This window comes from Strongylocentrotus purpuratus, unplaced genomic scaffold (assembly GCF_000002235.5).
Source record: "Strongylocentrotus purpuratus isolate Spur 01 unplaced genomic scaffold, Spur_5.0 spur5_scaffold_15, whole genome shotgun sequence".
Classification (NCBI taxonomy): domain Eukaryota; kingdom Metazoa; phylum Echinodermata; class Echinoidea; order Camarodonta; family Strongylocentrotidae; genus Strongylocentrotus; species Strongylocentrotus purpuratus.
In genome coordinates, this window is record NW_022145600.1 from 26,565,893 (window position 1) to 26,626,840 (window position 60,948).

The following is a 60,948-nucleotide window of genomic DNA, read 5'->3' on the forward strand; positions in this document are numbered from 1 at the left end:
GATATGAGCGGGATTTTATTTCCCACTTGAGCTATCTGCATAAAGTGTGATACAAGAAGAAAAACCTCTGCAAAGGCAGAAAAGAAACAACGAAAGAAAGAACATCAGTAACTACATGTTCAAAATCTCTTCATGCAACAATTTAGAGTCAACAATAATGTACATCACTTTAACACCAAGTCAATGATACTTCAATATTCATCGAGTGAGTAATTCAATGTAAAAGAAGAAAATGTATTTCTTATCATTCCAAAATATTCCCTCTATTTGGTGTGAAATATGACGAACTAATTTCTTCACTGAAAGTATGAATACAGGTCACCAAAATATGAAAGCATCAACTCTATTAAAGATTAACATCAAAATAATCCCCTGAAATATGCATAGTCATGGATATTCATTCTAATTAATGTCTAATTAATGTACATTGACTGCCTACCTACAATTCGTTATAACACATTGTTATCAACACCTGAAACAGAAGTAATATAACAAGCAGTGTTCGTGTTCAAAACTATCTATCACGCTCTACCATCCTGACTCACCCAACTAGGACTGCTAAACAACTACTTGTTGCTACGACGACACAATAATGGAACCAGCTTCTTCAACTCAAACGCTGGAATCTAGAACAAAGACAATATCACTACTTGCCATGAATAACTAGTCAACTATATATCATCAAATTGTTATTATCAAAACCATTATAATGCGATAATGTAATCATGACAATTTAAGTCCTATTTATAAAGGTAAAAATGCATCAAGTATATCAATACACAGATGAATAATGTGGTATCTATACTCTACTAAAATTGTCACTGTTCATTATAAAATAACTGAACCAATTAAATCAAAGACTCAAACCAATGAAATAAAAGAGTCAAACGTTAAGTAAAATGACAATATTACTTCAACTTCAGACATTGAGTATTAAAGAATCTAGATTAAGAGAAACAGAAATGTAAACAAATGCTTCAATTTGTCATACCTCCAACAAGCACCAGAACTATATTTCTCAATCAGAAATGTGGTCAATCAGCGACACCTCGACAACTGTTGAACCTCTAGCTCCATCCACGAAAGGAACTCCTATCAATTAAATGAATAATACACCAACTCTTAATAAACTCTACTCTCTAATAATAGTATGATATAATTTATATCAAGCACCAACACCAATCTACTGAAATAAGTAGACTCCTATTTTTAACTAACTGCACCATAAACCCTTCCCATGGAGGCTGCCATCTTATTTGTTTACAATGGAGTACCCCCTCTTATTTGAGAATATTGCTTACACAGCACAACACAGTCTTAACTGACTTTTACCCAAACATTTCTATCTAATCAAATCCCTCCAAACTTCCCTCAGTGCACTATACTCAAGCTACACTATTCAATACCATAACTAAATAACACTTAGCTATACAAGTAAATTAAATGTGTATTTACACTCATCAACATTATAATAAACATAAGATCCTCTGCCTTACATCGTTTACAAAGCCACTACAACGAGATGACGCATGGTCATTCATGCACAACGAACTACACGTGTGTACATTGTGTATCATGTACTAGGCCATACACTGTATGTGCTCATGACCTCTAACCAGTGATGCGATCCCTTCACTATTAATACTTCATTTTCCTTCATTCTTTCTACTCAATATCAAGAATAACATGACTATAGTCCTTATTCTACACTATAACAAAAATCAATTAACATACCTCGACAGAAACATGAAATATTCTGAATACTCTACTCCGAAACTCTGATTGCCAATCAGCTCTCCTCACCGAGTTGGTTGAACAATGCACTAAACTTTCTGTAGACACAAGAAAGTTCTTCCCAAACTGCCTAATCACTCTCTTAATATCCTTCCGCCTAAATCAATTATTTAGTCTTTCTGCAACCTAATATGTCTAAACAAAGATATGTTTAACAAACCATACTATCAATAACCTACACTTCCATAAACAATCCAGATTCAGTATAATTACAACTCTCTCAATTTGAACTATTTAGTATGTGAGTTCTGAATATGTGTAATGAGGCAAAGTACACAGGCCCCTCTCTGTCTAGTCTAAGGTGGCCTTAAAGATAACAAATCAAGTTTTTCTCACTATACCACAGCGATATCTCAGGAACCACTTGAGGTATGAACTTCAAACTTGTTGATCTAGTATTTATCACCATAGACAGATAATCTTGATTAAATTTGGGTGTTAGTGGCTCAAATTACAGGTTATAGCCTCATGATATGTCAAGAACCACTTGAGGTATGAACTTCAAATTGGTGTTATCATGCATCACCAAAGTGAGATGGAGTGATTAAATGTTGGGATAATTTTCAATGGCCAAGGGCCATGAGGGTCAAATTTAATTAATTTTTAGGGTTTTAGCTCCATTATTGAAATGTCTCAAGAACGGTTTGAGCCATGAATTTCAAATTTGGCATTGGTATGCATCACCATACTGAGACAAACTGTTTATATTTTGGGTTAAGAAGGTCAAAAGTCAGCAAAACTAGTTTAAAGCTATTTTAGCTGAAAATTATTTAAAAAAACTACAAATGGTATGCGTCACCATAGGGAGACAAGTTGTTGGATTGTCAGATCAACGGTCATAGGTTGTAAAGATCAATCAACATATATATAGGCTTTTTGTTCTCATTTTGATATTTAGAGATTGATTCAAGCCCTGATCATTTAACTGAATTTACGCAGAGGCATACTGGAGATGCAATTATATTTGTCTCGTTTTTTTTTCTCAAAATAAGATGTGTGATTGTCACGGAACCTCTGCATTGCTCAAATGTCCTAGGAAAAATAAATTCATCTACAAGTACATATACATGTATACACAAATAAGCCAGATTCTAAATGCCCTTAAAATTGAATGAAGTCATATTAATTCAGACAAACATGTAGGACTTTGTGTCTTTGACTACATGCAAATAGTCGTATGTCATACTATTAGCCTCAGGTCTTTACAATCATTTCCGATGTATCAAAATATGTTTATGGGTAATCATATGAATATGGATTTTGTATTTTTAGGAGGGCCATCAAGACTGCTCGAATCACAGACCAAACCTTCTTCAGCTGAATCTCAGACCAAACCACTTTCTCCTGAACTGGTTGAGCGGTGTGCAAATGATTTCAAGTTCAAGTATAGGTCAACTCTCTGTAAGATCAGAGCTGATCCTCTCAATCCTGCTTCCATTGTGCAGTTTAACGACATGTATACTAATCTCGTCTTACTAAAAGAACATGGAACAGAGAAGCGAGTGCTAGATTACAATGATATCCTTGATCTCAAAGTCAATGGACAGTTCCCCAAGTGGATCATGGTTCAGGGAGAGGCAGGGGCTGGAAAAACAACATTTTGTGCTAAGATTGCCTGGGACTGGGTTGAAGGGAGGCATTTCAGTCACTTTGTATGGGTCTTGATAGTTCCTCTACGTGAATTTAAGCACCACACTATTGGCGAGATTGCAAAGTCTTATCTGGCCAAAAACAATCCAGCAACGGTTTCTCAGATTACTGAGTATATCCGGTCGAATCCTGACAAGGTATTCATCGCATTCGATGGGCTAGATGAAGTCAGTGGAAAAATCATGAAGACAAAATCTTGTGAAAAACAGCCTACTGATCAAATGCAACTTAAGTCATCACAGCCAAGTATCACCCCCTCAGAGGCATGTGGAAGCTCATCTGAGACTGGTGATATTGGACTTGTAGAGATTCTTTGTTCAGATCAACTTGCCTCTTGCCCAGTCTTGGTGACAACTCGCCCATGGAGAGCAGTAGAGATTAGATCAGATGGTGATCTAATGAAGCTCTACACATTCATTCATGTTGAGGGTTTCAACAGAGACAATTTGTCAGATTACATTCACAAATACTTTCCAAAGAAAGAAGATAAAGAAAAGGCAATTCAGCTTATCCAGTTCACCAGTGAGAATGATGTCATATCTGAAAACATGGCCCACTATCCTATATATGTAGCCATGTTGTGTCTTATGTGGAAAAAGCTTGATGAGCAAAAATTAAGGGAAATGAAATCACTGAAATCTTTTTCTCAGATATTCCAAAAAATGATTGCCTTTCTAAAAGAACATTATGCTCAGAAAACGGAGAAGAAAGTAGGCAGCCGCTTATTTCTTTCTTATTTGAAAAAAATTGATGAGCTCCTTGGACCAATTGCTAAACAGGCCCTCAAAGGTCTGCTAGAAAATACCTTGATTTTCGATGAAGATGATTTCGGAATATGCCCAGAATCCAAGGACACTGCCTGTCGGGTTGGGATTTTGTCTCAGGAGGAGAGAATTACCATTAGCATCGACATACATGAGAGGAATTCTCATGTGCAATTGCCAGTCTTCTTCCCTCACAAACTGTTTCAGGAGTACATGTCTGGAGTCCATCTTGCTTCCCTGTATGAATCAGATCGTAGTGAATTCAACATGCTGATTGAGCAAGTAGTGCTGCCAAGGAAGGAGGAGTTTAGGTATCTCCTGTACTTCACTGTGTCACAAAACAAAAGTATTGCAACCCACGTTCTGAACTCTATGCTTCAGGGACTAGATGTAGGTAGAGAGTTACCTTTCATTGTTGATTCAACCTATGGGATTGTAAAAGGTGGAGAGTTATCTTTCATTGTTGATGTAGCCTTTGAGAGTCAGGACCTAGATGTGGCAGCCTTGGTGAAGGACAGGGTTTCATCAAAGGAAATTGCACTGACCATATCCGATGGCATGACAGCCCACACTGTAGCTGGTTATGCTTTCATAGGACCACATGTGGTAAGTTTAATCACAGTTTGATGAACAAAATTAGTTCATCCATTTTTGTACAAGTTCTTACTTTAAAGATAAAGACCAGTTATGGTCATGCGATTGCATTGTGAAAGAAACGTTGTGGAATCGATCAGAAAAGGTTGATCATCTAGCATATAAGTATTGGTGTGTACTGCAAGGTTCTGGAATCATCAAAATGATAAGAAATTTGGCCCAGTCTTGGTAAAGTTACAAGCACTGTACACAGAAAGATGTATTTGGGACTACGCACACGTGCCTTATATCTATCAGGTCCAAGTAGATATGATAATTTATCAAATATATCAATTAGTAGGCGGTTTCTCAGCAAAATTGTTCTGATCACGTATTTAATAGTCAAAACATATTCTTTCACATGATTGATATTAAGAGCTTCCATTTCATTTTTTGAGAAGGGGACGTTTCCAAAACTGGTCTTTACCTTTAATATCTTTTGCAGTTTTCTTACAGTACAAAAGTATGATTATGGAAGGGTGCATCTTGACTACCGGTAGTGCATGTGCTATTCTCTGGCCCCTTTTACAAACTTATTTTATCTTCTTGTATACCATTGCATGAAATTTATTACCGTATTGCTGTTGGTAAATAAATCAAATCAAAGAGGTTTGAACAGTAATAATTTGAAAACTAGGACTGCAATCGTATAACGATATGCATGCATTGATGACCGCGTTTCTATTTCTTTGAGCAGATAAATAGCAGCAATTCGATAATCCTATGTACACAACACGTCATTACACACGTATGGTTTTCCATATACTTTGGCTTATATGGCCTTGCATAAATACGTGACACATAAAGTGTGATACATTGTAAATTTGTAATGCAGGATATTAAATGGCATCTAAAATGTCCCACTTGGCAGAATTTCAAAATTGGGCTATGAGATGCCCTGAGTTTGGCCACTCAGAAAATACTTGCAAAATTTCAATATAAAGAAAAATCAAAAAGGAACAAAAATCACTCTGAAAATTAACGTCATGCATGGCGGATACGTGTAACAGTTGGTCAGAAACCCCGCGTAATCCGAATTGTGACCTGCTTTAAATTTTGATTTACTCATAATTTTCTAAGTGAACATATACTGTGTATGGCATCATTTGAATGGGCACGTACTTCATTGCGGTCGTTTTGACCCTATTGTCATCCACGCTTATGTACTACAAGCATGTCACGCATATTGTAATGTGATGCATAGCAAATTCAGCATTTTCTACAATTACCTTGTGATGATTGACGTCATGACATTTTACTGAGCTTGGCAGGTAGTTGTCAAGTAGGTTGATACACATGTCTCCCAAGTTTCATAGACCTAGGTATAATGTTCACAAATTGAGCACATGTTGAAATTATTTAGGGATTTTCCTGAAAAGTATGGTTTTGAAAAGGGTATCTTGAAGTATCTAACTAAAAAAGGGTACTGATTAAGCCAGGCATGATGGAGCTACATGTATATAGTAACATTATTACATAAACACATCCATTTTCAGAACTTTAGAAAATGCAATACATATCAAACATGACCATTGATGTGTGAAATTCAGCAGAAATATGTTCAATGCAAAGATAAAGATGCTGTAAAAATTCATTTAGGACTGGATATGACTAAGTTAAGGTAATTTTTCTTTTTTATTTGTCAATATTTAAAGAATGTTAGCGATTTTTGAAAGAGTCGATTTTGGAATTAAATTTTGAGTATGAAGATGGCATTTCGAATGGCCATTTGTATGTAGAAGATAAAGAACAACTATTACACTATCTAGAGTAATTTGTTAGAAGACTGTAGCCTCTAGGATAGTGGAGATATATAGGTAGGATAAAAGAAAGGCATGGAAACGGAACTGAAACGGTCAAAATGGAGCCTGGACGGTCAGTTCAGTGCACACAATGGGATGGTAAAGAATATGCATACAAAATCTAAAAGGAATTGGGATAGAGAAAGGGACCTAATGAGGAATAACAAGCACTGCGTGCAAAATGAATCTGATGCCAGTGGAAGAGGAATTTAAAAAAAAAAAATTCAGAACATGCAGTTTACAATTACAGTGAAGCTACATGTATGTACTTGCAGGTGCATATAATATATACACAGTGCATCTATACCTTTTAGATGAGCTAAAATTTGAGGAAAGGGAACTTCATCAATAGTTTGCACACTGGCATCCCTTCAAAAAAAGTATCTCATGCCCAAATGAAGTCCAATTCTTGGTTCATGAATTTTTAACAGGGCACAAAGGAATCTGTTTTGTATTCTTGGCCCTGTGTATAATTGAGGTTACCGGAATCGATATTGCAACTCTTGAGACTAGATTTTTGTTCCGTATCCACTCTTTTAATTTAGTGATCGTATTCCTATTAACATTTATAAATGACTAAGGTATGAGGTACCAGATGGTGCAGACTTAAATAATCTCCTTTGAAACCTGTTCTTTGACTTATACTCTCCTTTTATTTAGTTTAAGGATTCTCTGTTTAGTACATGGTAAACTAAGATGATATATTCCTACTGTCGTTAAAATAGGAATTTGATATGAAATGTCATGGCAATAGTTCTTCAGCCTGTATCCTTATTTTCTTTTCCCTCTTACACTCCGTATTCCTAGCAGCACATCTTGGGCAACTGCTCATGTAGGTTACACATACATGTATGCCTAACATCCAAGTGAACATCTATACTCTGCATCCCATCAGTAATAACTTTGTCATTTTATCCAGGTTACACTCAGGATTGACAGAAGTTGTGGACCTACTATGTCACTTGATGTGGCAGAGATAATATGCTCCTTGCCATCCTTGAAGGAACTTTCTCTAGAACATGAATTCCGTGGCCATCAATGTTTTTTTGAAACACTTGCAATGAAAGGAAAAGAATCAAAGGTGAGTGGTTAATCCACAATTGTGTGAGTGTTTGGTTTAATTTAATTCCATTACCATCTCTTCCCTTTTTGTCTCGCCTGCGTAGCAAAAAGCGAGACATAGGCGCCGCTTTTCCGGTGACGGCAACGGCGGCGACGGCGACGGCGGCGATGGCGGCGACGGCGGCGACGGCGACGGCGGCGATGGCGGCGACGGCGGCGTCAACATCAAAAACTTAACCTAAGGTTAAATTTTTAATATAATTTTTAAAGTATAGGTTCTTAGTCAATGAAACTTTGACTATAGGGTAATCAACTATCCCCAATCATGTAAGTAGAATTTCAGATCACAAAGTCAAGGTCAAAGGTCATTTCAGGTCAACAGACTTGGACTATGTTGTAGCATCATCATCGAAAACTTAACCTAAGGTTAAGTTTTTGAATTTTTGATATAATTTTGAAAGTATAAGTTCTTAGTCAATGAAACTTGGACTATAGGGTTATCAAGTCTCCCCAATCATGTGAGTAGAATTTCAGGTCACTTAGTTAAGGTCAAAGGTAATTTAAGGTCAACAAACTTAGACTTTGTTGTGGCATCAACAGCAAGATTTTCAAAATGCTTCTTCTTCGTTATTTTTCAACCGATTTTGATTCTGATTGTTTCATATGATAGGGCTAGGAGGGGGATTTAAAACTTCTACACAGAATCGTGAAATTCATTATCTATGCTAATTTATGCAAATTTATTCGAAATCACAAAAAATGCTTCTTCTCCTTCATTTCTCAACCGATTTTGATTTGGTTTGCTTTATCTGGTAGAGCTAACTTTGGTAGACTAAACTTCTACACCGAATTTTGAAATTGTTCTCCATTAATTAATTATGGTAATTTATGCAAATTTATTCCAAAAATAACAAAAATTGCTTCTTCTCCCTCATTTCTTGACCGATTTTGATTTGGTTTGCCTTATCTGGTAGAGCTAAATTTGAAACACTAAATATCTACACAGAATTTTGAGATTTTACTCTATTGATTAATTATGGTAATTTATGCAAATTTATTCCAAAAATAGTTTAAAAATCACAAAAAATGCTTCTTCTCCTTCATATTTTGACCGATTTTGATTTGGTTTGCTTTATATCGTAGAGCTAAATTTGGAACACTACACTTCTACACAGAATTTTGAGATTTTGCTCCATTGATTATTTATGGTACTTTATGCAAATGAAATGAAATTATGTCCCTTCCAGGGCATCAAATTTTTATTTTTTGACCAGTTCAAAAGTGTCCCACATAAAATGAACGATATTTGTTGTTGCGAGATGCGGATGAGCGCTACGTCATTGAAGTTCTGGTTTATCATATTGAATTGCGTTATGCAGGCGAGACCGCCGAGAGCGTTTCCCTTGTTTAATGTACATTTTACTTTTCTTTAATTCCTTTAAATGTCACATATATGTTGATTCTTTTGACAGAGGAATATATTAATGACTAAACAACCGCTCTCTCGATCAAACAAATGTTTCATCAATGACATGTATAATTGTGTCCGATGTATAGATGGAAATGAAAGTAATATAATCTCTGTATGCAATTGAAGACAGAGTCGATATGATATGTTGGTATTGACATTGGTGCAGAGTTTGGGACAAGAATAACGGTTGTTAGTCACAATTATCTCTATGACTTTTCATGCAAATAACCGTGAATAATCATGACAATGAAAGATCCACCTAAATAATGTAATATATTGATTGTTCCCGCACACTTTGTTAACACCAAAGAGATTTGTACATCATTGTCCTCCATGCTTTTGTATTTGTATTTACAGTATGTGCGAAATATAGTTAACAATGACATCGTGTAACATTTTCCTAGAAACGAATCTGTCTTTTCTCATCTTTACCTTTTAATTATTGTTGTTATACCGTTCCGACTGGAGGGGTAGGTCAGGAGACAATGTTGTCATGTATGATTCTCTACTTTTTTTTGCAAAAAATATATATACACCAGGGTGTGAATAACATTACCTCGGTATACTACTAGTATCTATAATAGTATAAATGTGACACCGATAGGTGTTTGAATAACATCAAAAAGGATTAAACCAATGTAATTCCAAATTCCATCACTTTCTTTAAATTCCATGTTGGTGTTTCTTTAACACTCATTTTTGGGGTTCTGAAACCATGCAGTTGAATTCAAATTTCCATGCCAGTGTTTTGTTACCATTTTTGAGGTGCCCTCCTAATAAGACTCCGACTTGATTATTGCCTTGCTCATGTACTCTGTATGACACATGTTATGTCCATTGGGGGTCAAGGGATTGATCCCTAGCTGCCACATTGCTAATGTCTAAACATCGATTTTACCAGCTAGTAAAAATCTATATAAACTACATAAAGGTCTATAGTATATGGGCATCTCATGGATAAGTGACTCATTAATTTTGTATATGTTTTGTTTTGTTTCATCTTTGATTAACTGCACCATTTTTCATCAAAAGCCCATATTTGTTGCTCATCATTTTTTGACATACATGAAATATTCGTCATTTGTAATAATAATAATAATACATAACATTTATTAGGCGCTTAATACAGGTGTTTTCTAAGCGCACCATTGTCTGACTTAAAATTACCAACTAAAACTTGTAATAAACACTGAAAAAAAAAATATACAATCTGTTCTTTATTCAATAAATCATGCATATATAATAACAAAAATAAAAATGAGATCAAACATAAGGTCAAACATATGATCAAACAAAAGATCACACAAATAAAGAATAAGATGGTGTGCACATTCTTTGACCGACTCACAACTGCAGAATAGCATTCATGAATTAAAAAGGTGCGTTTTCAGCAAGGACTTAAACTGGTCAAGAGAATGAGTATTATGAATACCAGTATGCGCTGGTAATTTATTCCAAAGGATAGGGGGCATTTACTGAAAAAGCTTGATCGCCATATTTTGTAACAGAACGAGGTCCAAGGGTTAACTGCAAGGTTGATGATGATCGAAGAGGTCTTAAAGAACTAGAAGAACGTAAGGAAATCAAATCTGAAAGATATTTAGGGGCTTGGCCATGGAGAATTTTGTGTGTCAGAAGAAGAACTTTAAATGTTATACGATGGTGTATGGGAAGCCAATGGAGAAAATGCAAAAAAATTGGGTTATGTGCTCAAATTTTCTCGAGAGAGTGACAGTCCTTGCAGCAGTATTCTGAATTCTTAGGAGTGGAAGTAGTATGAATGAGGAAGGCTAGAAAAAAATGAATTACAATAATCAAGGTGGGATGATACAAAGGCATGGGTTAATTTTGCAGTTGTGGGTCGGTCAAGTAGTTTCCTAATTTTCCCAATTTTGAAGATTCCAAAAGATGCAGATTTACAAACGTTTTTAATATGCTGCTGAAATGTAAGATTTTTGTTGATTAAAACACCAAGGTCTCAAACGTATTCACTACCCTTCAGTTAACCATCTCCGGTAACCAAGTCGGGGAAGGAATTGGTGTTTCTGAATTTGGAAGTAATGTGGATCATCTCAGATTTTCGTTCATTAAGGCAAAGTCTATTGTTGGAAGACCAGAACCTAATATCTTCAAGGCAACTGCTAAGTTTTCGAGTCGCATCATCCTTCCTGTTAGGCTTAAGAGTTATATTAATCTGAGTGTCATCAGCGTACATCGCATGATGAATCCCCTGGTGAGAATCAATGACCTGAGACAGTGGGCTGGTGTAGAGAAGAAAGAGAAGCGGGCCGATTACGGAACCTTGAGGAACGCAGCAGATCAGTGGAAAAGATGATTTGTAATAACTATCTGTGAGACAGTTCAACCAATTTCCTCAGGAATGGTCTACTTTTAGTTCACACCTAAGTTCCTTTCCTTGATTATCACTTATCAGATAAAGGTATCCCATGGGGAGTCACCCTGTTCCACACCAGAGGGACATAGGTTTTTGTTTTCTTTTAAAAGATTCAGAGAAACCCTTGTATCATACGAGTGGGTTTGTCAGAATGGTGCCAAATAAAAGAGGACAGGATTTGGTAACCTGGCATGATATCGTAATAATAATGATATTAATAAAAGCCCTGACAAAAATACAGGGACACAAACAAAAATTATGAGAGGTGAATTATTTTTTTAAAGTTAAGTCATACCAAAATGAAAATATAGTTGAATTGGACTGATCGCCATATAACGCTGAACTCAACAACAACAACAACAACATGGTCTGAACAACATGTTATGTGCACTAACCACATGCTTGGGAATGATTGTATTAAGCTTATATGATTATGACTGTATACATTTGGCTGCGGCTATACAACAATTGAATCTCCCCTTATTAGAAGTTGCAGGATTGTTTGCCCTAAATAACATCAATACTGAAGTCATTGTTTCTCTGTTTGTATTGTGGTTTGTCATTAAAATCATAAAAAAACCAAAATACGTAAGTTAACCTTATTCAGAGTATGGCCAAATTCAAATTGTGTTTGAAGGTAAAACTAATAAGGACAGATCGGGGACACATTTTAAGCCTTTAATTTATACTTAAAACTCTGCATGTATTTCAGCTAAAGTTTCATATCAAAATGAATTTATATGTATCTCGAGATTAATCAGGTGTTGAAGAGATAATCAACATCACTATTTGTAATTGGTCAGTTTGGTTCGAATCTGGTTAGGCTGATAGATAAGGGTTAAATTACTAGACTAAATGACATGTTTGATTTTATTATTTTTCAACTTTAGTAGTCAGGCATTTCCCTTTTGTTGGTGGAAACTAGACCCCTTTCTCACTCACTTCCGGGACGGATGTACGCTAGACCGGTCGAAGTCAGATCGGTCTAACTGTAAGTGTGAAAGCACAACTGTGCTAGGAAGTGGTCATGAATCGGCTTTGTTTGTTTTGTACCACAAAATAAATAAATTTCTATTTTCTCAGAAGAAAAATATTTACTTATTCCTGTGCCCTTGATTCGTTCTCTTTCTTTCTTTCCTCATATATTTGTTAATGTTTTACTCTTGCTACTCTATCTCTCTTTCCTTATATATTTTTCATATAATTTTTTTTTCTCTTTCTTTCTCTTATTTTGTTCCCTTATGCATTTCTTTGTTTTCACTGCCTTTATCTTTTTTCTATGAATACTCCTTATGTATTCTATTTTGTTTTTCTCTTTCTTTCCTTTAAACAAAAATTCTCGTTTCTCTATCTCTCTTGCCTTGTGTATTTCTTTATTTTCCTGTGCATTTTTTTATGTCTTCCCTTACCGGTATGTATATTTTTGTTTTTTACTTCTTTTATCTTTTCTCTTTCCTAATATATTTCTTGTTTCAATTTCCCCCTTCTTTCTCCTTTTATCTCCTTCTATTCTTCCTTTTGTATTTTTCTTTGTTTCATCTTTCCTTTCTATATTTCCTTTTGTATTTAATTGAATTTCTTTTCCTTTGAGCTTCTCTTGTATTATTTCCGTTTTTATAAATAATAATGAGCATGCGATGTAGAGTGTTGCTCATGAAGTCTGTGACAATGTCATTTATTCTTGATATACAAAGTGCATATCTTGTCAAAACTTTAATGATTAATTTCTACCGAGCATATCACAGTAAAAATGAAACCACAATAAATCTTTACAAACTGTATTTAGGCTTCAGTAAAATTCGGGTATTGAATCAAAAGGATGATTTTTTTCTTTAATTTTCTTGAACATTGGTCAGTTTAACAAACTTATTCCAGCTTAATTTATGGCCACAGTGTATGAAAATACACTATGAAATTTAAACTGAATGCATTTGTATTACTGTAAGGTTTATCGCTTGTTTAATTCTGTACAAAGCAAGTGAATGACATTGTTTGTAAAGGTTGGACTCAATTTTTTCAGGTCATAGTAACCGACTTTTGGACATGAGACTATCTTCCCCACGAAGAAAACTGACTTAGCGTCGGTCGATTTCTTTTGTTCGAATTTTAATTTACTGTAAATTTTCCATTTTATTCATTTCTTAAGCAAATTTAGCATGATTGTTTACAGAAATCATAAAAACAGTAATAATTTGGTAATATTTACCTCTCAGCCAGCGCGTGACCTTGTCTGTCCATTAGGAGGAATTCCCTGGTTTTGAGACATAGTTGTTTGCCCAGCTCGTAATAGGCACATTACATAGGTATGCACTAAATTATTTCTAAACAACTTTAATTATGGAAGCAAGCTTTAATTGATGTGTATATTATAAGTACCTAGTACATTTAATTTTAATGATTTTGAGTTTTTGGTTTAATATTCGTTACATTGAGAGAGAGAGAGAGAGGGAAATCATAAGATGGTGCATATGAATACATATTCCAGTCAGTGGTCGAGCCTCTGCCTTCTCCCGAGAGTCAAAATGAGCTAAAATTAAGATCTTTTATAGTCATCTTGCTTTGTATTATTACCGTAATAAAACTTCCAGACTAAAAAAAGACCCATGACCTTCATCATAGGCCCATGCAGTATATGAACAGCCTTAAACTAGTATTTTAATGATAAAGACTACGGTACAAAGATTAAAATAAAACAGTTTATCCAAGATCTAAAGTAGACTATTTTCAGACGTTTCGCTGGAGTTTAAGACTTTGGCAAGATTAAAGCAAACTACACATGAGCTGATTCAGTTGAAATTCGAGTGTGTCTAAGATTGACATTGATATGACTATAATAATCAAAATTCAACCTTTTCCAAGTTTGATTGATAGTAAAAATATGTCAAATAGTTTTTTAAAAACCATTTTTAATAGAGGATTGAATTTACCAAACCTCCTGACTTGGGTCTTGTGCATATAAAATCCAGATTTATAAATAATAATAATACAGTAATAGCAAATGTATATTTATTGGTATTATGAATTTCAGTGTAAGTAGGAGTAGGACTTATTAATGCAAACAGGTTGGAAGCCCTATAAAGAATACATAAGGAATTAAAAAAAAATACCTTTGCTATATAATCCTCTCAATAGAACTTTAGTCTGTTCTTTTTCTCAATAGACAAGAATTGAATTTGAAAAGAAAATATATTCAATCATTTTTGTTGAGGATGTTATTATGAATACAATTATGTAATTAATAGAATGTGTATGAAATGTAAGAATATAGGCGAAAATTTGTAAATTAAACATATGTATGTATAGACGTGATGCTTAAATATATTCACAAACAATGCAGGTGCAGACTCTCAAGTTAGAAGGTGTCTGGACTTCCACACCAGTCGCATCACATGACATTGCAGAAGCACTGTGTTCTATGCCCAACCTGACTAACCTGACACTAAGAGGGGTTCTCAATGAGGAGTTCTACTCTGCATTGAAAGCAAAGGCATCATCCATACAGGTATGTATGTCCTAATGTAAATGTCATGGAGGTTCGTTGATCGACAGAAACAGCAGTAATAGTTATATGGTTCACATGTATATACCAGTTTATATTTCTTTTTTTCTCCAATCACCCTTTGGAACAGTTATGAAACATGGAATAAAGCAAACTACACATGTACTGATTCAGTTGAAATTCAAGTGTGTCTAAGATTGACATTGATTTGACTAATAATAAAAATTCAACCTTTTCCAAGTTTGATTGATAGTAAAAATATGCCATATAGTTTTTTAAGAGCCATTTTTTTATAGAGGCTTGAATTTACCTAAATGAACCATAGCAACAAACCTTTTGACTTAGGGATCTTGTGCATATGAAAATCAGATTCATGAATACCTTCAATACATTAACAGAATATATATATGTATTGGTATTATGAATTTCAGTGTAAGTAGGAGTAGGACTTATCCATGCAAACAGGTTGGAAGCCCTATAAAGAATACATAAGGAATTTTAAAAAAAATTGCCTTTACTAAATAATCCTTTCAATGGAAACCTTAGTGTGTTCTTTTTCTCAATAGACAAGAATTGAATTAGAAAATACAATCTATTCAATTGTTTTGTTGAGAATGTTATTATGAATACAACTATGTAATTTGAGGAATTTGTATATGTCACGTGCGATAGCTCGCTTGTATTAGCTCACTAATCTAGAATAGGCTACTTAACCACTCTGAATAATACTACCAAAGGATTCCAGAAATATAGGTTGAATGAAACATTTAATGTAACTCAAATCAAGGAGGATATTACAAATATCCTTGCTCAAATAGAACACATCATATTATTGTCGTTTACAAAATAATAATTATCTGTAAATAGGATACTGGCATTCAATGAAGCTTAAATAAATGTTTGTCTTCTCTGAGTTCATTTAACGTTGATACTTCGATGAAACTATATGCGACGACTGCAACGACGAACGTGTGTTGACCAGTAGCGACGGCGAGTGATTGCCTTGAACAGTGGAAAGCTAGAGATGCACCCCGTTGATCTGGTTGAAGATAACCCTTGAATGACCTTGAAACACCCGACTATGTCCTAGCCGAGGTTGCCCGAGTATACGTAGTCCGAGGTTGACTATACGTATGGCCGAGGTTGACCCGTACGTTGACCGCCATCTAAATTAATAAAAGACCGGAATCTTAATAGCATAGGTCCTAAAATTAACACGAAAATGCACAATACCACTTGTATTACATCGGTTTCCAACATTAGAAAAAGTGTCCATATTTTAAAGGACTCAGCCACACACAAAATACATATCATTCTGATATAAAACAGCTTCATATCTATCCTCTTTAAATGTCCATATTTTAAAGGACTCGGCCAAACAAAATACATACTATTCGGTAATAAAACAACTTCACATTATCCTCTCTAAATGACCATAACAATGACTGTTTAAGCATATAAAAATGACCTAGGTTTACATGCAATGATGTATAAAAATGTACTTACAATTCGGCATTGAGAAGAGGGAAGAACAGTCTCAGCATGCACTGGGTTGCATGGCACCACACCACGCCGGTTCCTTTCCTTGGAAATACCCCCCAAAACTGTAACACAGACCTCTCTCTTCAAGATCAATTATCCAAGTGAGCAGTCTGCATGTGCATTTTTACTAGCACACACAAATGAAAATGTGTCATACAAAGAGTCTGCAATTCTATACACCTGACAGAACCTAGATATTGTGTACACTTGAATACACTTAGCTATTCATCTAGTGAAGTGGAAATCTACATTAAGCACCTGTTCATAACTAGTCTCACAAAAGAACATCTAATTTGCATACGATCCTTGTATAACTTACATGGGCTCACAAAGAACATCTAATTTGCATATGATCCTTGTATAACTTACATGGGCTCACAAAGAACATCTAATTTGCATATGATCCTTGTATAACTTACATGGGCTCACAAAGAACATCTAATTTGCATATGATCCTTGTATAACTTACATGGGCTCACAAAGAACTACCTAATTTGAATAAGATCCTCACAGTATAAAATGTAAGAATACAGACAGAAATTAGTAAATATAACATATGCATGTATAGACGTGATGCTTAAATATATTGACAAACAATGCAGGTCCAGACTGTCAAGCTTGATGATCTCCATTGTCCCACACCAGCCTCAATACATCTCCTAGCAGAAGCACTGTGTTCTATGCCCAACCTGACTAACCTGAAACTTGGAGGGGTTCTCAATGAGGAATTCTTCTCTACATTGAAAGCAAAGGCATCATCCATACAGGTATGTATGTCCTAATGTAAATGTCATGGAGGTTCGTTGATCGACAGAAACAGCAGTAATAGTTATATGGTTCACATGTATAAACCAGGTTATATATTTTTCCTTCTCCAATCAACCTTTGGAACAGTTATGAAACATGGAATAAAGCAAACTACACATGTACTGATTCAGTTGAAATTCAAGTGTGTCTAAGATTGACATTGATTTGACTAATAATCAAAATTCAACCTTTTCCAAGTTTGATTGATAGTAAAAAATATGTCATATAGTTTTTTAGGAGCCATTTTTTTATAGAGGCTTGAATTTACCAAACTGAACCATGGCAACAAACCTCCTGACTTTATGGGTCTTGTGCATATGAAATCCAGAGTTATGAATACCTTTAATACATTAAAGGTATACAAAGTTTTGGGAAATTTTGAAAATTGGGTGGAAAGTGATTCTTTACAATTTTAATACATTCGGATGCCCCTGTGGATGTATTATAAGCACTAGAAAATTTAGCCTCTAAAACACTTCTGCTTTCGAGAAAAATGGAATATAAAAATTTACTGGTGCTCCTGGTAAATTTTGATAAATTTCAAATAGAGTACCGAAGCTGTGACGTCATAAAAATCTGTTTTTAGAATTTCTCAATTTTTTCTTCATTTTCCGAAAGAGCAGCAAAAATGATGTCCAAATGTCAAAAACCAATTGAATATGTTAAGTATTGGCTGAGATATGACCACCTGAATGAATATACTCCCCATAGGAACTCAGTGGTATATGCTCTGGCTCCTAACCATTAGGAGCCAGAGCATATAACACTGAGTTCTCATTGGACATTTATTTATTCAGATGGTCATATCTCAGCCAATACTTAACATATTCAATTGGTTTTTGACATTTGGACATCATTTTTGCTGCTCTTTCGGAAAATGAAGAAAAAATTGAGAAATTCTAAAATTAGATTTTTTATGACGTCACACTTCACCACCCTATAGCGCCTATGGCTGTACAATAGTAGCTGCGACCATGAGAATCTCTGAATATGTAGTTGTGATATATAATTTCCAAATGGGAATAGCTAGTCGGTCGATTGTAGTCAAGAAACATTGTTTTATAGCTTAATTAATATCTTGACCTTGAGAGGGAGCTATACAGCATAAAGAGTTAATTATTTATAATTTCATAACTTTAGACTCGATTTCAACCAGAACAATGATGATTGAATATTGTTGGATCACATATGCTTCCAATATGTTCATTTGAACCACACATAGGATCATCACTATCCTGGCTGTGTAGTAAAAGCTGTGCTTTTGATTCTCAACATTTCAAACACCACTGTACAAAACTCGACTGATTTCACTAAAAATCGGTACTCTAGTGATAATTGATGACACCTAAATAGCAGTAAAATACATTTTTTTCAATTTACTGATGTTAAAAAAATAATTTAAAAATTCAAATTGTAAGTCTGGTGTCAAACTTTGCTTACAGCTGCTTCGACATGATTGTGTACAGTCTATGCGATATTGTGTGGTGTGTATATTTGTGTATAGACTTCTAGGTCCCTGCCTCACAGCATGTATGCAGTGCTAGAGGTCAATACGCAATAGCATTGACTCTCTATGCTTTGCTGGAGTGATTTGAACCAAATTCATGACCCCATATCAAAACTTTGTATTACCTTTAGTAGCAAATGTATATTTATTGGTATTATGAATTTCAGTGTAAGTAGGAGTAGGAATTATCAATGCAAACAGGTTGGAAGCCCTATAAAGAATAATAAGGAATTAAAAAAAAAATTACCTTTACTAAATTATCCTCTCATTAGAAACTTTAGTGTGTTCTTTTTCTCAATAGACAAGAATTGAAAATAAAATCTATTCAAACATTTTTGTTAAGAATGTTATGAATAAAACTATGTAATTAATGGAATTTGACTGAATTGTTTAGAATACAGTCAAAAATTAGTGAGTAAAACATATGCATGTATAGACCTGATGCTTAAATATATTCACACACAATGCAGGTCCAGACTGTCAAGCTTGATGGTCTCTGCTTTCCCACACCAGCCCTTTTACATCACCTTGCAGAAGCACTGTGTTCTATGCCCAACCTGTCTGACCTGACACTTGGAATAGCCCTTACTGGGGATTTCTACTCTGCATTGAAAGCAAAGGCATCATCCATGCAGGTATATATATATGGGCTGTTGTGGGCTGCTATTCAAGAACAATATAGTAGGGATATAATAATGTCTTAGAAAGGTAGTTTCCACCTCATTTTCACCTTTTGTAAATTGCCCTTTTCTGTTATTTCCCCCTTTGTTTTGAAGGATGCTTCTCCGTCCCTGTTTTACATAACTGTTAAATAAAGGAACTTTCAATTGATATTTCTACATTGTACTAAAGTATGATTTAAGTTTATTGAATTAAAGAAGTTCTTCTGTGGGAAACCCTCCACATACCACCACCCTAATCTGCAAGCACAAACCCTGGTCAGTCGAAAAAGTGAGTCTGCACTATAAGACTACCAAAGGCCATGCACTGTAGCTGCTCCTGACACTATTGACACAACCAGTAGGTAGCTGTGCTAGGCTTCTCTCAAGGCACAATGATTTGTTGATAAAGTGTCATATTAGGGTCTGTGCTTGCAGACTACCACCATCCCCTGTTCCCTTGAGGAAATCCCCATCATCCCTAGTCAACATACCCTAATTGACCTGGGGCAAAATGTAATTGTCATGGGAGTAGTTGTGTTGGCCGGGGGTATTTGTCCCATGGGTAATTGTCCTAGGGGCAGTTATTCTGGGAGTAGTTGCCCTGGGGAAGTTATTGTCTAGGGGGTAATTGTACTGGGAGTAATTTCCCTGGGGTAATTTTCCTTGTGGATTATAGTCCTGGGGGTATGATTGGTCCAGGAGGTAGTGGTCCCGGGCTCATTGTCCTTGAGTTACTGTATAAAAGCAGTTATTTTCGTGGGGATTCATTATTGTGAATTTCACAAATCACTCATTGTTTGCAAATTTAACAACATGTGATATATTTCCAGCAAGAAATGTGGCGTGCCAAAATCACTAAATAAGCCCATTGGCATGTCATATATGGCATCTATGCACTATAGCATGAGCCATCACAACAGGGGTGGCGAAGCATCTCCCAAAGTAGGGGGGGGGGACAAAAAAAAGGCACTTTCTGGGAATATCTCATAGCGAAAATATTCCAATTACAGACATTGGTATATACCCCTATATTGTGATTAAATTATCAGGGATGATTTCAATATATGCTTCTCTCTTTCCATAGTACAAGATACTGCTAAGAATCATACTTTGCAGTTGGGTGTGATGGTCTGAATATTCATTTGAAATTTTGACATTTGTGAGGTTGCAGTGCAAAAAATTACATTTTATAAAGAGGAAAAAAACAATCCTGTTGGGGTTATAAGAACAATCTAATCATGAAAGACTGAAAAGACCTTTGATAAGAAACATAATTACATCAACTAAAAATGCGGGCAAGGGGGGAGATTAACAAAAATATTGCTCTTAGTTGCCTTAAATTAGGGGCACATTTTCTGGTAAAAGGCAAAGGGGACACTTATCAAAAGGAATAAAGATATTTATTAGAAGGAAAAAAAGAGAAATTGTCAGAGTAAAAGGGTAATTATCAGAGGTGAAAATGTGGCAACTCTCGCACTTGAAAAGAGGCACTCACCAGATATGAAAAAGGCACTTGAGGGAATAGAAAATGGGCACTAATGTATATAAGAAATGGGGCATTCGTTGAAAGAAAAGGGGCACCTCTCAGATTTTAATAGGGGCAATTAAAAAGTGAAAAGAGGCACTTATGAGAATAGAAGATGGACACTAATTGCTAAGGAAAATGGGAACTTGTCGAAAGAAAAGGGGCAGGTGTCAAAATAAAAAGGAGAAGAAGGAAAAGGGGTCATTTTTTCTTTGTAGAAACAAGTCTTTTGGGGGTACTCCAATGAAAAAAAATTCATTAATTTCTCCTGAAATATTTCATGTAGGATGATGACTGTGATTTGTCTACAGCACGCAATTTTCTTACTGTACCTTTTTTAATTCTCCAAACTTCTTTTTTCTTCTTATTTTCATTTTGTTTAAGGGATGTAAGTGTAGCCCTTGAGTGTATATTCCCAAGAAAATAGACTATATGCTAGAATGAAATAGATCCACTTACTTGAAACTGATACAAGGATTACAAACAATATTACTATTATATGTTACAGGGTTGTTTTCCTCAGATCAGGAAGGGAAACTTCAAGTTCAATGGATTTACTCAAAATGGTTTGAACTCATTTCTTCACACCCTCTCAAGGTCAGTAAAGTATACCGGTATGTGATTTTAAAAAATATAAAAAACTCAGATAACAGCATTTAGACTTTGCATGAAAAGTGTGATATAGAAAAGAGAGCCTCTAATGGAATACTAAGAAAACCTACGATTAACGCTGATACCCCTGCTGGGAGCATACAATTTTGTTATATTGTTTACCTTAAACAAATTGAAGATTTCTCGTCTGACAGAACTAAATATTCAGTAACTGCTTTATTGATCATATTCCCTATTGTAAAGTGTAATCAATCAGCCTAAAATTTGTTGAATTTTTGTGTTCTTTATATATATATATATATATATATATATATATATATATTATTATATTTTTATTTATTTATTTATTTTTATTTTTTGGGGGGGGAGGGGGAGGGGTGGGGGGACTGTAGTCTATTCTATTTCTTTTTTTCTTCTTCTTTATTTACTGTTCAAAACGTTTCTTGAGACTAGTACTTTCAATAAGATCAATAGTAGTTCATTTCTTATTTCTCATCATGCAAACAGATAGTAAAAAAAAATTGTTTCCTTTATAGCTCAACCGACTTGTGCAACTCAAACGTTACTCAGTTTCCTATCATTCCTTACATTCCTTATCATCCTTATTTCAGGTCAGCTCTCGGTTACCATGGCAACACATACAACACAGGAAATGTCTCTTCTGAGCAATCAAGAGCGATGTACCAAGGAACCATGGCAAGCACTAGTCATGTGAACCCATTACATGCCAACATCACCCTATCAAGAGGGTTAGGTGCCAATATTTCAGTCTTGCAAGATTACTACACTCGATCCTACCATGCCTCTACATCCATCGGTGATGTACATTATCCAAGAATGACAATACCACCATCAAACTACCCTCAACAGCAACCCATGGGTGATGTAAACTATCCAAGAATGACAATACCACCATCAAACTACCCTCAACAGCAATCTATGGGTGATGTACACTATCCAAGAAGGACATTACCACCATCAGACCACCCTCAACAGCAATCTATGGGTGATGTACACTATCCAAGAAGGACATTTCCACCATCAGACTACCCTCAACGGCAACCAATGGGTGATGTACACTCTCCAAGAAGGGCATTACCACCACCACACTACCCTCAACAGAAACCCATGGGTTATGTAAACTATCTAAGAAGGTCACTTCCACCATCAGAGCACCCTCAACAGCAACCCATGGGTGGTGTACACTATCCAAGAAGGACATTACCACCATCAGACCACCCTCAACAGCAACCCATGGGTGATGTAAACTATCCAAGAAGGACATTGCCATCATCAGACCACCCTCAACAGCAACCCATGGGTGATGTACACTATCCAAGAAGGGCATTACCACCATCACCAGACCACCCTTAACAGCAACCAATGGGTGATGTACACTATCTAAGAGACACATTACCACCATCAGACCACCCTAAAGAGCAACACATGGGTGATATACACTATCCAAGAAGGGCATTACCACCGCCAGACCACTCTCAACAGCAACCCACGTGTAATGTTAGTGATGTACACTATCCAAGAAGGACATTACCACCGTCAGACCACCCTCAACAGCATCACATGGGTGATGTACACTCTCCAAGAAGGACATTACCACCGTCAGACCACCCTCAACAGCAACTCATTGACGATGTACGCTCTCCAAGAAGGACATTACCACCATCAGACCACCCTCAACAGCATGTTGGCAATACATCAGATACTGTATTTCAATTCTCTCAGACACACAGAGAGGGTAGCAGTCGCTTGAGCAGGCCTTACAAGAGGCAAGCTACTTGTACTCAGTCAAGAGTTCCACAGGATGATCCTGAAATCCCAGAGAAGCAATCAAAGTATGAAGTGTAGTTGCTTCGGTATCGCTAGAGTAAGACAGTGGTAACACTTCATCTTGACTTTGTGTATGATACAGGGCTCCACACTAAGTTTGTTTGGAAAATAGGTTCAAATTTGTTTCCACTCTGTATGCACTAGCCCTATGTAAAAACATCCAAATTCTGGTGGTCCGGACCTAGATTTTGGGCATCCATGTGTCTCTGCTAGCCTGTTAGTGTCAAGCCCTGGACTGATAGCAAGAAATCTTTGGTAAAATAAGGGGGTAATTTTTGGTGAGGTTTGCAAATGTATTTTTTTGTTGGAAAAAGGCCGTTTCCTTCTTCTTCACCTACTGGTAGACGAGTGCAGTCCACTATCTGGGTTTAGAATGAAAAAATCGAGAGAAAGGGATCATATTATTGTCACAATGTTCAAAAAATGTGAAAGGTATTTGTAGAAAGTGAGTCCAAAAATAGAATAGGTTTTGTGAATGTGTACTTAATAAGCCCTAAACAGAGTTGCATCAAGAGCCCAATGTGTACATGTTTTATGCTGAAAGGGGTCATGTTGTGTGGAAAATGTTTCCTGAAAATACTGTACTCTAAATAGGGGGTCATTTTTTTCTCAGCTAAGATCATGCATTATGCCTGTCGATAGAAGGCGACACCGCCAGCAACTAGTTGTTATAATGATAATAATGGTGGCTTCTGATATAGTGATGCTGTCAAGCCATGACGCTCCTTAATTGTGCTCAAACATTATTACCCTGGCCCTAGGCGGCCTCCAAATATATCACGCTTTGGCATATCGGGTGCTTATCTATACCTGGGTGGAGAGTGGCAAATGTGGATTAATGCCTTGTCAAGGATGTTAGTGCTTTAGACAGTTTATGTAGTGCATGTACCAAGTATATGTGTATTGTAGAGTTTAACCATGTTGTTTTTGGTGATTTGCATGCAATGTATGAAATACCACTCAACTTTCACAAAGTGAGTTATGAGTTAAAGTATGTAATATGTCAAATTATCTTTCAAAATGTCACTGTATTTGTCAATGTCATTGCACATTTTTAATACAAAATATAATTAAGTAGAATCTAAATCAACTAGTGAATTTGCTACCAGAAATGACCCAGATGTTAATAGCCATATTGCTCTAGTTATCTTGTCTATGAACTTGATAGAACTCATCATGATAGTCGAGAACTAGCTTTGTCTGGTAAGGGTGTATGAATATAGGCCTGAGTTATCAGTGTATTATTGACGTGGATTATTGTTTGTAAATAACTACATCCAGTTTTAGATTTTAAAATCCATCTGAGGAAATATTTTCCTGGATTTTCTTTACATCATTCCAGTGTACATGTTAATATGCTGCTATAATTTTAAGATACATGTCTCTTTTGTCAATGTAACATGCCTGAGTTATCAGTGTGATATTAATTAAAAGTGGATTATTGTTTGTACATGTTTAACTACATCCACCAGTACTATATTAAATCCGTTTGAGGAAATATTTTCCTGGATTTTTTGGGACATCATTCCAGTGTACATGTAAATATGCTGCTATAATTTTAAGAAACATGTCTCTTTTGTCAATCTAACATGCCTGAGTTATCAGTGTGATATTTAATTGAGATGGATTATTGTTTGTACATGTTTAACTACATTCACCAGTACTTATATATTAAATCCATTTGAGGAAATATTTTCCTGGATTTTCTTTACATCATTCCAGCGTACATGTAAATATGCTGCTATATATTGTTTACCATACATGTGTATTCTAATTGTATTCAGTACCGGATTTCAATAATTTTTATGATACATATTCCAGATTATGATACATGTATATTTTGAACTTGTATATGTTTGCCATACTTGCCTTGTACATATGTTTTATATTTTAGTAAGTTTGCATTCCTGATTGGCTTATAAGATACAAACATAGACACTACTCTCATGAGCATTCCATTACCTTGCCTTTTGATCACCATCCTCTTCTGATTAAGTGATGTCATTTTCATAATCCACTCTGATTTTCGTAATAGACAATGCAAATCGCTCAGATCTGTGAGTTTATTCTGAATTATGTCATGCAAAAGGATGTACTAAACATTTCTATGTATATTGGATGATCATGAACTACTTTTTAGTGCCTTAGATATTTCAACATTTTGATGTACAAAGGAGACGGTCTTTCTATGTGTATTGGATGATCATGAATTTCAGAAATATATTTTGCGTTGCCTTAGATATCTAAACATTGTGATGTACAAATGAGACGGAAGAATGTGCTAGGTGTAGTTTGATTATGGTTTATTTGTATCCTATAGCTGAAATGGTGTCACGAGACACTCGACATTCTGTTATATTTATTCGTTATTATTTTGCAGGTTATAACGCGTGCATAAGTGAATTAGAATGGGCACATCTCTTCTAGTTCTCTACGCGATATATTGCATGCATTTCATTGCACAGTGTAACATATTCACCTCCAAATTTGGAATTCCCCTCGTGCCGTTATATTTCATCTTCAGCCTATGGCCTCAGTAAAGTACAACATCACTCGGGGAAATTCTGAATTTTCAGTTCATATATGCAAGTGCCTATGCTAATTCTAAAGTGAGGGAAGCTTATCCTTTTTATGTAAAATACGACTGTATGCATGTACATACAAGCATATATTCATCTTATTGAAATGTTCATTGTATCTGGTTCGGGATATTTTTTATATATTTCATTTAATCTATATATACTCAATTGATAAATTTAAGCTTGATAAGATTCAAATTCGAGTGGGAAGTTTGAATAAATTTGAAAATCAAATGAAATATGATTTATCTTATAGGTGATTATTTGGAAAATAGTATCAGCGAAGTATGGATAAAAGAATGAGAGATGAAAGAGAAAATGAGTTACAAAATAGGTGTGAACATAAAGGAAATATATTTTATTGGACTAACCCTTTATGAATTTTGGAATTTTTGTAGATTTTACCAAAGTGACTGCCATTATTTTTTGTATTTTTCACTCTCTCTCTCTCTCTCTCTCTCTCTCACACACATTACTTCTTTGTTTATGCTTTTTATTCTATTTTTGTTGGGCAATGTTGTATTTATGTCTTGTTATTTTATGTTATTTCCATTCCAGTCATAAAGAAATGATGTGAGAGTTGAAAGAATAGTTCAGTAATCATTAACAAGATAGAAGAAGCAAAAGCAAGGGGTGTCCCTGTTCATCGATACAGAGAGAGAAGGATATAAATAGAGAGAGAGAGAGAGCAAGAGAAAGAGAGAGATGTAAAGTAAAGATAGAGAGTTCTGGTTCTATAGAGATAGGGATACAGAGGAAAACAGAGAAATACAGAGATGGAGAGAGAAAGAGAGAGGTGTGAGATAATAGGATAATAAGGTGAATTTGATTTAGCCCATTCAACTCTTCAATAAAAGTATCTTTTTGCGAAGTATTCTCAATTGCTGTAAAACACTAATTTCCCCTTACCTCCCCTCTCATCCGAACTTTCTTTTCTTTTTTTCACAATTCAATATCTCTAATCTTTCATTTAGTACACAATATACAAGATAGCCAAAACAATTGGATTATGAAAATACAAATATAACTATTGTTATTCCATACAACCCATATATTCAATTCAGCTTTGTGTTGAAGACACACAGATAAATTCCAGCATGGATGAATACAAATCAGAAAAACTTATCTTTTAAAAATGAATAAAAAATGAACTTCATTAATTGATATCAATATCTGTCTATCTTAGCATAAGATAATGACACAAAATGTCACAGAAAATTTCCACATTACGTACACTAATGCTGAAAATGTTTGAACAGTGGAACCCTTATCAAAAATTTCTTAGACATGTACTGTTTTCGAAAAGAAATTGCTAATCAGTGTTTCGTAATTATTGGACACATTTATAAATAAACAATTGGCTACTGAGAAGCTATAATTGGTTCAGCTGTTTCAAACGGTTGAGCCAGAGGCGGCCCGGGGGGGGGGGGGGTGGGCAGGGGCACAGTTTTATGATACCCAATGTGCTATGAGCGGTTAAATCTAAAATTCATGGCCTCTCGAATTGCTCGCTAAATTAAAGGTAAAGGAGCAAGAGACGATCCCCTGGCTAAATTTTGCCCTGCATGAAGCCAATTAAAAGGCACGATGATCTAATTCCCTTCGAGGTTCTGCGTGTGGTTAACTGTGCCCTATATAAAAGGAGAAAACCACTAATTTAAAAACTCGGTGCTTGAGTTGCGTAAGTTCTTATTCAATTGATATTTGCATTGGGGCTGTTATACTGTAACTATGTACCCGGATGGAGGATCTTATCATGGATAAACACTGATCCGAGACCGGCAGTTGGGGTTCCACAATTCTCATGCAGGGGGAGGGAGGGGAGGGGGCACAAGTCCTACATCTTTTTACCAAGCAAGCAAGAACAGAATGAAAGAAAGAAACGGAAAGCAAGAAAATCAGGATACCAGCCATGCTCTCAAGTTCCTCCTCTTTTTTTGGGGGGGGGGGGGGGTCGGTCGTGCCCCCTGTGCACAATGAATCCGCCAATGATATGGTAACACTCAATCAGAGACCAGTGTTCCTACCAACATACACAATACACATCGAATTTAATTTTAAACAATACTTATCACTGGATTGAATAATTTTATGATACATAAATAGGAATTTATTCCTTGAAATGCTAGAGCGACGTATGGCAGCCGTGCTAAAGCCAGGGTAATAATCGGGAGCGCCAGGAGGGTCAAATCTGACTGACATGAGCGCTATACAAGAACCCACTATTATTATTATTATTATTAATCCTACAAACGAGGAATACTGAAGGAGTTCAATCGTGACACCGAATGAAATATCATACAGCTTAAGATGAGAAGACTTTATACTCACTAAAGCATCGGTTTCAATAACCTGTGGCGGCATAGTTTGGTTGTCGGCCACGCCCATCAACGGCATCTAGCTCATTTTGTAACACTGTTGAAGTCAACAAAAACACTTTAAAGTTCAACCCCTTGTATAGGCTACGCGTCTTTTCACAAAGGTCTGCAAACTTGTCCGAAATGTTATTATTCACTCCCTCAAGCATGTCCAGTCCATAATGCAGGGGACAGGAAGAGATCCTAATGTTCACATGTTTTATTCTTTAAGTTTCTAATTAATTCATCTTAAAAGTTACAAGACCCAAGAAACAATAATTATATGTTGAATGGTGTATTAGAATTTAGGGGAGGAGACCTATTTATTGACAAAGGAAATTTCATGTTTTCCACATCCTTCAGCCAGCAACGCAGCATGGACATTAGATTGGAGAGATGTGACCAAAAAAAAGGAATCAGATTACTCATAGTGTTCAAAAGTTAGTTTTTCTTTCTCTTTCATGTAGAATGTATACTGCTTTCCATCGACCCCCCCCCCCTCTTTCTCTCTCTCTCTCTCTCTTTCCTTTACTCTCTCTCTCTCTCTCTCTCTCTATCTTGGCCTCTCTGTCTTCTCTCCCTATCTCTCTCTTGATTTGCCTATCTAAATTTTCGACTTTTCTCTTTCTCAGTTTCTCTCTCCCCTCGCCCTCACTATACCCCCTCTCACTCACGCCCCTCCCTCATATGTATCTCTCTCTCTTTCTCAATTTCATTCTACCTAACCGCCGTTTTGAGGCATCCCTTTTGGGGCCATGCATCCAACTTGATATTGTTTCAATCGATATTCAAAAATATGTAAAACAAGGGATTAATGCAAATTTTTAAGCGACTTAAACTTGCTTGATCTTAAATTAGAGGTACGTGTATTTCAATCTGTATATAAAACGTCAAGTAATTAAAGCGTACTTTTCAACTGGTTATAATTATGATACTGGATGGCAGTGTATGGGATAGGGCTTGGGGTTTACTAGTGCTATATAGGAATTAGGGTTCTACGACAATTCCCCTATGGACAATCACCCCCCGGAAAATTACCCCCCCCCCCCGAAAAAAAATCTGCTTTTATCAAAACCACTGACTTATTATCAGGGTGGGGGATGGGGGTAATTTTCCGAGGGGTGGGGGTAATTGTCCTCGGGGGGGGGGGTAACGGCCTTCTGCAAATTAATAATATCGTAAAAGAATCTAGATAAAGTCTTTAAAAAAATTGAAGAAACATTTGAGAGAAAAAAAACATGCTTCTTTAATTGTTTCAAGAATAATGCGCGATTCCCCCTTTAAAGCGTTCTTACATTATAGGTCTACACAACACGAGATATGGCTGATTACAACTACCGTATAGAGATATGGTCTATCTACACAACATGAGATATGAAGGCTGCCTAACACTGTGTACCCCGCGCGAACGTAGAAGTTATTTTGCTGAATGTAGTATAGGCCTAGACCTCTATAGGCTGTATTGCGGACAAAATACAAAAACGCGCAGCCGGGGATTCCCCCTTTCAATCGCTCCCCCGCGACCCACCCAATCGCCATCTTTCTGCTGCCAGAGTACGTACTGCCGCGTCATCTCGCTTCCGAGTTCGATTCAGTGATTGATCTTACTAAATGTTAAGATCCGATCTTTCTTTAGTTTGGAGTAGATTTAGAATGAAGTCTGTCGACGACGACATGCTGCCTCTGCAAACCTGATAAGACTAAAACAAGGTTAGTCTATTTCAAATAATATCCTCGTAGACGTACTACGTAGGCCTACTGCATGGCTACTGTGTACTGCATTAATTCCTTTATTACAAATGAAATGTTAGTTGTATGATGTGGGTTGGGTGTCCGCACACCAGCAACGCATTGTGCCAGGGGTCAATGCTAATGCGTATTGATGGCAATGATCTCATTTTCTACCTTCTTTATTACCTTAAAACCTTATTACCGGATGTACTGGATAAATTGCAGAGATTTGCAGTTGAGTTTCCAGGTCTATCTTTCTTCCAAGGTCCATCTTCCTTCTCGAGGTGTGACAGTGAGTGTCAGCTAGTGCAGTGTACACATTGCCTCAGGCTCAAGTTCGATGTTATTTTAATTTTTGTCTTCCTTTTTTCTACTGTAAATAGTGTGATGTTTCAAAAAATTCTTGCACTTAAAGGGATCCGGTAACTTCGTCTCAGATTCTGAAACAAAATTCTGGATTTAGCTCAGATGCAATGATAATTATAAACCTTTAGGTCAGTCAGGAACCCCATGACTTTAACAAGCCGATCGCCTGTCTGATTATCAAGATATTTATGATTGGAATTACAAAATTTGAAAACCGTTCGCCTGACGGTTTTCATAACACTACAGTCTATTGGGGAAAACGAGTATGGTAAAACCGGTCACTCAAAGATTTTTTACTTTTTTGAGGCACTTCTTGATCATTTTGAAGCGCAATTTTTGTAGGGCTTCAATATTACACCATATCACAGACACCTATAACATGTAGGGCCGTGTATCTCAGATTTAACATTGTTAAACGATCCCTTTAATGTAAAGATCAGTTATTTTCCCCCCTTTTCGCTTTTGTATAAAAAAGGTGGTTTCGATATTTAATAAGGAAGGGGCGCTAGTGTAGTTCCGTATCCATTTTTTTGGCAGTACTATTCTTAGCAAAAGAATTTTAGCCCAATTTTTTACTTATTTAAATCATAATCATATATTGCATTTTCCACCTGAATTTGGATCACATCCGACATCGGGAAACCTCCGTTTAGGGCTTCGATGTCGACGTCTTCACTCAGTACCGTCTCTACGCTATAGCTCCGCACCTCAAACTGAAGCTATCAGTCCAAAATTATGCAAACTTCTCGTATGGTTTATGGTATTACGCGCATGCACGATACCATAAACAATACAAGAAGTTTGCATAATTTTGGACTGATAGCTTCAGTTTGAGTTGCAAAGCTATAGCTTAGAGACGGTACTGAGCGACGATGTTGACATCAAAGCCTTAAACAGAGGCTTCCCGATTTCGGATGTGATCCAAATTCAGGTGGAAATTGTGATATATGATTATGATTAAAATTAGTAAAAAATTGGGCTAAATTTTCTTTGCTAAGAATGGATATGGAACTGCTAAAAAAATGGATACGGAACTACACTAGCGCCGAGTAAGGTACCTGTTACGGCAACACCTCGAGCATTTAAACTCCCAGGAGCTCCGGTGTCGGAGCTCCAGAGCCCGTTTCTGAAAACGATTCAAACAGCGGGTTGGGTCACATTTTTTCGCAATGTAAAGAGGTAGTAATTACAATTTTGACTTACAATGTTTTTCGACTCCTCTGGGCATCTTTCCAACCAATTGAAAATTATAATTCAAGAGGTCTTCGATGCGAAAAAGGGTGATTCTTCGTCCTTACCCGACGATTCATTAACGTTGTATCGTCGATTCAACATAGCGAAGAGACAGTACGCATGCACGGTATTAGCGCAGCAAATATGAATATTCATGATATAGAGCGCTGTTCGTCCGAAGAAAACAAAATTCCTCCAAGCAGTTCCCCAAAGTTTACAGCCATGGATATACTTCCCTATGCCCTACCCTGGCTTTAGCTCTGGCAGCCGGTACCAGCAACATACTTTTAAAGTGATTCTTGGTCTCCCCTAGACAGAGAATTTCTGTCTCTTTCGTTTGTTAGCCACTTATTTGGGTAGGGTACGCTCCTCTCTTTAGAGACAGAATGTGCAAACATTGTGGCTAGATCTGGCCACAAAACTGCCCAAAATACTCAATTTAGCGGATGCATATCCGATGCATTTATACTCCAATATTTATGATTTTGGGTTAAACTACACCGTTTCCACTTACCAGGTTGATTGTACGATGCGTTTAAGGGTCTTTTTCCCAGATTTCCTTCGTCAAAATTGATCTCCGTGTTGAAATTCTTGCAGCCTTATTTTAAACTGTTACTGCGCATGAAGGAAGATGTCGTCATCCATTGACAGTAACAGTTTAAAATACGGCTGCAAATTTCAAGAATCTGTATTCAATCTGTTTTATGTATATAATGTAGATATTTCTGAATATTATTTTCAGGTACTGTAGCCTATGTCAGCACCATTTTCCAGAGAACTAAACTTCTGTTGAATGAGAAGGATATCTTACACCATGGATGGATTCTGCCTTCTCTATCTGCTCCTGATCCTCTTGATGAGATCTGGTGATGTAGAGACCAATCCAGGTCCTGACACTGCAGAAAGGTATGCATGTACTGGCTTACTTCGATTCATCGGGTCGTCGCATCTGGTCGGGTGATTACGTTACACAACCTTTCGTGAAACAAAAGATCATATGTAGGACTGTAGGTGCACGTTCAGGATGAAATCTTTCGTACATTGCTGTAGGGTTTTCACAAAGTGTCTGGCAAATTAAACCAGACTATTTATACATGAGAGGGGTTTATTTCACATTAGTCTCTGACATTTTGTAAATAAAAAGAGGCATGTTTTCACAAAAGGTCGGCTCCTTAACCAAACCTGTCGCGATGACCTGATGATTCAGAGTACATGTAAGCCAATTACATTGACTATGTTTGATACAGAAAATAATTATGATGATGATGATGATGATATCATGATTATCATCATCTAATTTAGTAATAATAATAATTTAAACATTATTATTATTATTAGGCCAAGTAACCAAAATGAAGTGTTTCTCGTCTCCTCCCCGCCGCCTCCTTTATTTTTTACTATTTACTATTCAGAAGAAAAACGGCCCCCAAAACCCCCCAAAAAGCCACACAAATAAAGCCACTCACAAAAGAGAAGCCTGGGATATATACATTTTGTTTTAAAAGCTTCTAAAGTGATACAAATCATTTGTTTTTTCATACATTGCATCATTATTATACTCACAAAGCACAATATCTGTCAATAAATAGGCTTAGCCAGCTATAATTAGCATGACAGCCATCTTGGGAAAAAAGCAAAAAATCGCAAAATAGTAAATAGTATACTGCCGGAAAAGTCGGAAAAGAAACAGGTTATTTTTGTTATTTGGCCTTATTATTATTATTCTTAAAAGTACTTAGTAATCCTTTTCTTCTTATATCACCATCATTATTGTATTACACTGCCAGAGCCATCTATACACAGAGTTTGGCCAACCCGATTCGAGTTGGGACACAATATGACGACTACTGCTTTGTTCGGCAAGCACAAAACAAAAGAATATACGCCATGTTGTGACTCAGTGAAATCAAGGTTGCCAAACTGTTTCAAATGTTAATATCACCGTCAATGTATTCTGATATCCTTCGGCTGTTTTATTGCACGCTCGAGCACATAATAAAAATTGTTAAGTGTCACATGATAGCTTATCAGCCAATAGGATGCTCTCTAGCTAATATCCTATCATTCCCAATTGATTTATTATTCATTTTACAGTACTGTCAGTGATATGGAGTTCCTGAAGCTGGCCCATGCTATCCCTCCATCTTACTACGATGCTGTAGGGATATCTCTAGGGATCCCCTCAGCTCAGATACAGGCAATCCTGATTCAGATGTCGAATAACTATTCCAATGCATTTTTGCGAGTATTCATGAAATGGAAGGTCAAGCAGCAACCTCCACATTCAAACAGACGACAGCTTTTGGCAGATGCACTTCGAGAGATTGACTTGGGTGGCTTATCGGACAGATTACTCAATGAACCTCTAACTCCCAACAGCACAGGTAAACAGATACTAATTATTTCTACACCAGAAGATATATAGAAAACTGTGCATAAAACTGAAGTTTTTACTAGAGATAGTGAGTGCTCTATTTCTATGTACATTTGCCACAATTTACAGAAATAATTTTTTTTTATCAGACCCCATTCATGTTTTACAATTCCCTAATTTAACTTTGTTAATCCTAGATATTTTCTGGACACCAATATAGTTCAAGTTCTTTTAGTGATAGCAGAAATCAATGTATGCCAACTTTCTTAATGTGCACATGTTCTACAAACAAAATATATTCTTTTGCGTCATCCCATTATGATAACTGTAATTATACATCCACCCACCAAAGGTGGCGCCGGATAAAATATGTTTTGGGGTTGTCTGTCCATCCGTCCTACTTTTTGCTATTGCGATATCTCAGGAACCACTTGAGGTATGAACTTCAAACTTGTTGATCTAGTATTTATCACCATAGACAGATAATCTTGATTAAATTTGGGTGTTAGTGGCTCAAATTACAGGTTATAGCCTCATGATATGTCAAGAACCACTTGAGGTATGAACTTCAAATTGGTGTTATCATGCATCACCAAAGTGAGATGGAGTGATTAAATGTTGGGATAATTTTCAATGGCCAAGGGCCATGAGGGTCAAATTTAATTAATTTTTAGGGTTTTAGCTCCATTATTGAAATGTCTCAAGAACGGTTTGAGCCATGAATTTCAAATTTGGCATTGGTATGCATCACCATACTGAGACAAACTGTTTATATTTTGGGTTAAGAAGGTCAAAAGTCAGCAAAACTAGTTTAAAGCTATTTTAGCTGAAAATTATTTTAAAAAACTACAAATGGTATGCGTCACCATAGGGAGACAAGTTGTTGGATTGTCAGATCAACGGTCATAGGTTGTAAAGATCAATCAACATATATATAGGCTTTTTGTTCTCATTTTGATATTTAGAGATTGATTCAAGCCCTGATCATTTAACTGAATTTACGCAGAGGCATACTGGAGATGCAATTATATTTGTCTCGTTTTTTTTTCTCAAAATAAGATGTGTGATTGTCACGGAACCTCTGCATTGCTCAAATGTCCTAGGAAAAATAAATTCATCTACAAGTACATATACATGTATACACAAATAAGCCAGATTCTAAATGCCCTTAAAATTGAATGAAGTCATATTAATTCAGACAAACATGTAGGACTTTGTGTCTTTGACTACATGCAAATAGTCGTATGTCATACTATTAGCCTCAGGTCTTTACAATCATTTCCGATGTATCAAAATATGTTTATGGGTAATCATATGAATATGGATTTTGTATTTTTAGGAGGGCCATCAAGACTGCTCGAATCACAGACCAAACCTTCTTCAGCTGAATCTCAGACCAAACCACTTTCTCCTGAACTGGTTGAGCGGTGTGCAAATGATTTCAAGTTCAAGTATAGGTCAACTCTCTGTAAGATCAGAGCTGATCCTCTCAATCCTGCTTCCATTGTGCAGTTTAACGACATGTATACTAATCTCGTCTTACTAAAAGAACATGGAACAGAGAAGCGAGTGCTAGATTACAATGATATCCTTGATCTCAAAGTCAATGGAGAGTTGCCCAAGCGGATCATGGTTCAGGGAGAGGCAGGGGCTGGAAAAACAACATTTTGTGCTAAGATTGCCTGGGACTGGGTTGAAGGGAGGCATTTCAGTCACTTTGTATGGGTCTTGATAGTTCCTCTACGTGAATTTAAGCACCACACTATTGGCGAGATTGCAAAGTCTTATCTGGCCAAAAACAATCCAGCAACGGTTTCTCAGATTACTGAGTATATCCGGTCGAATCCTGACAAGGTATTCATCGCATTCGATGGGCTAGATGAAGTCAGTGGAAAAATCATGAAGACAAAATCTTGTGAAAAACAGCCTACTGATCAAATGCAACTTAAGTCATCACAGCCAAGTATCACCCCCTCAGAGGCATGTGGAAGCTCATCTGAGACTGGTGATATTGGACTTGTAGAGATTCTTTGTTCAGATCAACTTGCCTCTTGCCCAGTCTTGGTGACAACTCGCCCATGGAGAGCAGTAGAGATTAGATCAGATGGTGATCTAATGAAGCTCTACACATTCATTCATGTTGAGGGTTTCAACAGAGACAATTTGTCAGATTACATTCACAAATACTTTCCAAAGAAAGAAGATAAAGAAAAGGCAATTCAGCTTATCCAGTTCACCAGTGAGAATGATGTCATATCTGAAAACATGGCCCACTATCCTATATATGTAGCCATGTTGTGTCTTATGTGGAAAAAGCTTGATGAGCAAAAATTAAGGGAAATGAAATCACTGAAATCTTTTTCTCAGATATTCCAAAAAATGATTGCCTTTCTAAAAGAACATTATGCTCAGAAAACGGAGAAGAAAGTAGGCAGCCGCTTATTTCTTTCTTATTTGAAAAAAATTGATGAGCTCCTTGGACCAATTGCTAAACAGGCCCTCAAAGGTCTGCTAGAAAATACCTTGATTTTCGATGAAGATGATTTCGGAATATGCCCAGAATCCAAGGACACTGCCTGTCGGGTTGGGATTTTGTCTCAGGAGGAGAGAATTACCATTAGCATCGACATACATGAGAGGAATTCTCATGTGCAATTGCCAGTCTTCTTCCCTCACAAACTGTTTCAGGAGTACATGTCTGGAGTCCATCTTGCTTCCCTGTATGAATCAGATCGTAGTGAATTCAACATGCTGATTGAACAAGTAGTGCTGCCAAGGAAGGAGGAGTTTAGGTATCTCCTGTACTTCACTGTGTCACAAAACAAAAGTATTGCAACCCACGTTCTGAACTCTATGCTTCAGGGACTAGATGTAGGTAGAGAGTTACCTTTCATTGTTGATTCAACCTATGGGATTGTAAAAGGTGGAGAGTTATCTTTCATTGTTGATGTAGCCTTTGAGAGTCAGGACCTAGATGTGGCAGCCTTGGTGAAGGACAGGGTTTCATCAAAGGAAATTGCACTGACCATATCCGATGGCATGACAGCCCACACTGTAGCTGGTTATGCTTTCATAGGACCACATGTGGTAAGTTTAATCACAGTTTGATGAACAAAATTAGTTCATCCATTTTTGTACAAGTTCTTACTTTAAAGATAAAGACCAGTTATGGTCATGCGATTGCATTGTGAAAGAAACGTTGTGGAATCGATCAGAAAAGGTTGATCATCTAGCATATAAGTATTGGTGTGTACTGCAAGGTTCTGGAATCATCAAAATGATAAGAAATTTGGCCCAGTCTTGGTAAAGTTACAAGCACTGTACACAGAAAGATGTATTTGGGACTACGCACACGTGCCTTATATCTATCAGGTCCAAGTAGATATGATAATTTATCAAATATATCAATTAGTAGGCGGTTTCTCAGCAAAATTGTTCTGATCACGTATTTAATAGTCAAAACATATTCTTTCACATGATTGATATTAAGAGCTTCCATTTCATTTTTTGAGAAGGGGACGTTTCCAAAACTGGTCTTTACCTTTAATATCTTTTGCAGTTTTCTTACAGTACAAAAGTATGATTATGGAAGGGTGCATCTTGACTACCGGTAGTGCATGTGCTATTCTCTGGCCCCTTTTACAAACTTATTTTATCTTCTTGTATACCATTGCATGAAATTTATTACCGTATTGCTGTTGGTAAATAAATCAAATCAAAGAGGTTTGAACAGTAATAATTTGAAAACTAGGACTGCAATCGTATAACGATATGCATGCATTGATGACCGCGTTTCTATTTCTTTGAGCAGATAAATAGCAGCAATTCGATAATCCTATGTACACAACACGTCATTACACACGTATGGTTTTCCATATACTTTGGCTTATATGGCCTTGCATACTATACTAATACGTGACACATAAAGTGTGATACATTGTAAATTTGTAATGCAGGATATTAAATGGCATCTAAAATGTCCCACTTGGCAGAATTTCAAAATTGGGCTATGAGATGCCCTGAGTTTGGCCACTCAGAAAATACTTGCAAAATTTCAATATAAAGAAAAATCAAAAAGGAACAAAAATCACTCTGAAAATTAACGTCATGCATGGCGGATACGTGTAACAGTTGGTCAGAAACCCCGCGTAATCCGAATTGTGACCTGCTTTAAATTTTGATTTACTCATAATTTTCTAAGTGAACATATACTGTGTATGGCATCATTTGAATGGGCACGTACTTCATTGCGGTCATTTTGACCCTATTGTCATCCACGCTTATGTACTACAAGCATGTCACGCATATTGTAATGTGATGCATAGCAAATTCAGCATTTTCTACAATTACCTTGTGATGATTGACGTCATGACATTTTACTGAGCTTGGCAGGTAGTTGTCAAGTAGGTTGATACACATGTCTCCCAAGTTTCATAGACCTAGGTATAATGTTCACAAATTGAGCACATGTTGAAATTATTTAGGGATTTTCCTGAAAAGTATGGTTTTGAAAAGGGTATCTTGAAGTATCTAACTAAAAAAGGGTACTGATTAAGCCAGGCATGATGGAGCTACATGTATATAGTAACATTATTACATAAACACATCCATTTTCAGAACTTTAGAAGATGCAATTTATATCAAACATGACCATTGATGTCTGAAATTCAGCAGAAACATGTGCAATGCAAAGATAAAGATTCTGTAAAAATTCATTTAGGACTTGATATGACTAAGTTATGGTAATTTTTTTTCTTCATTTGTCAATATTTAAAGAATGTTAACAATTCTTGAAAAGGCCGATTTTGGAATCAAATTTTGAGTATGAAGATGGCATTTTGAATGCCCATTTGTATGTAGAAGATTAAGAGTAATTCTTACACGATCTAGAGTAATTTGTTAGAAGTCTGTAGCATCTAGGATAGTGGAGACAGGTAGGCTGAAAGAAAGACATAAAAATGGACCGGAAAGCGTCATAATGGCGCCTGGACGGTCAGTTCAGTGCACATAATGGGATGGTATATATGCATACAAAATCTGAAAGCAATTGGGATAGAGAAAGGGAACTAATTAGGAATAACAAGCGCTGCGTGCAATACGAATCTGATGTCAGAAGAAGAATATTAAAAAAAAGAATTCAGAACATGCAAATTTACAATAACATTGAAGCTATATGCTGGCACGTGCATATAATATACAGTATACACAGTGCATTTGTGCCGTTTAGATGAGATTAAATTCGGGGAAAGGTAAGTTCATCAATAGTTCGCACATTTTCATCCCTTCAAAAAAAAATTCTCTTGCCTAAATGAAATCCCAATTCTTGGTTTATAAATGTTTAACAGGACACAAAGGAATCTGTTTGATATTATTAGCAACATAGTTGGCCCTGTGTATAATTGGTGTTATCAGTATTGATATTGTGACTCTCGAGACTAGATTCTTGCTCCGCATCTACCCTTTTAATTTAGTGATCGTATTCATATTAACATTTATAAAGGATTAAGGTATGAGGCGCCAGATGGTGTGAATTTAAATAATCTCCTTTGAAACCTGTTCTTAGACTTAAACTCTCCTTTTATTTCTTTTAAGGATTCTCTGTTTAGTACATGCTAAACTAAGATAATATTTTTCTACTGATGCAAAAACAGGTATTTTATATGAAATGGCATGGCAAAAGTTCTTCAGCCTGTACCCTTATTTATTTCCTTTTCCCTCTTACTCTCCATAGTTCGAGCAGCACATGTAAGGTAACCGCTCATGTAGGTTACACATGTATGCCTATTAAAAATCCCAGTGAACATCTATATTCTGCATCTTATCAGTAATTACTTTGTCATTGAATCCAGGTGACACTTCAGATTGAGAGAGATTGTGGACCTACTATGTCACTTGATCTGGCAGAGATAATATGCTCCATGCCATCCTTGAAGGAACTTTCTCTAGGAGATGAATTCTGTGGCCATCAATGTTTTTTTGAAACACTTGCAATGAAAGGAAAAGAATCAAAGGTGAGCAGTTCATCCACAACTGTGATGTATGTGTGATACTTTTATTTATTCCATTAACATCTCTTCCCATTTCTAATGTACATTTAACTTTTCTTTAAAGTAGATATTCATTGAATTGAATAACTAATTTCATGTTCATTATTGCAAAGTTGACACTTTGATTCGACAAGGTTATCAAAATTCAATGCTTGGAAACATTCAAAGTAATGATTATTATAAATTACAAAACGCTTAAATACAGTGTGAGATCACAGTATGGACATGATTTGCACAAGCAGACGATGTCCCATGACATTTCACACATTTTCAGTGCCAGTGTTTTCATCTTCTCTTGATTTCTTTCTCTTACTTCACTACCGTCAGGCTAAATGTATAATCTATTGCCTCACTCTAAACCCTGCGCATGTTTTTATTTTGATGACAAATGCAGTGATACAAAAAAAAAGGAATCTGTCGCTTGTAAACAAAATAAGATGCCATTGTATATTCAGCTGCACACACCGCGGTATGTTCGGCGTTCCAAAAGGGAACAAATGCCTTCCTTAGTATCCTTCCGGGGGGTTTTCAATTTGAAAGTCTGGTTTCTTTGATTGTTAATTAAACCCTATCCTGTGTATTTACAAGCAAAAGATTTTAGTTATCAGAATCGGGTCATATCCCCTTTTGAATGGTTTGACATGCCATTACATTTATATACATTTACAGTAAACTCATTATAATTTGACAAATAATAGCTTTGCAATTATGTTTATTCTTTATGGGATGTCGTCTGCTTGGGCAGTAGTGGTCCATATAGTCACGGTGATGTCATTAAAACATCGTTATTTTTCCGGCGAATCTCTCGTATATCCCAGCTGCTATGGAGGTGGTTGTATTTGTATTTTTATAAATCACCCGATATGTAGTTAACCTAAAACTTGCCCGATGGCCTTCTGTTAGCTTACCAGTTTCTAGTGATACATTAGTTGACATATCTGTGATTTTCTTTGAATTTCACCTTTAAGTCCTTTAAATGTCTCGTATATGCTGGTTCTTTTGACGGTAGCATATATCAATTGCCTTTTCACTAAGGCCTCAGCAGTTTTAACAAAAGCCTTTACATGTGAAATAGTATAACAGTGGAAACCGTGGAAGATCACAACGTAAGGGGAAGTTCACCCTGATATGGTTTTAATAAAACCAGACAAATAAGAGTAATAAATTAGTGAAAAATTTAGTAATATTTGATTAATGATACGAAAGTTATGAATGTTTGATATTGTCATCAGTGGAACACCTTTGCAACTCTGTGATGTATCTTGTGAGCTCCTCTTCTATTTGTTCTGTACTAAAAACTGAGATATATTTAATTGATATAGTTTTTTTTTTAAATTGGTCAAGAATTTTGAGAGGTAAAGATAGTAAATATTCATATGTCCTTTTAAAATTCATTTCTGCCATACATAAAGATGAACATTTGGAATTTATTTCCTCATGGTTAAAATTTATTGAAGACACATTTAATCAAGTTGGTCTATCCAATAATTGGCTGGGCCAAAATAGTGGATTTGGCTTAAATATTAATTCTTTGTTAAAACTGAGACTAAATGATATTTTTTGTCAGGAATGGAGAGATGCAGTATGGTCAAATCGCATTTGCACAAATTATAGAATATTTAAAGGCAACCATATATTTGAAAGCTATTTCCTTACCCTAAATAAAACTGATTCTTTTACTCTCTGTAAGTTTTGGTGTAGATCACATGAATTAACTGTAAACAAAGGTCGGTTTGATGCGAACACACCACATTGTGATATGCAGTGCACACTCTGCCTGTCCACTGATATAGGAGATGAATTTCACTATATTTTTGTTTGTCCATATTTTCAAAGGGAGAGATGTTTATATTTTTCAAAAAAGTTTTGTAAGTCTAAGCTCCCAAGTGCTATGCACATGACAGAACTTGTTGATACTAGAAGCACTTCTCAGTTAAAGAATTTAGCAAGATTTACTCGCCTTATTATGTTGAAATTTTATCAAAAAACAGAGAAAGAAGATAGTTCAAGCATTTCAGGAAGTACAATGAGAGCTGAACCTTCACATACTCGTAGCGGTAGGATAGTGAAACAGCCTACTTTGTTTACTTTTTTGCTTGTAAATAGACTGCATTGTACTTATACATGTATTATTGTCACTATCTACATTGTACATGTATATATACTTTGTGTTTACTAGTTGGTTCATTATTCATGTTTGTACTTTCATACACTATATACCTATTATCGTTTGTATCTTTGTGTCATTATCTACAGTATGTATAATGTATAAGAATTGTATTCACAAGTCATGCATTGCTATTTATACTTTTATATTTGTTTGTACTCTCATATCCCGAGATGGGGTCAAAGAGTCAATAAAATTTTGATTCTTAATTAAATTTCCCTCAAGAAAATGTTCAATCATACATGCACCAATAATATGATTATTGCAAATATATTTTAAATATGTATGGAAAAATATATATTCCATCATCAATAACAAAGAAAATGAAAGTTAATTAAATTTTATGTACAGAGCATATTGGAGGGGGGGGGGGCTCACAAGATTTGTCACATTGTTGCCAATTTATGTTTGATTGATCGCTACTTCCAACATTCATAACTTTTATATTTTAACCAGAATTTGCTCAAACTTTCACCGACCTGTTCCTCTCATTTTCTGCTTCTATTGAAACCAACTTAATTCAGGATGGATCTAATTCCCCTTTAGCTTAAAGTACTACAAGTGACGATTATTTTTAAATGCGTTGAATGTCTCCCTAATATCAGAAGCATAACTTTAATTTCATTCTACTCCGTTCATGAGAAGAACTGCTATAATCTAAACATATATATGGGTACAAATAAAATATTAAATTCCCGTTCAGTCTCCAAAAATAAGTCTGAATGAGACCAGCATATGGGCACTGAAAATTTTGGGAAAGGAATGTTAGAGGACAGACTTTATTGTCCAATTTTAACTAAATAACCGCTCTCAGTAGCGGATCTACGAGGGAGAGGAGGGGGGGGGGGTAGGGGGTTTAACCCCCCCCCCTTGGGCTGCCAATTGAAAATGTGATGTGCATAGAAAAACGCCATCATGTGTCCAGACCCACCCAGGTCAAAAAAACAGTTGAAGCCAGTTGGATTTTCAACTGGAATCAACTGGTACCAGTTGAATCCAGTTGACGAAACTGGAATATGTGCCAGTTTAATCTACTTGGGCTGCCAAGTGAAAATGTGATGTGCATAGAAAAACGCCATCTTGTGTCCAGACCCACACAGTATCCACATCGTCATCAGGTCAAACCCCAAGAAAAATATCACTTACTGGGGTTCAAAATAGCAACAACAAAAATCGCCTCGCCGCTATGTGGCTCGTGGACAATGCTCTGCATCGTCATTGCGTCAACCCCCAACCCCCCCTCCCCTTGGCATAAAGATTGCTTTCCCCCAAGAGAGGTCCGACCAAGAGAAAGACCACAAAGAAAGAACGCACACTGGAGAGAAAAGTGCAAATATTGTGAGAAGATATTCAACTCATCTGGTATCTGCAAACACATGATAACTCTGGATATAACTGTGTATTAAACTGTTACTTGATTTAAAAAGACATTATCATGCACTGATTTTTATGGTCTCTATCGTGTTAGTAAATGCCAGGAAAACATCACTAACAGGGGTTCAAAAGAGAAAGAAAAAAAAAAAAAAATCGCCTCCGCATCGTGATTGGGCCACCCCCCCCCCCCCCACCCCCTTAGCAAAAAGCTAAATCCGCCCTTGGCTCTCTCGATCTAACAAATCTTTCATCAATAACATGTATAAGTTAATTGTATCTGATGTATAGATTAAAAGGAAACATAATCTCTGTATGCAATTGAAGACAGATTTAATATGATATATTGGTATTGACATTGGTGCCGAGTTTGGGGTGACAAGAATAATATAGTATTAATGACTGCTTTGAGAGAAATAGTTGTTTTATTACGCTCAAGGGAAGGTTAGAATTGGGCTATTCCCCGAGGCTTGCCGAGGGGAATAGCCCAATTGTAACCTTCCCGAGAGCGTATGAAAACAACTATTTCTCGAATATTAAAGCAGTCATTAATACTTTTATATGCCGAAAAAAAATAGACTAAAAAATAAAAAATAAAAAATAATTTACATTTTTGTCGAAGACGGGATTCGAACTCTTGCGTACAACAAGAGGTGTATCGAAAACCAACGCTTAGACCACTCGGCTATCGCGCGCCGTTAACATGCTTGGCAGTTTTCTCCAATATATACATTAAAATGGATTGAAAACGGCTCCGCGTGAGGGATGCTTCGCAAAAGCTCCATGAAACGGACCCTTCTTTTACTTTTGCAATGCATATTGGCACGAACTTAGATCAAGATCTATCGGCAGATGTTGTTTTTTTGTTTTTGAGAGTTAATTTTCGTCTTCATGTCAACAATGCAAGATAAAATTGTCGGTTAGATCGATCGAGATTCAATTGTATTGAAATTGCCGACCAATTTTTCGCACACGTATGGTATCCTCCATCGCTCAAACCATTTTTTAACATGTAAACCTATGGGGTAACCATGGAGACTGACCTATTTTTTTAATAACCATGGTTATTAAAAATATTGAAATGTTTTAAGCATGGTTACCGGGAATTTTACAGGAACAGTTGAAGTTTATGAATGCAATTCGACCAATCAGATGGCTGGATTTCTTAAGTGAGGTATATAATGGTTGTTATAGTCACAATAATCTCTTTGACTTTTTACGCAGATAACTGAATAATCATAACAATAAAAGATCAACCTAAATAATGTAATATATATTATTGATTGTTACCAGACACTTTGTTAACACCAAAAAGATTTGTACATCATTTGTTATCCATGCTTTTGTAATTGGATATACAGTGCAAAATATAGTTAACACTGTCATCATGTAACATTTTCCCAGAAACGATTCTGTCTTTTCTTGTAATTATTGTTTAAATACCGTTTCGACTGAAGGGGTAGGCCACCCGGCCTACACCACTGGTGCCAGCTAGGAGAAAATATTTTGTCATGTACATGTATGATTTTCTACTTTTTTTTGCAAAACATATATATACACTAGGGTGTTAATAATATTACCTTGGTATAATATCTATAATAGTATAAATGTGACACCTGATAGGTGTTTGAACAACATCGATAAGGATTAACTTACCTATATGTAATTTCAAATTCCATCACTAATTTCTTTTAATTTAATTCCATGTTAGTGTTCCTTTAACACTAATTTTTTGTTTGGAAACGATGGAAAACCATGCAGTTGAATTCAAATTTCCATACCAGTGTTTTGTTAGCATTTTTGAGGTGCCCCCTTAATTGTGACTCTGACTTGATTATTGCCTTGCAATAGAGGCATGCATATCTACTTGCTCATGTACTCTGTGTGAAACATGTCATGTCCATTGGGGTCAAGGGATTGACCCCTGTCACATTCCTAAAGTCTGAACATGGATTTTACCAGCTAGTAAAATCTATATAAAATATATACAGGTCTATAGTATAAGGGCATCACATGGATAAGTGACTCATTAATTATGTATAACTTCTTATTTGTTTCATCTTTGATTAACTGCACCATTTTTCATCAAAAGCCCATATTTTTTGCTTACCGGTATCATCATTTTTAATAAATACCTGCACGACAGTGCAATTCTTCAGGAAGGGTCTACTTTCAGTTCACATGCACCCAAGTTCTTTTCCTTGATTATCAGATAAAGGTATCTCATAGCAGGGAGTCACTCTGTTCCACACCGAGGGACATAGGTTTTTGTTTTCTTTCAAAAACTTCAGAGAAACCCTCATATCATATGAGTGGGTTTGTCAGGATGGTGCCAAATAAAAAAGGACAGGATTTGGTAACCTGGCATGATATCGTAATAATAATAAAATTAATAAAAAACCATGACAAATATAGAGGGACACAAACAAAACATCGATAAAAGAAAGAGGTGAATTAATTTTTAAAAATTTAAGTCGTACTAAAATTAGGGTTACAAGGTCATGTGACCTTTTATCTTTGCATGTCAGCCCGAAAATCGCTCATTTTCATAATTTGTGTACAAAACATATGGAAAAGTTATTTTTCCTAAAAATAGATCAAACATGGGTTATTGGGTCTTGTTTAAAGTTTAGGTGGTTCTTTTGGGGGTCAAAATAGTTGAATTATAGTTAGATATGAAATAAAACAACAAAAACAATGAAATACAGTTACATAAGTTAAAAAAACAATGAAATACATAAGAAATCATAAAAACAAGAGATAACATAAGGAATAAGCTGGCACTTCCAATTTTGTTTCTCGTATTATTATTCAGAATGGTCTAATGAATATCTGTAGTGAAAAATAATGCTTAAATATGAATAATATATGATTTATGGGTAAAAATGTGATTTTTATGACGTAATTTGCATAAAGTACCATAAACATGCAAATGAGTGAATTTTTCAAAAAAATTGAAACTATAGTATTCTATACACTCCACTTGACATGCGTGCACATTTTTGCGGAGATCGGCCGCTTCACGGCTGACATCTTATGGGGGGCCATAATGGCCCCCCCCTCCCCCCCCGGCCGTACTAAGACCTCAAATAGCCCGGCCTTTTTAGGGTTAAGCCTTTAATTTATACTTAGAATTCTGCATGAATTTCAGCTAATGTTTCATATCAAAATGAATTTATGATTTATGTATCTCAAGATTAATCAGGTGTTGAAGAGATAATCAACATCACTATTTGTAATTGGTCAGTTTGGTTCGAATCTGGATAGCCTGATATATAAGGGTTAAATCACTAAACAAATGATATCTTTAATTTTTGTCTCGCCTGCGAAGCAAAAAGCGAGACATAGGCGACAACGACGGCGACGGCGTCAACATAAAAAACTTAACCTGATAAATTTGGAGACATAGGCGCCGCTTTTCCGGTGACGGCGACAGCGGCGTCAACATCAAAAACTATAAAAAAAAGTATAAGTTCTTAGTCAATGAATGCAATGTAGAGTGTTATCATGAAGTCTGTGACATTTTCATTTATTCTTGACAGACAAAGTGCATATCTTGTCAAAACTTTAATGATTAATTTCTACCGAGCATATCACAGTGAAAATGAAACCACAATTAATCTTTACAAACTGTATTTAGGCTTCAGTAAAATTGGGGTATTGAATCAAAAGGATGATTTTTTTTCTTCAATTTTCTTGAACATTGGTCAGTGTAACAAACTTATTCCAGCTTTATGGCAACAGTGTATGAAAATACACTATAAAATTTAAACTGAATGCGTTTGTATTACTGTAAGGTTTACCGCTTGTTTAATTCTGTACAACACAAGTGAATGACATTGTTTGTAAAGGTTGGACTCAATTTTTTCAGATCATAGTAACTGACTTCTGGACATGAGACTATCTTCCCCATGAAGAAAACTGACTTAGCGTTGGTCGTTGGTCAATTCCTTTTGTTGGAAGTTTAATTTACTGTAAATTTGTCTTTTTACTGATTTCTTAAGCAAATTTAGCATGATTTTTTACAGAAATCATAAAAACAGTAATAATTTGGTAATATTTACCTCTCAGCCAGCGCGTGACCTTGTCTGTCCATTGGGAGGAATTCCCGGGTTTTGAGACATACATGTACCGGTAGTTGTTTGCCCAGACCCGTAATAGACACATAACATTGGTATGCACCAAAATATTTCTAAACAACTTTAATTATGGAAGCAAGCTTTAATTGATATGTATATTATTAGTACCTAGTACATTTAATATTAACGATTTCGAGTTTTTGGTTTAATGTTCATTACATTGAGAGAGAGATAGGGGGAAATCACAAGATGGTGCATATGAATACATATTCCAGTCAGTGGTCGGGTCTTCCGAGCCACTGCCTTCTCCCAAGAGTCAAAATGAGCTAAAATTAAGACCTTTTTTAGTCATCTTGCTTTGTATTATTACCATAATAAAACTTCTAGACTAAAATAAGACCCATGACCTTCATCATAGGCCCATGCAGTATACGAACAGCCTTAAACTAGTATTTCAATGATAAAGACCACAAGATTAAAATAAAACAGTTTATCCAAGATCGAAAGTAGACTATTTTAAGACATTCCGCTGGAGTTTAAGACTTTGGCAAGATTAAAGCAAACTACACATGAGCTGATTCAGTTGAAATTTGAGTGTATCTAAGATTGACATTGATATGACTAATAATCAAAATTCAACCTTTTCCAAGTTTGATTGATAGTAAAAAAATATGTCATATAGTTTTTTAAAAGCCATTTTTAAAAGAGGCTTGAATTTACCAAACCTTCTGACTTGGGTCTTGTGCATATGAAATCCAGAGTTATGAATACCTTTAATACAGTAATAGCAAATGTATATTTATTGGTATTATGAATTTCAGTGTAAGTAGGAGTAGGACTTATTAATGCAAACAGGTTGGAAGCCCTATAAAGATTACATAAGGAATTTTAAAAAAATTACCTTTACTATATAATCCTCTCAATAGAAACTTTAGTGTGTTCTTTTTCTCAATAGACAAGAATTGAATTTGAAAAGAAAATATATTCAATTATTTTTGTTGAGAATGTTATGAATACAATTATGTAATTAATAGAATGTGTATGAAATGTAAGAATATAGGCAAAAATCAGTAATAGACGTTATGCTTAAATATATTCACAAACAATGCAGGTGCAGACTCTCAAGTTTTATGGTCTCCATTGTCCCACACCAGCCGAATCACATCTCCTAGCAGAAGCACTGTGTTCTATGCCCAACCTGACTAACCTGACACTTGGAGGGGTTCTCCATGAGGAGTTCTACTCTACATTGAAAGCAAAGGCATCATCCATACAGGTATGTGTGTCCTAATGTTAATGTCATGGAGGGTCATTGAATGACAGAAGCAGCAGTAATATTTATATGACTTTGAAACAGTCATGAAACATGGAATAAAGCAAACTACACGTGTACTGATTTAGTTGAAATTCAAGTGTGTCTAAAATTGACATTGATTTGACTAATAATGAAAATTTAACCATTTCCAAGTTTGATTGATAGTAAAAATATGCCATATAGTTTTTTAAGAGCCATTTTTTATAGAGGCTTGAATTTACCTAAATGAACCATAGCAACAAACCTTTTGACTTAGGGATCTTGTGCATATGAAATCCAGATTCATGAATACCTTCAATACATTAACAGCAAATATATATGTATTGGTATTATGAATTTCAGTGTAAGTAGGAGTAGGACTTATCCATGCAAACAGGTTGGAAGCCCTATAAAGAATACATAAGGAATTTTTAAAAAAATTGCCTTTACTAAATAATCCTTTAAATAGAAACCTTAGTGTGTTCTTTTTCTCAATAGACAAGAATTGAATTAGAAAATACAATCTATCCAATTGTTTTGTTGAGAATGTTATTATGAATACAACTATGTAATTTGAGGAATTTGTATATGTCACGTGCGATAGCTCGCTTGTATTAGCTCACTAATCTAGAATAGGCTACTTAACCACCCTGAATAATACTACCAAATGATTCCAGAAAATATAGGTTGAATGAAACATTTAATGTAACTCAAATCAAGGAGGATATTACAAATATCCTTGCTCAAATAGAACACATCATATTATTGTCGTTTACAAAATAATAATTATCTGTAAATAGGATACTGGCATTCAATGAAGCTTAAATAAATGTTTGTCTTCTCTGAGTTCATTTAACGTTGATACTTCGATGAAACTATATGCGACGACTGCAACGACGAACGTGTGTTGACCAGTAGCGACGGCGAGTGATTGCCTTGAACAGTGGAAAGCTAGAGATGCGCCCCGTTGATCTGGTTGAAGATAACCCTTGAATGACCTTGAAACACCCGACTCTGTCCTAGCCGAGGTTGCCCAAGTATACGTAGTCTGAGGTTGACTATACGTATGGCCGAGGTTGACGCGTAGGTTGACCGCCGTCTAAATTAATAAAAGACCGGAATCTTAATAGCATAGGTCCTAAAATTAACACGAAAATGCACAATACCACTTGTATTACATCGGTTTCCAACATTAGCAAAGTGTCCATATTTTAAAGGACTCAGCCACACACAAAATACATATCATTCGGATATAAAACAGCTTCATATCTATCCTCTTTAAATGTCCATATTTTAAAGGACTCGACCAAACAAAATACATATCATTCGGTAATAAAACAACTTCACATTATCCTCTCTAAATGACCATAACAATGACTGTTTAAGCATATAAAAATGATGTATAAAAATGTACTTACAATTCGGCATTGAGAAGAGGGAAGAACAGTCTTATCATGCACTGGGTTGCATGGCACCACACCACGCCGGTTCCTTTCCTTGGAAATACCCCCCAAAACTGTAACACAGACCTCTCTCTTCAAGATCAATTATCCAAGTGAGCAGTCTGCGTGTGCATTTTTACTAGCACACACAAATGAAAATGTGTCATACAAAAAGTCTGCAATTATATACACCTGACAGAACCTAGATATTGTGTACACTTGAATACACTTAGCTATTCATCTAGTGAAGTGGAAATCTACATTAAGCACCTGTTCATAAGTGGGCTCACAAAAGAACATCTAATTTCCATATGATCCTTGTATAACTTACATGGGCTCACAAAGAACATCTAATTTGCATACGATCCTTGCATAACTTACATGGGCTCACAAAGAACATCTAATTTGCATATGATCCTTGTATAACTTACATGGGCTCACAAAAGAACATCTAATTTGCATATGATCCTTGTATAACTTACATGGGCTCACAAAGAACTACCTAATTTGACTAAGATCCTCACAGTATAAAATGTAAGAATACAGACAGAAATTAGTAAATATAACATATGCATGTATAGACGTGATGCTTAAATATATTGACAAACAATGCAGGTCCAGACTGTCAAGCTTGATGATCTCCATTGTCCCACATCAGCCTCAATACATCTCCTAGCAGAAGCAGTGTGTTCTATGCCCATCCTGACTGACCTGACACTTGGAGGGTGTCTCCATGAGGAGTTCTACTCTGCATTGAAAGCAAAGGCATCATCCATACAGGTATGTGTGTCCTAATGAGAATGTCATGGAGGGTCATTGAATGACAGAAACAGCAGTAATAGTTATATGGTTCACATGTATAAACCAGTTTATATATTTTTTTCTTCTCCAATCACCCTTTGGAACAGTTATAAAACATGGAATAAAGCAAACTACACATGTACTGATTCAGTTGAAATTCAAATGTTTGAAAGATTGACATTGTTTTGATCAATAATCAATATCTAACCTTTCACAAGTTTAATTGATAGTAACAAAATAAGTCATTTTTTTTTAAAGAACCAATTTTAATAAATGCTAGAATTTACCTCACTGAACCATAGCATAAAACCTTCTGACTTAAGGGTATTGTACACATGAAATCCAGAGTTATGAATACCTTTAATACATTAATAGCAAATGCATATTTCTGGTTTTATAAGTGTCAGTGTTAGTAGGATAAGGACTTATCAATGAAAACAGATTGGAAGCCTCATAGAGCGGTGAAGTGTGATGTCATCAAAAAACTGTTTTGAGAATTTCTCAATTTTAACTTCGTTTTCCAAAAGAGGACAAAAAATAATGTACAACTGTTGAAAATCACTTGAATAGGTTAAGTATTGGCTGAGATATGACCATCTGAATAAATAGATTTCCTATGCCACTCAGTGTAACTGGTAGTTTGCTCCGGCTCATAACATTACGAGCCAGAGCAATAACACTGATTCCTATAGGAAATCTATTTAGATGGTCATATCTCATCCAATACTTAACATATTCAATTGGATTTCGACATTTGGACATTTTTCTTGATGCTCTTTCTCAAAATGAAGTAAATATTGAGAAATTCTAAAAATAGATTTGTATGATGTCACAGCTTTGGCACTCTATAAAGAATACATAAAGAATTTTTTTTTTTAAATCACTCTTTCTAAATCATCCTCTCCATAGAAACTTTAGCGTTTAGTCTGCAATCTATACACCTGACAGAACCTAGATATTGTGTACACTTGAATACACTTAGCTATTCATCTAGTGAAGTGGAAATCTACATTAAGCACCTGTTCATAAGTGGGCTCACCGTAAAAGAACATCTAATTTGCATATGATCCTCGCATAACTTACATGGGCTCACAAAGAACTACCTAATTTGAATAAGATCCTCACAGTATAAAATGTAAGAATTATACAGACAGATATGCATGTATAGACGTGATGCTTAAATATATTGACAAACAATGCAGGTCCAGACTGTCAAGCTTGATCATCTCGATTGTCCCACACCAGCCTCATCACAACTAGCAGAAGTACTGTGTTCTATGCCCAACCTGACTAACCTGACACTTGGATGGGTTCTCCATGAGGAGTTATACTCTGCATTGAAAGCAAAGGCATCATCCATACAGGTATGTGTGTCCTAATGTACATGTCATGGAGGGTCATTGCAAGAAAGAAACAGCAGTAATAGTTGTAAAGTGCACATGTATATATGTTTTTTTCTCCAAACACCCTTTTTAAAAGGCCATTCACTTGGTATATTGGAACAGTGAATTAAAGCAAACTACACATGTACTGATTCAGTTGAAATTTAAATGTGTGAAAGCATTGTTTACCCATCTATGAAAGAACCTGCATTCATTCAGCAGATGTATTCGATTTATTGTATTATTACTAACGCTCCTTCTCCCCCTTTTCTTTTCTTCTCTGCAAGTCACCCTTTTTTATTTTTATTTTTATTGTAATGCCTCCGTTACGAAGTAGCCGGAGGCATGTTTTCGGGTTGTCCGTCCGTCCGTCTGTACGTCCCACTCTCGTTATCGCGTTATCTCAAGAACCGTCTGATGGATTCCTACCAAACTTTGGTCATGTATATAACTTGCGGAGCCAATGAATTGATTAGATATTGGGGTTACGAGATCAAAGGTCAAAGGTCACAGGACTCATTATATATGCAAAAAAAGCTTGTGATCGCGTTATCTCAAGAACTGATTGATGGATTCCTGCCCTACTTAGGTCATGTATGTATCTTGCAGAGCCAATTAATTGATTATAGTTTGGGGTCACAAGGTTAAAGGTCAAAGGTCACGGCTCAATATGTATGCAAAAATAGCTTGTGATCACATTATCATAAGAACAGATGGACAGATTACCATGAAAGTCGAGACATGTATGTATCTTGCTGAGGCAATGAACTGATTAGATTTTGGGGTCATGAGGTCAAGGTCACCGTCAAAGGTCATGGGGCTCATTATGTATGCAAAAATAGCTTTTGATCGCGTTATCATTAGAACCGATGGATGTATTACGATCAAAATCAGACATGTGTGTCTTGAGTTCTACTCTACATTGAAAGCAAAGACATCATACATGCAGGTATACATAATGGGCTGTTGTGGGCTGCTATTCAAGAACAATATAGTAGGGATATACTAATGTCTTAGAAAGCATTTTTCCACCTCATTTTCGACTTCTGTAAGTTGCCCTTTTCTGTTATTTCCCCCTTCTCCTCCGCACCTGTTTTAGATAATTGTTAAAAAAAGCAACTTTCAATTGATATTTCTACATTGTGCTAAAGTATGATTTAAGTTTATTGAATTGAAAAAGTTCTTCCGTGGGAACCCCTCCACATACCACCACCCCCTGTTCCCTTGAGGAAAGCCCCGTCATCCCTAGTCACCATCCCTTAATTGACCTGGGGCAACATGTAATTGTCATGGGAGTAGTTGTGTTGGGGGAGTTATTGTCTAGGGGGTAATTGTCCCGAGGCTCATTGTCCTTGCATTACTGTTTAGAAGTAGTTATTTTCGCGAGGATTCACTATTGTGAATTCCACAAATCACTGTTTGCAAGTTTAACAACATGCAAAATATTTCCAGCAAGTAATTTGGCGTGCCAAATTCACTAAAATAAGCCCAATCGCATGTCATATATGGCAGATATGCGATATAGCATGAGCCGCCACAACAGGGGTGGCGGAGCATCTTCCAAAGTGGGAGGGGGGAACAAAAAAAGGCACTCTCTGGGGAAATCTCAAAGCAAAACTATTCTATTTTCAGACATTGGTATATACTCCTATATTGTGATGAAATTATCAGGGATGATTTCAATATATGCTTCTCTCCTTCCATAGTACAAGATACTGCTAATAATCATACTTTGCAGTTGGGTGTGATGGTCTGAATATTCATTTGAAATTTTGACATTTGTGAGGTCGCAGTGCGAAAAATTACATCTTGTAAAGAGGAAAAAACAATCCTGATGGGGTTATAAGAACAATCTCATCATGCAAGACTGAAAAGACCTTTGATAAGAAACATACGGTGCCCTTAGTTGCTTTAAATTACGGGTACATTTTATGGTGAAAGGCAAAGGGGACACTTATCAAAAGGGATAAAGACATTTATTAGAAAAGAAAAGGAGCACGTGTCAAAGTAAAAGGGTAATTATCAGAGATGAAAATGTGGCACTTCTCGCACATGAGAATTGGCACTTATGAGAATATAAAATGGGCACTTATTTATATAGGAAAAGGGGCATTTGTTGAAAGAAAAGGGGCATCTATCAGATTTCAATAAGGGCAATTATCAGAGGTGAAATGGGCTCTTATGAGAATGTTAAATGGACACTTATTGCAAAGAAAAAAGGAAACTTGTCGAAAGAAAAGGGGCAGGTGTCAAAATAAAAGGGGCACTTATCAGAGGTGAATAGGGCACTTATTAAAAGGGGAAGTGGCACTTCTTACAAAGAAAAAGGGACACTTTTCCTGTGTAAAAACAGGCATTTTGGGGATACCCCCCTCCCCGCCACATTCATTCATCCCTAAAGGTCTCATGTAAGATGATGATTTGTGATTTATCTACTGCGCAACATTTTTCTTACTCTACCTTTTTTTCATTTTTATTTTTTTATTTTTTGTAAGGGATGTAACTGTAGCTCTTGAGTGTATATTCCCAAGAAAATAGATTATATGCAAGAATGAAATAGATCCACTTACTAGAAACTGATACAAAGTTTACAAGCAATGTTGCTATTATATGTTACAGGGTTGTTTTCCTCAGATCAGGAAGGGAAACTTCAGGTTGAATGATGTTACTCAAGATGACTTGAACTCATTTCTTCACACCCTCTCAAGGTCAGTAAAGTATACCGGTATGTGATTTAAAAAAATATAAAAACTCAGATAACAGCATTTAGACTTTGCATGAAAAGTGTGATATAGAAAGAAAGAGCCTCTAATGGAATATTAAGGAAAGCTACAATGCTGATACCCCTGCAATATTGTGATACTGTTTACCTTAAAAAATTGATGATTTCTTGTCTGAGATATCTAAATATTTAGTAACAGCTTTATTGAACAAATTCCCTACTGTAAAGTGGAATCACTCAACTTAAAATTGTTAAATTTGTGTGTTGGGGGGGGGGGGGGAGGGACTACAGTCTCTGCTATTTCTCTTTTCTTCTTCTTCATTACTGATCAAAATGTTTCTTGAGTGGTTTCATAAAGACCAATAGTTGTTCATTTCTTATTTCTCATCTGGCAAACAGATAGTAAGAAAAAAGTCTATTTTCTTATAGCTCAGCCGACTTGGACAACTTAAACATTACTCAGTTTCCTATCATTCCTTACAGTCTTTATTTCAGGTACGTTTCTACCTACCATGCCACTATGTCAAGTTCTGCTCCATCTCCTAACCCTCCAGTCTCGAGACATCATCAACCTGCCATGTCTGCAGGGTACCTTTCACCAACACAGTATCCACAACCGGTTCCTGAGAGCACAGGTGCGACACATACCATCATGCCTTGGTCAAGTCAGGATCGCGACACTCAATCCTACCATGCCTCTACATCCAGCACTGCTTTGTTGTCTAACCCTCCAGTCTCTGGATATCATCAACCTGCCATGCCGAGATGGCACATGTCAGATACACCATTTCAACCAATGATTGAAGAGCGGTCAGGATCTAGCCAACCTCAGCCTAGTCAGATTTCCTCCACTACAGGATTCCATTCAGCTTCCCGTTATCCACCAAATGTATGGGAAAGAACAAGTAGACCAGGGTCTTCCAGTCAGGTTTCACATTCCACTAACTTTTTGTCCCCAATCCAAAGTACAAGCAGTACTGGTAGAGACCACCCTAAACAGCAGCCCATGGCCGATGTAAACTATCCAAGAAGGACATTACCACCACCAGAACACCCTCAACAGCAACCCATGGGTGATGTACACCCTTCAAGAAGGACATTACCACCATCAGACCACTGTCAACAGCAACCAATTGGTGATGTACACTATCCAAGTACATTACCACCATCAAACCACTGTCAACAGCAACCCATGGGTGTTGTACACTATCCAAGAAGGACATTACCACCATCAGACCACCCTCAACAGCAACCCATGGGTGTTGTACACTATCCAAGAAGGACATTACCACCATCGGACCACCCTCAACAACAACCAATTCGTGATGTACACTATCAGAGAAGGACATTACCACCATCAGACCACCCTCAACAACAACCAATTCGTGATGTACACTATCAGAGAAGGACATTACCACCATCAGACCACCCTCAACAACAACCAATTCGTGATGTACACTATCAGAGAAGGACATTAACATCATCAGACCACCCTCAACAGCATCACATGGGTGATGTACACTATCTAAGAAACACATTACCACCATCAGACCACCCTAAAGAGCAACACATGGGTGATGTACACTATCCAAGAAGGACATTACCACAGCCAGACCACTCTCAACAGCAACCCACGGGTAATGTTACTGATGTACACTATCCAAGAAGGACATTACCACCATCAGACCACCCTCAACAGCATCACATGGATGATGTACACTATCCAAGAAGGACATTACCACCATCAGACCACCCTCAACAGCATCACATGGATGATGTACACTATCCAAGAAGGACATTACCACCATCATACCACCTTCAACAGCAACCCACGGGTGATGTACACTCTCCAAGAAGGACATTACCATCATCAGACCACCCTCAACAGCGACCCATGGGTGATGTAAACTATCCAAGAAGTACATTTCCATCATCAGACCACCCTCAACAGCAACCCATGGGTGATGTACACTATCCAAGAAGGTCATTACCACTATCAGACCACCCTCAACAGCAACCCATGGGTGATATACACTATCCAAGAAGGACATTACCACCATCAGACCACCCTCAACAGCATGTTGGCAATTCACCAGATACTGTATTTCAATTCTCTCAGAGACACAGAGAGGGTAGCAGTAGCTTGAGCAGGCCTTACAAGAGGCAAGCTACTTGTACTCGGTCAAGAGTTCCACAGGATGATCCTGAAATACCAGAGAAGCAATCAAAGTATAAAGTCTAGTTGCTTTGGTATCAGTAGAGTAAGACAGTGTCCCACTGGTAACACTTCATCTTGAATGTGTGTATGTATGATACAGGGATCCACACTAACTTTTATTTGGAAAATAGGTTTAAATTAAACTTGTTACAGTCTGTATGCATTAGCCCTATGTAAAAACTTGCACATTCTGGGGGTCTGGACCTAGATTTTGGGCGTCCATGTGTCTCGGATAGCCTGTTAGCTTTAAGTCCTGGGACCCGTTTCACAAAGCCTTTTTTCAGTGACAAATGACTAAAATCAGTTACAAATCTGCTGATAATTAACCAAACAGAAGCAAGGATTTCACTAGCTTATTAGTAAAACTGTCATTTGTTACTGACGACAAGTGTTGTGAAATGAGGCCCTGGTGTTAGAATAACCATTTCAAGAGAAAGGGATCATAATATTGTAACAATGTTTTGTGACTGTGTAATAAGCCCAAAACAGAGTTGCATCAAGAGCCCATTGTGTACCTGTTAATGCAGAAAGGGGTTGTGTGGAAATGTTTTTTGAAAATACTCTACATAGGGGGTCGTTTTTTACCCAGCAAAGCATTATGCCTGTCAATAGAAAGTGACACCGCCGGCAACTAGTTGATATAATGATAATAACAGTCACTTTTGATATAGTGACGCTGTCAGGCCATGATACTCCTTGCGCTCATACATTATAACCCTGGTCCTAGGTGGCCGTCAAATATGTCCCACTTTGGCATATCGGGTGCCAATGTACACCTGGGTGGAGAGTGGCAAATGTTGAATAATGCCTTGTCAAGGATGTTAGTGCATTAGACAGTTATGTAGTCCATGTACCAAGTATATGTGTATTATTCAGTAGACTTGCAGTTGCACCATGTGAGAGAGGGAGGGGAGGGGGAGGATTGGGGAGACCTGGATTGTGTATTGTAGACTTTTACCACTTTGTTCATTCATTCAGATTAATTTTATTGGTCCATTTTGAAATTCAGTTGTTGCCATTACATAAAGCATATGAACAATATACAATAGAAGGTGATTTGCATGCAATGTATGAAATACCACTCAACTTTCACAAAGTGAGTTATGAGTTAAAGTATGTAATTGTTCAAATTATCTTATGGAAATGTCACTGTATTTGTCAATGTCATTGCACATGTTCAATAAAAAATATAATTAAGTAGAATCTAAATCAATTTGTGAATTTGTTACCAGAAATGACCCAGATGTTAATACCCACATTGCTCCAGACATCTTGTCTATAAACTTGATAGAACTCAACATGATAGTCAAGAACTAGCTTTGTCTGGTAAGGGTGTATGAATATAGGCCTGAGTTATCAGTGCAACATTTTGTCTGACGTCGATTATTGTTTGTAAATTTAGAACTACATCCAGTTCTAGATTTTAAAATCCATCTGAGGAAATATTTTCCTGGATTTTCTTTACATCATTCCAGTGTAGATGCTGCTACAAGTTTAAGATACATGTCTCTTTTGTCAATGTAACATGCCTGAGTTATCAGTGTGATATTTAATTTGAAATGAATTATTGTTTGTACATGTTTAACTACATCCACCAGTACTATATTAAATCCATTTGAGGAAATAGTTTTCTGGAATTTCTTTACATCATTCCAGTGTACATGTAAATATGCTGCTATATATTTTGTACCATACATGTGTATTCTAGTTGTATTTAGTACTGGATTTCAATAATTTTGATGGTACATATTCCAGTTTATGATTATGCAATGCTATGATACATGTATATTTTGAACTTGTATATCTTTGCCATACTTGCCTTGTAAATACGTTTTATATTTTAGTAAGTTTGCATTCCTGATTGGCTTATAAGATACAAACATAAACACTACTTTTATGAGCATTCCATTACCTTGCCTTTTGATCACCATCCTCTTCTGATTGAGTGATGTCATTTTCATAATCCACTCTGATTTTCATAATAGACAATGCAAATCGCTCAGATCTGTGAGTATATTCTGAATTATGTAATGCAAAAGGATGTTCTAAATGGGTCTTTCTATGTATATTGGATGATCATGAACTACTTTTTAGTGCCTTAGATATTTCAACATTTTGATGTACAAAGGAGACGGGCTTTCTATGTGTATTAGATGATCTTGGATTGCTAAATATAAAGTTTTAGTGCCTTAGATATTTCAACATTTTTAAGTACAAAAGAGACAAAAGAATGTGCTAGCTAGGTGTAGTTTGATGATGTGTGTATTTTGTATCCTATAGCTGAAATGGTGTCACGCGACACTCGACATTGGGCTATACTCTCACGACCGTGCAATATAACAACCTTATTTTGCATGTTATAACGCGTGCAAAGCCAAATTAGACTACGCACATCTCTTCTAGTTGAGTGCATATTGCATGCATTTCATTGTTCAGTGTAACGTTTATTCACCTCCAAATTCAGAATTCCCCTCGTGCCGTTATATTTCATCTTCAGCCTATGGCCTCTGTAAAATGTAACATCACTCAGGAAATTCTGAATTTTTCAATTCATATATGCAAGTGCCTATGCTAATTCTAAAGTGGGGGAAGCTTTCCTTCTTATGTAAAATACGACTGTATGCATGCATACAAGCATATATTCATCTTATTGAAATGTTCATTACATCTGGTTCGGGATATATTTTATATATTTAATTTAATCTATATATACTGTATTGATAAATTTAAGCTTGATAAGATTCAAATTTGAGTGCGAAGTTTGAATAAATTTGAAAATCAAATGAAATATGATTTATCTTACTGGTGATTATTTGGAAAATAGGAGCAGCAAACTATGGATAAAAGAATGAGAGATGAAAGAGAAAATGAGTTACAAAATGGGTGTGAACATAAAGGAGGTATATTTTATTGGACTAACCCCTTATGAATTTTTGAATTTTTGTAGATTTTACCAAAGTGACTGCCATTATATTTTGTATTTTTCAGTCTCTCTCTCTTTCTCTCTCTCTCTCATACAGTAATTGTTTGTTTATGTTTGTTATTCCATTTTTTTTTGTTAATGTAGTATTTGTGTCTTGTTAATTTATGTTTTTTCAGTTCCAGTCATATCAGAAACAAGATGGAGGAAGCAAAAGCAAGGGGGTATCCCTGTTCATCAATAAAGAGAGAGGGGGATAGAGGGAGGGATATATATAGAGAGCGAGAGAAAA

The 60,948-nt window shown here is 36.2% G+C and overlaps 2 protein-coding genes and 1 long non-coding RNA gene across 3 annotated transcripts; 2 read left to right on the forward strand and 1 right to left on the reverse strand.

The window, feature by feature from the left end:
• Positions 1-19,093: 19,093 nt before the first annotated feature.
• Positions 19,094-26,391, forward strand: LOC115918649 (early nodulin-75-like). The gene is made up of 3 exons (XM_030985915.1): positions 19,094-19,561; positions 21,622-21,710; positions 22,337-26,391. The coding sequence occupies exons 1-3, from the start codon at positions 19,391-19,393 to the stop codon at positions 23,097-23,099; spliced, it is 1,023 nt and encodes a 340-aa protein (XP_030841775.1). The 5' UTR covers positions 19,094-19,390; the 3' UTR covers positions 23,100-26,391.
• Positions 26,392-32,587: 6,196 nt separating this feature from the next.
• LOC105439829 lies at positions 32,588-60,524 on the forward strand. The gene is made up of 7 exons (XM_030985916.1): positions 32,588-32,745; positions 33,934-34,223; positions 35,553-37,300; positions 40,063-40,224; positions 48,989-49,153; positions 55,416-55,504; positions 56,002-60,524. The coding sequence occupies exons 1-7, from the start codon at positions 32,633-32,635 to the stop codon at positions 57,758-57,760; spliced, it is 4,326 nt and encodes a 1,441-aa protein (XP_030841776.1). The 5' UTR covers positions 32,588-32,632; the 3' UTR covers positions 57,761-60,524.
• On the reverse strand, positions 49,853-51,378 carry LOC115924117. The gene is made up of 2 exons (XR_004064198.1): positions 50,590-51,378; positions 49,853-50,270 (listed from the first exon to the last, which is right to left on the reverse strand). It is a non-coding gene; the product is annotated as an uncharacterized LOC115924117 (long non-coding RNA).
• Positions 60,525-60,948: the final 424 nt, after the last annotated feature.

Bases quoted from the DNA above. Each gene is read 5' to 3' on its own strand.
- LOC115918649 (XM_030985915.1), top strand. From the start codon at position 19,391: ATGCAGGTCCAGACTGTCAAGCTTGATGGTCTCTGCTTTCCCACACCA. The intron at 19,562-21,621 runs GTATATATATAT...TATATGTTACAG, and splicing joins CAAAGGCATCATCCATGCAG to GGTTGTTTTCCTCAGATCAG. The intron at 21,711-22,336 runs GTCAGTAAAGTA...TCCTTATTTCAG, and splicing joins TTTCTTCACACCCTCTCAAG to GTCAGCTCTCGGTTACCATG.
- LOC105439829 (XM_030985916.1), top strand. From the start codon at position 32,633: ATGAGAAGGATATCTTACACCATGGATGGATTCTGCCTTCTCTATCTG. The intron at 32,746-33,933 runs GTATGCATGTAC...TTCATTTTACAG, and splicing joins GGTCCTGACACTGCAGAAAG to TACTGTCAGTGATATGGAGT. The intron at 34,224-35,552 runs GTAAACAGATAC...TTGTATTTTTAG, and splicing joins TCTAACTCCCAACAGCACAG to GAGGGCCATCAAGACTGCTC.